The 70256-nt window shown below is 48.0% G+C and overlaps 3 protein-coding genes and 1 pseudogene across 6 annotated transcripts in view; 3 read left to right on the top strand and 1 right to left on the bottom strand.

Annotated features, from left to right (window-relative positions):
* The first annotated feature begins 10106 nt into the window (after positions 1 to 10106).
* On the top strand, positions 10107 to 35686 carry TOP2A (DNA topoisomerase II alpha). Of its 2 annotated transcripts, XM_027094338.1 has the most exons (35): positions 10107 to 10269; positions 11127 to 11282; positions 11499 to 11589; positions 12004 to 12067; positions 13241 to 13386; positions 13580 to 13677; positions 13934 to 14146; positions 14490 to 14663; positions 14853 to 14954; positions 15069 to 15206; positions 16561 to 16699; positions 17704 to 17861; positions 18162 to 18287; positions 18926 to 19036; positions 19181 to 19286; positions 19378 to 19487; positions 19740 to 19832; positions 20241 to 20355; positions 20446 to 20567; positions 21776 to 21924; positions 23694 to 23925; positions 24114 to 24248; positions 24373 to 24573; positions 24751 to 24946; positions 26862 to 26953; positions 27057 to 27221; positions 27346 to 27429; positions 28313 to 28495; positions 28816 to 28906; positions 32071 to 32223; positions 32443 to 32566; positions 32683 to 32726; positions 33146 to 33286; positions 33725 to 33924; positions 34579 to 35686. In XM_027094338.1, the coding sequence occupies exons 1-35, from the start codon at positions 10249 to 10251 to the stop codon at positions 34705 to 34707; spliced, it is 4602 nt and encodes a 1533-aa protein (XP_026950139.1). In that variant the 5' UTR covers positions 10107 to 10248; the 3' UTR covers positions 34708 to 35686. The 2 variants fall into 2 exon arrangements, with proteins under 2 accessions (XP_026950139.1, XP_026950140.1); XM_027094339.1 differs by lacking the exons at positions 21776 to 21924; positions 23694 to 23925.
* A 3007-nt stretch (positions 35687 to 38693) lies between these two features.
* On the top strand, positions 38694 to 40376 carry LOC113613617 (60S ribosomal protein L27a pseudogene; annotated as a pseudogene).
* A 6462-nt stretch (positions 40377 to 46838) lies between these two features.
* Positions 46839 to 48005, top strand: GJD3 (gap junction protein delta 3). Its single transcript, XM_027094521.1, has one exon. The coding sequence runs from the start codon at positions 46940 to 46942 to the stop codon at positions 47804 to 47806; it is 867 nt and encodes a 288-aa protein (XP_026950322.1). The 5' UTR covers positions 46839 to 46939; the 3' UTR covers positions 47807 to 48005.
* A 5161-nt stretch (positions 48006 to 53166) lies between these two features.
* Positions 53167 to 70256, bottom strand: part of RARA (retinoic acid receptor alpha) — a 35292-nt gene continuing 18202 nt past the window's right edge. Inside the window, exons 1-8 of one of the 3 annotated variants that reach the window (XM_027094824.1) lie at positions 67358 to 68482; positions 61863 to 62011; positions 60400 to 60541; positions 58225 to 58385; positions 57814 to 57990; positions 56330 to 56534; positions 55364 to 55522; positions 53167 to 54718 (exon numbers count right to left, since the gene is read on the bottom strand). In XM_027094824.1, coding sequence (XP_026950625.1) covers positions 54501 to 54718; positions 55364 to 55522; positions 56330 to 56534; positions 57814 to 57990; positions 58225 to 58385; positions 60400 to 60541; positions 61863 to 62011; positions 67358 to 67526 — 1380 coding nt within the window. In that variant the 5' untranslated portion in view covers positions 67527 to 68482 and the 3' untranslated portion in view covers positions 53167 to 54500. Of the gene's footprint in view, positions 54719 to 55363; positions 55523 to 56329; positions 56535 to 57813; positions 57991 to 58224; positions 58386 to 60399; positions 60542 to 61862; positions 62012 to 67357; positions 68483 to 70256 lie in introns of those variants that run through there. The other 2 variants (XM_027094823.1, XM_027094822.1) reach the window with 2 other exon arrangements.

The following is a 70256-nucleotide window of genomic DNA, read 5'->3' as shown; positions in this document are numbered from 1 at the left end:
ATCTATGGTTTTAGAAATCAGGTTACTTTTGGGGAGAAGGGTGGGAATAATCACTGGAAGGGGTCTTATGGGGTACAGGTAATGTTCATTATTTAGTTACATAGTGTATTCACTATGTGAATGTTCACTGAGCTAAACGTTTCTTATTTCTGCACTTTTGTGTATGTTACACTTTCATGTTTCTAAGAAAAAACTTTTTTGTTTATTTTTTTAAAGAGCCCTAGCTCTCAAGTCATCCTGCCTGGACTGGACTTCTGGCAGTAGATTTAGAATAAGTTAGCACATCTCTCTATGCCTGGGTGCCTTCATCTTCCATATTAATCACCCATCATGTTATATAGGGCGGCTATAGTGATTAAATGAACGTATCTGCGTAAAATGCTTACAGTGATGCCTGCTCCTTATTAAGTGTCCAATGAGTGTTAGTTATTGGCCATGACCAGCCAGGTTAGTGAGGTGAAGCGCCTGAAACCAAAGCGCCGGCACTGAATTCTGGATTTGCCATTTCCTAGCCCTGTGACTTCAGCCACATGACATCCTCCCTCTTATCCTGTTGTAAAAGAGGAATTAACACCAGCCCAGCGTGATAGAGAGCTGTGCGAGAACCTACAGAGACTATCTATGTAGAGCAGTCGGCGCAGTGCCCGGCACACAAACATATTAGCCATGATGACGATTGATCACCATGGTAACCCTATAAACCCATTTTACAGATGGGACTTCAGGTAGTCAAAAGACTGGATTAAGGTCTCATGGAACTAAACGTGAGGTAAATCCTTTTGGGGGATGATAGAGCTCCACCTGGCACCCCCGCCACATCCCCTCTTTCACATAACCCCCATCCTCTTCTCTCCTAAAGCCTGTATTCCTCCCGCTCTCACCCCTCAGCCCTCACTGTTCCCAGAGGCTTGATATTTGGAGCCAGTAATCCTCAATATCTGTGCAGTCTGTTCCTCACCACCACCCAGTCATGATGATCTAAAGAGCAGCAGAAGCTGGTCCCAAAGCCAGGGGAAAACCAGACAGCCCGTAATGGAGACGAGCTTTGCCCTCAGGTTGGGGTGCACAAGCTATAGGTCAGAGAGCTCTTGCAGTCAGAGCTAGGGGTTCACATCCCAGCTGTGCCCTGATTAACCGTGCACTGTGGGCTTGTCTCTTCACCAAGATGGTCCTCAGTTTTCTCATCTGTAAAATGGGGATGCCAGTCCCTACGTCACTCTGTAGGGCTATCAGGAGTATCAGATGAGGCTCTCCACATAAGTGAAAGGACATATATCCCAGAACACAGGTTACAAATTAGTAGCTCAATGTTTTGTCAAATCACACTGACATTCAGCCTCTACTCAGGCTCCCTGCACCAGCAAACAAACAAGCAAGTATGCATTAGGAGAGGGAGGGAAGGGTCTGGAGCCCAAAGAGATGAGACGGCCAGAGGGACAGATGGATGCGGGTAGAGGTACACAGCACCACACCCCAGCCTACTCCTGCCTTTCAGGGTCCCACCCTAATGCCCCCTGCAATTCTGACACCTAGTCTGATGTGTGGGTTTTCCAACACCATCAAGACATTCTACAACACTAGCTTGGTGTCCTACAATTTAACTCAATTCTCACTGTCTACCTGGAGATGGCATCAGATCCCACAGGTTAAGGGCTCAGTCCAACAATACCACCCCCCCTCACCTTCAGATGCCAATCACAAGCTCAGGTTGTCACCTGGGCTTCTGACTGACCAGTTATATATAAGAAGTTCCAATGACGCCCCGCCTTGGGTTCAATTAATTTGCTGGGGCACCTCACAGAACTCAGAGAAACATCTTACTTACTAGATTACTGGTTTATTATAAAAGGATATAACTCAGGAACAGCCAGATGGAAGAGAGACATAGGGCAAGGTATGGGGAAAGGTGGGTGGAGCTTCTCCTACCCAGCCACTCTCTTAGCACTCCGAGTGTTCTCTGACGCAGGAGCTCTCCAAATCCCATCCTTTTGGTTTTATGGAGGCTTCATTACATGGGCATCACTGGTTAAATCATTGGTCATTGGTGACTGAACTCAATCTCGGGCACCTCTCTGCTCCAAGGTCAGGGTTGGGACCAAAATTTCTAAACCTCTGATAACTTTCTACTCCCATCAGGGCTCCTGGCTTAGCCCCATTGCCTTCCCCTACAAAAGTCCCTCACCCCAAATACGTACACTCCCCTTCTGTGGTTCACCTCCACCCCTCCTGCCTCTCCTTCCACATATAGGATGGAATCAGGCCTCCTGGTCCCCCTGGCTGCCAGTGGTTTCCAGAACCCCCAGGACATCAGGGATACCCTGGCCATGAAGACTCCCAGGACCACCCTGGATACCTAGGGACTGGGACTGGTGGGCTCCCAGGAACCGCAGGGCAGCCCTGGCTGTCCAAGGCTGCCAAGCCCACATGGGGTCCCATGGAGGTCAGGGACCGGTGGGGACCCTCTGGGCAAGAGTTTCCTCCAGGCCAGACAAGTCAGCCAGGTCCACTCACCTTGGCGCCCAGTCTCCTCTATCCCGAGCCCGCCTGCCACTCCAACACCCTTTTTAATTTCTTTCTGGGGACTGCTCACTTATCGCTGAGCTTGAGTCTTAGCCATCATTTTTCTAGTTGTCCTATTGCCATGAGTAGAATGTGAGTTACTGGACATCGGCAACTGGGCCTTTCTCTCCTCCTCTTCCCCCTGTTTCTTTACTTTCTCCCTCCCTCCTTTTCTTAGCACCTCACCTCCATCCTTCCCTACAACCTTTCCCATAACAAATGCTGCTCACATGTAAGACACTGTGTCCGACGCATCCCTGTGTGGTCTTAGACTGGCACATAATAGATGTTCAGGAATATCTACTGTTGGTTCACTGACCCTCTACCCTACCTCCCCTCTCTCCCCCCTATCTCTCTCCCTTTGGGGGTCTTTCCCCAGGACTGAAGAGCTCATCTCATCCTGTGTTCTACCATCCTTCCCAGTACAGGGCCAAAAAGCAGAGGAAGGCTCCATGGATTCCCTAGGTTTGTCCCATAGGCTTGGAGGGGCCTCCTGGAGCCCCAGGTCCATCTGGAAATGTCATCTATGCTCAGCTGGATCTCCCTGAGAGGACAGGACAGAGGACCCCTCCTTCATGGCTGCTGTCCCCTCTTTCTCTCTTACTTCCTCTTCCTCCCTGAAGCAATGTTCTCAAATCTGCCTTTCAGATCTCACCATCCACTGTTAGAGATTAATTGGCTTTGAGGAGGCAGTGTATGTAGTAGAACATCAATAGTCTGGGAATTGTGTGATCTTAGACATCTCACTTCTCATATGTCAGTGAAGCCTGTGAAAGTATTTTTTTCTCCTCAGAATAAATGATTCCAGATGCTCCCTTCATCCTCTCTTCTCTCATTTGTTTGCTCAAAATTTGTCCTTTGCAATACCCTGCTGTTCCCCTCATTCCTTCATCTGCTCCACCTCTTTCCGAGTGGCATCAGTGGACACCCTCCTCCCTACTGCCAGTACCCCCATCACTACCCCCCAACACACACCTTCTGTATTCAGGTAGCCCCAAGAAATAGAGGTAGGAGGGTGTCTACAGAGACCCCGTGGGACTGCCCTGGCTCTGCTTCCAGAGGACAGACCTAACCTGAGTCCCACCTCTCTGCTGAGCGCACGTGAGGCATGTGGATAGAGGAGCACCACATCTAAGCACACCCCCACCTCACCCCATCCTTAGAGGTGCCCAGGTTCGATCCCTGGTCAGGGAACTAAGATCCTGCAAGCTGAGTGGCAAGGCCAAGAAAAAAAGTGATCTGGGAAGAACAGAACAGCTGAGAGAACCGGAGGAGGAGGAGGGCTTGTGAATGAGATTGCTGGGCCTGCTGACTCTTTATCCACTTTCCAGTTAGGAGTAGGATTCATTCGCCCTAGTGGAGAATTCCTCGCCTTTTCACCTCATGGGGATGCAGACTTACTCAGGAAAAGTCTCTCCTGGGACACTTGCAGCTGACCTCTTCTGCCTCTTCTGGGTTTTCTTTCCTGCAACTCCCTCACTGGGGAGAGAGTCCAGGCCCAGATGCTCCAGGACAGTCCCAGTGTCCCCAACGGCAGCCCAGCCAACATCAGTAATAGATACTGAGCTTTCCACTGAATCCCCGGAGGATGGAGCAAACGGTTGGTACAGTGGGCCCTAGCTTCCAGTTGGGGGCGCAAGCAGAGGCATTTCCCTTCACTTTACTGTTTGACTTTGCCAGGCCAGCCCTCCAGAGTCCTGCGCTCCTGAAACAGGGGTTTTGCTGCTGGTATGCTGCCCCCAGGTGGACAATGAGAGTACTGATAGGACCGTTAGCGAAGAGCCTCCTGGGGAATAATGGGCGTCGTACAAGGTGCCGAGGATTCCAAAGACGCAGGCAGTCCCTGCCTTCAGAAGTGCTTGTGGTCTGAACACGGAGCCCTGCAGGTAAACACACCACGGTCAGTGCTGCGTAATAGAGAGAAATGCCCTGGATGCCAAGGAAACAGAGGAGCCAGAGTGGTTAGGAAGAGCTTCAAGGGAGGAGACTTCGGATCTAAGTCTTGAAAGGTAAGTAGAAATTCACAATCTTGAGGAAATCACCTAACCCCTCCAAGCCTGTTTTCTCAGTGTAAAAGGTTTTTGTAAAGATCGGGGGGGAAATTATGTAAAGTGCTTATTAAAGTATCTAGTACCTAACCGGCACTCAGAAATTTACATATATCCGATTTATTCTAAGGAACTGGCTCCGATTATGGGGGTTGACAAGTCTGCAATCTGTAGGGCAGACCGGCAGCCTGGAGACTCTTGCAGGATTTCTATGTTACAGTCTTGAGGCAGAATTCTTTCTGGGAAACCTCAGTTTTCTGCTCTTAAGTCCTTCAACTGATCAGATGAGGCCCACTGGAATTATAAAGGGTTACTCCTTTTACTTAAGGTCAACTGATTGTAGATGATGCTAATTACATCTACAAAATACCTTCACAGCAATATCTAGACTGGAGTTTGACCAAACACCGGATACCCTAGGGTAGCCAAGCTGACAGAAAATTCACCATCACAGACATCATTCCAAGCAGAGGCTACTCCAAACAGGGGCTATATTACATTTCCCCACTTGATTAGGCTTTTTTTTTTTTTTTTTTTTTTTTTTCTTTTGCGGTATGCAGGCCTCTCACTGCTGTGGCCTCTCCCGTTGTGGAGCACAGGCTCCGGATGCCAAGGCTCAGCGGCCATGGCTCACGGGCCCAGCCGCTCTGCAGCATGTGGGATCCTCCCGGACCGGGGCACGAACCCGTGTCCCCTGCATCGGCAGGCGGACTGTCAACCACTGCACCACCAGAGAAGCCCTGATTAGGCTTTTTGAAAAATCACTCTGTTAAACGAGTAAAACATACGTGTTTAAATAATACTAGGCTTGAATCTGATAAATAATTTATAGCACAATTCATAGAAATGTAAACTCCAGTGGGCTTGAGCTCTGGTGCAGCTCCAGGCTGGGCACTGGCGGGGGAGGGGAAGACAAAGATGCAGACATACCCTGATTTAAACCAACTCAATGCACAAAAAGTTATATTTGCAATCACACAGTGTTAAAACAAGAAGGGCTCCCCCCCCTTAAAAATCATTTGCCCAGGGTTTTTTTTGTTCATTTTTGTGCGTTTGTTTTTTTAATGTAAGCAGTGGATCATCATTTTCAAATGAAATCTTGCACAGAATCTTACACAGGACATAGAAGATGAAAATGGAGCTTCTCTGGGTTGAAGAACCTGGGCCTCACCTCCTCTAACCAACCTCCCCATTCTCACCATCACCTCTCTAAGACTGAGGAAGGCATAGGCTTCAGTTTACAGGTGGGGAAACTGAGACCTAGAGAGAGGAGATGTGCCCAAGGTCATGCAACTAGTGACGACACAGCTGAGCTAGGACTTCCCACCACTACACACTGTCCCTCAATTTGGTCCAAAGATTGAGTTTTTCTGCAGTCTTCACTACTGGGTTCAATCAACTGCAAGTTTCCCCCGTATATTGAAAACCTCTCTATCTACGAAGCTCACGTTCTCACATAAACTTGTATAGTCAGGTATGCCATGTCTTCACTGAGGTGGGGAAAAGGGACAGCAGTGAGAAGGGTGTAGGGCATGGAGGAAAACAAACACTTAGAAAGCCACATGGCAAAAGGTAATGAAACAGAATTACCCAGATCCATGATTACTGAGGGAAATCTTTTAAATTTTGCTTATTTAAGCTAACTTGTCACATTATAAAAATAATATGTCTAGAATTTTAAATTTTTCACATAGGATAGAAGGGAAAACATGAAAAGTTTTCCTTTGCCTCCATATGTTTACAATTCCTTCCAGATGTTTTTCAATGCATACATAAACATTTACCCAAATGGGATTATGCCCTACACAATATTCTTTACCTCACTTTTTTAAACTTAACAATATATCTTAGTGATATTTCCATATCAGTACACCTAGATCAACTTCATTCTAGAGGAAAGAAACACTGCCCTTCCAAGGGGAGTTCCCAGTGGGAGGATGGAGACCCCTCCCCCACTGAGTGGAGAGACAGGAAACGCACAACACCCAGAAGAAATACTGATGAAAGGAACTCATCCGCATATGCAAATGTACTCCAAAGGTCTCGAGGGAGCCTCAATAAAAGAAGATGGCCTGAGAAGATTCTCTGGAGACTCCTTGGAAGAGGGAAATTTTGAATTGGTTTTGGAAGAATGGATTTGTTAAAATGGACCAGGATTTGGGAGGAAGGTCTTGCAAAGGAGTAGAGGTAATAACTGCTAACATGTTTTGAGCACTTACTAATTTGCCAAGCAATGCACTAAGGGCTTTGCATGTGTTACCCACCCTGTGAGGAGGTACTCTCATTATCCCCATTTTAGATGAAGAAGTGGAGGTACAGTGAGCCTGAGTGACTCGCCCAAGGTCATACACCCAGCAAATCAGGAATCTGACTCAGCTACTCAACTTCGCCCCTACAGGTGGGTGTAAAGATGGGGGCAAGGTCCAGAGTATCTAGTTTGGGCCCCTGCGGAATTGGGGGAAGGAGGGGGAGGGGGAGGATGAGGGTGATGGCAGCCCCCTCTCTCCTTGGAACTGACCCCCAATCCCTTCTTTCCTCCCAGGACTAGAGGCTAACAGGCACCTAGAACTCTCTCTTTGTGGACGATGCCTCCCAAGCCACCTGTCCCAGACTCCCTTCTTCCCCCTCTCCCACCTCAAGTCCTGCAGGACCCTCTGTGATAGGCTCTGGAAAGGAGGAGGGGCTGAAAGAGAAATAACTTGTGTCCCGAAGAGAAGCCTACCCCCACTGCCCCTCCCCACCACAAGACCATCCTGGGCTGGAGGACTGGAAGGTTGTCTTAGGTACTTCCATATCTCATTTAGCCCTCTGTACCTTCGATAAAGGATAATGACATGGGGAAATTGAGGCTCAGGGAGGTTTCTGACTCAGACATGTATGACTCCAAATTCCTTTTGACTCCCCAGTTCTGCTTCAGGGCCTTTGGAAAAAAGACCCACACAGTCAGGATCAGGCTAAACTGCAGGGATATTTAAAGCTGGGTACCAGAAAATAGGGCTGGAGCTGCTTATTAAATTCCCATCGCCTCATCCCCTGATGGGTCTTGCAGGGAATTGCAGGCTGGGATGAGCTACAAGATGGAGGCCAAGAGGCAGAGGCTGGATTGCCATCCTTGGGGGAGGATGCCCACCTACCCTTACCACCTGGGGCCTCTGTGTTCCAAGAGGTAGAAGGCATGGCTGGTCTCTGTCAGGGTCACCCTCTGTCTTGGGGAAGCTGCAGAGAATGACAGGCTGGCCCCGGAGCCTAGGACCTGCTCAGCCTTCCAGATGGGCAGAAGCTACTGGATGTGGATGGGCTTCCCTACAACTGCTCTGAGACCCTGGTGGTCCTGTGCATTGAGGCTGCCTTTCTTTTTTTTTTTTTTTTTACGGTACGCGGGCCTCTCACTGCTGTGGCCTCTCCTGTTGCGGAGCACAGGCTCCGGACGCGCAGGCTCAGCGGCCATGGCTCACGGGCCCAGCCACTCTGCGGCATGTGGGATCTTCCTGGACCGGGGCACGAACCCGAGTCCCCTGCATCGGCAGGTGGACTCTCAACCACTGCGCCACCAGGGAAGCCTGAGGCTGCCTTTCTGTATCAGTACAGAGCAGGTGTTGAGCAGGGTGGAGCTGAAAACACTCAGAAACTACTGGAGGCCAGGAGACCAAGAGGACAGGGACCAATGCCAAAGCTCCATTCCTTTGGCTTTTCCAATTACCCTAGTCCATGGGCCACTTCCATCCTTGACTTCCTGTCACAACACACCCCCTCCTCACTGGCCCTCCCTGGGGCTTTGCCAGCAGAGTGGGCATTGGATACTCTGCGGTGATTTAACAATTGGTTGACCTGATTTCTTTTCGAAGGAAAAAAAGAGGGATTAAATCCACAAATTGTCATGCCAACCTAAGGAAAATCCCTGCTTCCTGATTCTGATTCTGTTAGTTTACTATTCTAAACACCTTATGTTTATGTTCTGTAATCCTCACACCACTCTGCGGTAACAGTTATTTTTCTTTTTTTTGAGAGGAGGAAAAGAAAACACTGAGAAGCCTGCCTCCATCAAAACCACACGACTGGCAAATTGCTGAGTCGGGATTGAAACTAGGGGAATAATGATTGGAAGGAGGTGGTCCTGATGGGATTCGTAGTCACTCTAATTGTGCAGTTATTTTTTCTAGCATCTTGTAAGGGTAACGACTTTTTTTTTTTTTTTTTTTTGGGGTCATTTTAACCTTGTGGATGGAGGAGGACAGAAGAAACCCATTCACACATTTAGACGTCAGAGTAAACACTTCGGTCTTTGGCATTTCCTCGTCAAATCTGGACTGCAGGGCTCAGGGAATTTAGATCAGAGGAGAGCAAAGTAACAAGTACGAGGGCATCCTGCTGGCCGTCTGAGGGAAAAGTTATGGTCTTAGAATAGCCCCTAAACCATCCTCAACTCCTGAGGTGGTGACTATAAATTATTCCCTTTGATTGACCAGTCGCAGCCCCACGCCGCTCTTCCCCGGGGCCTGGAATGCTGCTCTCTCTTCTGTGTGGTCTCTCTATGCCCTTCTATTATACGAAAACCCACCAACTATACAGCTTTTGTTTCTTTAAAAATAAATTTGGGGGACTTCCCTAGTGGCGCAGTAGTTAAGAATCTGCCTGCCAATGCAGGGGGCATGGGTTCGAGCCCTGGTCCGGGACGATCCCACATGCCGCGGAGCAACTAAGCCCATGTGCCACAACTACTGAGCCTGCGCTCTAGAGACTGCAAGCCACAACTACTGAGCCCGGGTGCCACAACTACTGAAGCCCGCGCGCCTAGAGCCCGTGCTCTGCAGCAAGAGAAGCCACCGAGCCTGCGCACTGCAACGAAGAGTAGCCCCCGCTCGCTGCAACTAGAGAAAGCCCATGCGTAGCAATGAAGACCCAACGCAGCCAAATAAATAAATAAATAAATTTATTAAATAAATAAATAAAGTTGGGGGGGTGGGGGGACGGAGTTTGAGGCAGACGCCAGAGCCTGTTCGCTGAACTGAACCAAATCACGGGGTGTCTGTCCAGAAAGCCGGCGCTGTTTCCTCAGGAAACGGAGCTAGGACTCCCGTTCTTCTCGCTAAAAAAAAAAAAAAAACACCTCAGGATGGAGGACGGTTTTTAGATTTCAGTGGTCTGAAAGACGTTAGCAGCTCCTGAGGTATACATACCCTCTACTTTTCTCTTTTTACCCCAGCTCGGACCTCAGAAAAACCCCTCCCACTTCCACAGCGGATCTCCTCAGAGTTACACACGGAGAACAAGCCAGCCCCCGTCATTGGCTAGATTCCCTGTCCGTCTCTCGGCTACGATTCCGAGTGGTGCCTTTTGAATGTGGTCTAGTCCCGCTTCCCTTGCCTAATTGGTTCATTCGAACGGGCCCCCGGCCAGCTCAGTCATTCATTGGTGAATATAAAAGGAGAGCTCTGATTGGCTTTTCGGATCGGTGCCAGTGAGAGCGCCTCAGGGATTGGCTTACCTGGTTTGGGCGGGCTAGCGGAACGCTCAAACCGGAGTGGAAGCGCTCTCTTAACCGACGAACGTCTGTGGAGAAGAGGTTTGCTCCGTGATTGTCTCAATTTGCTCCGGCTTAGTCGCTTGCAGGGTTCTCGAGCCGTCCTTCACGACCGTCACCATGGAGATGTCACCACTGCAGGTACGGCTCGCGGAAGGGTCGCGTCGCGGGACCTCAACGCGGCCCGGCATCCCTTCGGCTGCCTGTGAGAGAGGGAGGCGTCTGGGCTGTGGTCCGGCAGAGGCTGACTGGGCGTCGGTGTTCCGCGTCGATCCGGGTCCCCTGGGCTCGGCGTGATCGCGAAGAGGCTGAAACCCCTTTCTCGTGCTAATAGCGAAGTATTATCGGCTAACCTGGCTTCTAGGGTGTGCAGTTGTGTTTTTACTGTGTCTAGGAATTCACTTAGTCCTGGAGTAGATCGGTGGGATCATGGTCCGCGTGGGGCACAGACAGATGCTCTCCTCTTCTACCTGGGGCTGAAAATGGGATTGAACGCCCCTGACCTTGGAAGGTGCAGAGCAAGGCACAGGGTTCCCACTGTGCAGCCGGCAGCCCCGAGGTGCTCAAAATACATCCCTCCAGTGTTCAAAACGTTAACGTGCCCAAAGGATGGGACCCATAGCCTCGCAAACTGCTGCTGCTGCTGAATTAGAATCTATTATTTGCCTGGGACCTAGTAGGCACTCAGTAAATATGTGTGGAGTATGTGAAAGAAGGGGGTGTATGCTATTGATGGCGTCTAACACGTAAAAATATTTCCATGTCAGATACACTTGGCAAAATAATATGTCAATTTAAACGGACGCCTGGGAACCTGGCTGCAGTAACTTAAACTGCCATGTTTGTACAAAACGATGTCAACTCCACTGATAACTACTAAAAGGTTGTGATTTCTTATAGTGTGTGTAAGCAGATCACTATGATAGGTGTTTTGTTTATGGTTTCTGATAAACCCGTGACTCAAAATACCTTCTCTTCAATTTGTAAAAACTTGTCAGCCTGTAGATGACAATATGCAAGTCAACAAAACAAAGAAAAATGAAGATGCTAAGAAAAGACTGTCTATTGAAAGAATCTATCAAAAGAAAACACAACTGGAACATATTCTGCTCCGCCCAGACACCTACATTGGCTCTGTGGAATCAGTGACCCAGGTAAAACCAAGCTAATTAAATGCAGTTACTAAGTAGTTAAAATGTATACTTTTCCAGGTTAATTTTCTGTACTTCATTTACTTGGAGTGTCACTGGAACTGACCTAATCTATCATGTATGTTATCCTACTAATCCAGAAGACTTTACAGTAGTCATGATGGTAAAATAGAATAAATATATGGTCAAAGTAACCATATTTCTTTGCCTTATTTCCAGCAAATGTGGGTTTACGATGAAGATATTGGCATTAACTGTAGGGAAGTCACTTTTGTTCCTGGTTTGTACAAAATCTTTGATGAGATTCTAGGTGAGTGTATTCTTTTTTTTTTTTAAACATCTTTATTAGAATATAATTGCTTAACAATGTTGTGTTAGTTTCTGCTGTATAACAAAGTGAATCAGCTATATGCAGGTGAGTATATTCTTTAATACAAAGGTCCACTGGTCAGATCCTTTCTAAGAAGTATCATTCCTAGCAAACCCTCTGTAGCCAGAAATCCTATCCTTTCAAACAACAGTTGGCAAAGGTGAGGCAGTCTACTGGAATCTAGGAAGTTGACTTCTTTCCTAGAAACAGGCCTATGAATAAAAATTGCTAAATGAACCTCATTAATGATATTCCTGTGCTGCTTGAGATTTTTTTCTTTTTATGTCTTAGAGTTAAAGGATGTTTTTTAAAATACTTTAATTTTTTACCAATGTGTATTTTATCTTCTTTCAGTCAATGCTGCAGACAACAAACAAAGGGACCCCAAAATGTCTTGTATTAGAGTCACAATTGACCCGTAAGTCTCTTGCTTAGTCTTTTGTTTTTTATAGCTCATTGTTACTGTTAGTTGCATTTACTTTGATTTATAGTAAAGTTGGCTTTTTTTTAAATGGGAGTTTGCAAAAGTGCAGAAAGGTAGAAGGCTAAAATGAACAATCTATGATACCTACAATCTAGATCCAACAGTTATCAACACTTTGCCATATTTGCCCCATCTATATTTTTTCTGAATCATTTCAAAATAAATTACAGTCTTTATGACACTTCATCCCTAAATATTTTAGTAAGCATCTCCACTAACTGCTCTAAGTATTCTGGAGTCTATAGCTGTTAACTTTTTCTCATGATGCTATTCAAATAGTAAACCAGCAGGTGGTGATAGAGAATAATTTGATCTAACATTTCTGCTTATAAATGTCCCCCTTTGTGGGTAGTCAGGGTGTTGCTTCCCCTTGTTATTAGCCTGATGAGTTATAACATAAACTATACTTTAGACTCTTTTTGGGAAACGTGTTAGTGATGTACTCAAATGCTCCTAAGGACTTGATATCATAGTCTTTTAAAAAATGTTAAGCTAGATTTAGTTAGTCTTTTTTGTAGATAATACTCAGTACTATTTGTAATAAGAACCATAGTTTGTTTCCGGTTATAACTAAAATATATTATCTTCTTAGAATTAAAATAACTAAGAGATAAGTAAGTCCAAATAAATTTTTAGCATTTTATTGGCGAGCAGGGAAGTTTACAGTTAATAATGTCCTTTCATATTTGTTTTGCAATGTACTTTGTTGGGTGGGAAAGCTAAGGGTGCTGGGACAGTACAGATGATCCCCTTAAAAGTGATATAATAATATTGTTTCCAAATTTTGTCCTTTTCTTTCCATTGGGCATAAATCATTTCCCTTTGTTTATCCTAACATTTTAAAATTTCCTATTTTTTCAATATTATCAGTGTCTGCTCAGGTGTTGGAAAAGGATTGATTTACTGTTTTTCTGTTGGCTCCTATTTCAGGAGTGTTAGGAACTAAGCATGCCGACGTTCAAAAGGTATATATGAAAAAGCGTCATAAAGAAATTGAGACTTGTGAACTCATGTATTTTAGAGATAATAATATTTAAATATTAAAAAATATTAAGCACTAATTTAACATCTGTTTTATAAAAATTTTTTTCACTCTTCTTTTCTTAGGGAGAATAATTTAATTAGTATATGGAATAATGGAAAAGGTATTCCTGTTGTTGAACACAAAGTTGAGAAGATGTATGTCCCAGCTCTCATCTTTGGACAGCTCCTAACTTCTAGTAACTATGATGATGAAGAAAAGAAAGTAACGGGTAGAGTATTGAGGAAAATAAAAAACATATTTGTTGCTGAAAAAAAATACATCTTTTAAATGACTGTCTGTGGCATAAAGGTTAAAAGCATGGAAATAAATCTCTGTAATTGAATAACATTGCCAGTGATTAAGAAATAAAGCTGTTAATGAGATAAGAACAATTAAATAGTATTTTACCTTTATTTGCCCAGGTGGTCGAAATGGCTATGGAGCCAAATTGTGTAACATATTCAGTACCAAATTTACTGTGGAAACAGCCAGTAGAGAATACAAGAAAATGTTCAAACAGGCAAGTAACTAGGTATCTTGTGCCTTGATTATAAATTGTACTATAGCAATTTATATTGGTATTAATGGTTTGACATAATTTATAAGCTATTACATCATGGGAAATTATTCATAAACATATATTGGGGGGGTTGGGGGGGTTTTTGGTTTTTGTTTGTTTGGGAGGGTTTTTTAGGACTTGTAAATTTGCGTTATTTAGTTCTAGTTTGTGAGATTACTTGAATTTTTTCTCTCTCCTCTATTCTTTATTTCCATAGACATGGAGGGATAACATGGGGAGAGCTGGTGAGATGGAACTCAAGCCCTTTAGTGGAGAAGATTATACATGTATTACCTTCCACCCTGATTTGTCTAAGTTTAAAATGCAAAGCCTAGACAAAGATATTGTTGCACTGATGGTTAGAAGAGCATATGATATTGCTGGATCCACTAAAGATGTCAAGGTCTTTCTCAATGGAAATAAGCTTCCAGTAAGTACTTTCCTGGGTGTGGGCAATGAGGGAATTGAGATCATTGTCAAAGGCAATGCTGATTTTTTTTTTTCCATCCCATATATTTTTCTTAACCACTTCTCAAATATGTTCCTGTAAAGAAAACATTATGCTACATTTTTTTAAATCAGTTAGCTCATTTTAAGTTCACTAAAGTCTTTCTCAAAGAATCTCCTAAATAAATCCTTTTGTGTCTTTTAATGACCATCCTCTTATGCCCATCAGTGAACACCATTTCATTAGTTTTGAAAAATCTTTACAATCTACTTTTTAATTTACTTTAAATAAATTTTTCATACTATTATTTTTAATTCCTGTTTAGATAAAAGGATTCCGTAGCTATGTAGATATGTATCTGAAGGATAAGGTAGATGAAACTGGCAATGCACTGAAAATTATCCATGAACAAGTAAACCCCAGGTGGGAAGTGTGTTTAACAATGAGTGAAAAAGGCTTTCAGCAAATCAGCTTTGTCAACAGCATTGCTACTTCCAAGGTAATTTTATTTTTGAATTATTAATCATGATTTACCTTTACATATAAGTATTATTGTTTAAATTTATAAAATGAACTTGAATATTTGGCTACCTTGGCATAAAGGAAGCTAAATTAGATTTTTTTTTAATGTTTTATTATTATAATTTTGAGGGTAATGAATTTACAGTTTGGTATTTTTCCTCATTAGGGTGGCAGACATGTTGATTATGTAGCTGATCAGATTGTGACTAAACTTGTTGATGTTGTGAAGAAAAAGAACAAGGGTGGTGTTGCAGTAAAAGCACATCAGGTATGATACTTTAACGCAGTGTTCTTTTTCTAAAGTCAAGAAAGAGGAGAAAGGCTATAAATAAAGCAAGGCATGAGTAAGTTTTTAGTGATTTATTATCAACTTTTACTGCAGGTAAAAAATCACATGTGGATTTTTGTGAACGCCTTAATTGAAAACCCAACCTTCGACTCCCAGACAAAAGAGAACATGACTTTACAAGTCAAGAGCTTTGGATCAACGTGCCCGTTGAGTGAAAAATTCATCAAAGCTGTGAGTACTTAGAGGAAAATAAAAAATAGAAGCACCTTCCTTTATTTTCCATTGCCCTTCTCAGCCCTGCAGAAATAAAGCTTCCTCCCACATGTCTTCTCACTCTGAAAAGGAAATAAAAAAACAACTCTTACCTCTTACCAGGTCTTACCAAGCCCTTAATCACCATCTATACACCATCTATATTTACCCATTACATGTCACCAGTTTAGATCACTACTGAATTTAACCCATCTAACTGCTTACCGAGCATTGAATGCCTAAAGTTACTCTCAGTGGACACATCCAAAACTGAATTAGTTCTCTCCGTACTAACTGATCGCCATACAAGGAACTCCCCCACCCCCAGAAAACAAAACTATTTCCTGTTTTAGTCAAAGGCCCCAACTAACCACTAGGTTGCATAAATCTAAATCCAAATTCCTTAATTTGGCCTGCAAGACCCTGCCATTTCCAACCTCATCTCAGTACCACTTTTCCTACATTATCTAAGCGTCACTTCTACTGGCTTTAAATTACTCAAAAGCAGAGTACTCTTCCCCCTCCTTAGAGCTTTTTCACATTTCAGGCAGAGGATTACTCTGCCTGAAATGCTTTACACTTGGCTATTTTAAGTCTTTTTTTTTTAAATATTTATTTATTTATTTATTTATGCATGCTGTGCCGGGTCTTAGTTGTGGCACGTGGGATCTTCATTGCAGCATGCGGAATCTTTAGTTGCAGCATGCGGACTTCTTAGGTGCGGCATGCAGACTCTAGATGCAGCATGTATGCAGGATCTAGTTCCCTGACCAGGGATCGAACCCAAGGCCCCTGCATTGGGAGCACAGAGTCTTACCCAGTGGACCAAAGGGAAGTCCCCAACTACTTTAGGTCTTAAATGTCATTTCCTCAGGAAAGCTTTTACTTTCTACTTCTTTCCCTAAGTTTGTTCCCATATAACACTGGACATGCATTACTATATATAACATGCTTTTCACTTATCTGTAACACCTGTCACACTTGTAATTTCTCATTTTATTTCTGTCTTCCTTGTAGTAAACTAAACTCCTTGAGGACAAGGACCATGTCTAATTTGTTTTAACCAATAGATCTCCACATGCAGCTCAGTGCCTGGCACAATATAAGTATGTAGTCAATAAATATTTATTGAATGAATGAACCCAAAGGAACCAGTAGTGGTAACTCCCTCAGTAGTGGTAACCTGAGGCAGGAAGATGTGCCACCCTCTATCCAGACATTACTTTTCTACCTCTTTTCATCTTTGAATTCTTTTTATTTTTGTGTGAGCTCATTTGTACTCCAGATTTCTGACAGAACTCTTCTTCCCTAACATGAATCCTCTCATTTTCAGGCAATTGGCTGTGGTATTGTAGAAAGCATACTAAACTGGGTGAAATTTAAGGCCCAAGTCCAGTTAAACAAGAAGTGTTCAGCTGTAAAACATAACAGAATCAAAGGAATTCCCAAGCTTGATGATGCCAATGATGCAGGTACACATTTAATCATGTTTCCAAACTTTAAATCTTGAAGTTCAGTTATTTGTTTTATTCATTAACAGCATACTGTGGGTATTTTTCCCTTGACACTTAATACTCAATGGAATATTTGTACTTTGTTAAAAATCAACCAGTTCCCTGTTATTGAACACTTGGGTCATTTCAGTTTTTAGCTGTTAAAAGTAGTGTTGAGATGATTATTTGGGGGTATAAAACAAGAATGTTTATACAGTAATCTATTACCTAATGTAGAGGAGAAAAAAGTCTTCTCAACCTTCTTAGGTTCCTGGCTATCTCTGAAAATTAAACTGACAAAGACAGATTAACAGGAAAAAAGCATGTGAATTTATTTAATATGATTTTTTGTGACACCAGAAAATTGTAAGGAAATGCAGACTCAAAGAAATGGTTAAACCTAAGTGGTTTTATGCTAGTTTTGATGAAGAGTGGAAAGATATGATAGGATAATGATTATGAGCTAAGTATAGTAAACTTGGGGAAACTTAGCAAGGCCTTTTCATTCAGATTCTTCTTGGTGACCCGCAATCTTGGATTAGAATATTCCTTTCCACCAGGTATAAAGAGGGCATCTCCTCATGAGGGTCTTACGACATGCTTCAGGGGCGAAGTTTAACGGGGAGGTCAGGAGATCTTTCTGCTTCTACCATTTTCTCAAAATTCCGTCAGCTTAAGGTATTCAGTATGCCAAGGTGCCATATTTTGGGGTAGCATGTCTTAAACCTCATCACCAACAAATATATTAAATGTAATATGATTAAATGAATGTTTAGCAACAGTATAATTGTCATGAGAAATTAGTCTAAGAAACTTAAGACTTTATTACAAACTTAAGCTAAACTATGGATCTAATTACTTACCTCCATTTGACTCCTCAGCCAACTTGTTATGAATTGTAAATTATTTGTGTTTTATCACATGTCTGAGTTAGTATATTTGAGGTTGAACTAAATGTGCTAATATTAATTTGTTTATTTTAGGAGGCCGAAACTCCACTGAGTGTACACTTATCCTGACAGAGGGAGACTCAGCTAAAACTTTGGCTGTTTCAGGCCTTGGTGTGGTTGGGAGAGACAAGTACGGGGTTTTCCCTCTTAGAGGAAAAATGCTTAATGTTCGAGAAGCTTCTCATAAACAGGTAGAATATATAAAAACTATCTTCAGAATCTAAATCTAATTTTATAATGCAGGACTTCATGCTTGTATTTCATTCCTTTATTGGGCATTTTGAAATACACCTTGGATTTTTTTTGTTATTTTAGGAAATCGGGTACACTATAGCATATCTTAACAGATCTTTCTGACTTACTGACATATAGGCTAGTAACTCAAAATACTGGAGTTCAAGAAAACCCAAGCAACATATACTGTTGTAATTCTTTGTTCTTTTAAAGTTTATAAACAAAATAGTACATTTTTGGCTATACATCCATTTCAGATAATGGAAAATGCTGAAATTAACAATATAATCAAGATTGTGGGTCTTCAGTACAAGAAAAACTATGAAGATGAAGATTCATTGAAGACTCTGCGTTATGGGAAGATAATGATTATGACAGATCAGGTCAGATTTGTTATCAAATATTTTAAATTTTTAAATTTTATTTATTTATTTTTAGCTGTGTTGGGTCTTCATTGCTGTGTGCTGGCTTTCTCTAGTTGCAGCAAGCAGGGGCTACTCTTCGTTGCAGTGCACAGGCTTCTCATTGCGTTGGCTTCTCTTGTTGCGGAGCACGGGCTCTAGGCATGCGGGCTTCAGTAGTTGTGGCACACGGGCTCAGTAGTTGTGGCGCACGGGCTTAGTTGCTCCGCAGCATGTGGGATCTTCCAGGACCAGGGTTCGAACCCGTGTCCCCTGCATTGGCAGGCGGATTCTTAACCACTGTATCACGAGGGAAGCCCGATAGCAAATATTTTAGATTGTTAACCTAAATTAAACACATCTTATTGTTGCATTGCTTTTCTGCCATGAAAGGAAATTACTTAACTGGAGCTTTGTTCATTATTTTTAATCCACATCTAATAAGATATATTATGTTTGTATTTTATGTATATTACATATATAAGTTAAGTGAGTCTGAATTTGAATAGCCTTTTTTTTAATCCCCATAGAAAAATTTTGAGAAATTACCAGTAAGTCGATCATAATCTTTTTAGTTTCTAAACAATTCTTTTGTGTTTTGGCTTTCCAAATATTTCTAGGACCAAGACGGTTCCCATATCAAAGGCTTGCTGATTAATTTTATCCATCATAACTGGCCCTCTCTTCTGCACCATCGTTTTCTGGAGGAATTTATCACTCCCATTGTAAAGGTATACTAATTTCTAAGATACCATAATGGATATTTTAAGGCCCTACTCCTCAAACCTGGATACACATATAACCCCAGTGATGTATGATGGTATGCAGGGGACCCAGAAGTTTGGAAAGCCACAGCAATGTGTTTTTTACCTCAGGTGTCTAAAAACAAGCAAGAAGTGGCATTCTATAGCCTTCCTGAGTTTGAAGAATGGAAGAATTCTACGCCAAATCATAAAAAATGGAAAGTCAAGTATTACAAAGGTTTGAAATGAAACTCACCTAGAACTTCTCATTTCGTTATATGCCATTGCACAATATTATATGGAGTAACTTGGTGTCCTTGGTTTTGTAGGTTTGGGCACCAGCACATCAAAAGAAGCTAAAGAGTACTTTGCAGATATGAAAAGACATCGTATCCAATTCAGATATTCAGGTCCTGAAGATGATGCTGCAATCAGCCTGGTGAGTTTGAGTGTATTTCATACATACCTTCTAGTTTTAGAAATCAATGCTTCAACTAGTCAATTGAAACATTTAAATTTTCATATAATAAAATGTTTTATAAAATAGATTGTTTTTAGTAAGCATATCCCAAAGAAAGGAGCCAGATATTTTAGAAACTGAGTTTTTGTTGTTTATTTGTTAACTTTTTATAGAAGAAATATTTTGGAACCATTCGTGCCAGTGACATCTTTTTCATCTTCTAATTTGTAGGCCTTTAGCAAAAAACAGATAGATGATCGAAAGGAATGGTTAACTCATTTCATGGAAGATAGAAGGCAACGAAAGTTACTTGGCCTTCCTGAGGTAAAAAAATGTTAAATATATCTCACAAAATGTACTATTTATTACCTTTAGAATTGACTTTATAGCAAATTAAAGTTACTGAATAATAAGTACCTCAGTTAAAAAGTTAATGGATAACTATTTATAAATATCCTTATTCTTATTTAGACTGCTGCATAAATGTATTGGACCTGAAAGAAACTACAGAGTCAATGCACTTTTTTCCTGATTGTGCAGCACTTAAATTCATTTTGTCTTTAAAACATATAAAATACTTCATAATTCTTTGCTTTTGAGGGAGTTAACAATTATCATAGAAGTGATAATGCTAACATGTGTCTTTGTTTTATTTTTGTATTAAGCATTGTTAAGACCAGTGATATTTTTTATTTTAAACTAGATCATGTAATACTCTCTTTGGTTCCTCAGGATTACTTATATGGGCAAACTACCACATATCTGACATATAATGACTTCATAAATAAGGAACTTATCCTGTTCTCAAATTCTGATAATGAGAGGTCTATCCCATCTATGGTGGATGGTGAGTTCTGTTTTTATCATAAGATGGGAATCAATGCCCTGAAATGGTTAATTTGAGGATATTAATATTTGCACTTCTTTCATTTTAAAGGTTTGAAGCCAGGTCAGAGAAAGGTTTTGTTTACATGTTTCAAACGGAATGACAAGCGAGAGGTGAAGGTTGCCCAGTTAGCTGGGTCAGTAGCTGAGATGTCCTCTTATCATCATGGTGAGGTAAACACATAATCTATAATGTTTCCAGAAAGCATTATAGCAGAAATACCTGCAAAGTCATTCTCCAAACAGTTGATGAAAGTATAAGCTATACATCCATAGTAGAGAACAATGTGGTGAAATATATCAAACTATAAAATTGCGTATTTTTTGACCTAACAAATCTGTTTATAAAAATAATGTTCCTATAAGGATACTGTAATAGATCAAAAGATATGCAAGGATCTGTGTTCAAAGAGATTTAGTGATGTTTGCTATAACTTTGTTATGCCAAAATTTAGACATGGAAAGTGTCCATCAATTGGAAAATTATTATAAATTATGACACATCTATGAATGGAATCAGTGATATAACTTAAGTAAATCTATATGTACTAACATCGAAGAATGTCCATGTTCTATTGTCAGGTGAGGGAAAAGAAAAAAGAGGCAGAATAATACTTAAAGGAAGGATATACTCCAAATTGTTAACTTTGGTTATCACTGGGAATTGGAAAGGGCAACTTTCCAATTTTTCATATATGTCTAAATTGTTTGACTTTATATCAATACAAACATACACCTGTTCATTTTTTATTTCGAAATTGCTTTTTTTGCATTTATTATGTAAAACAGTTTTAAAGAATTAGATTGCCTATAAGTTTCTAGAACTTTAAAGGTAATGATTGTCTTGCTTGTTGCTTCAGTCAAAATATAGCAGGTACTCAATAAGTGTTCACATAATAAACATTTGTTGAATGCTTAGCATGTACCAAGTATACAAAGATAAATCATACATGTTCTCTACCTTTAAGGTATAATCACAGTTTAACCAGAGGATTATATCTCACACACACACACACACACACACACACACAAACACACACACCCCCTATAGAATAGTGATACATGCTAGAATAGAAATGAGCAAAGTGTTTCACACAAAGGAGGAAATATTTCATTCTGCTGAGGGTGAATAGAGGAGCTATACCTTCAAGGTTGAGTAGGACTTGATAGAAATTACTGGAAGGCAAGATCCCTGAACTTGGAGCCAGAATTCTTAGGTTTAGGGTACTACTCCTGCCATGTATTTATCTGGGAAAAGCCAATAAATATCTACACTTCATAAAACCTTACAGGATTATAGTGAAACACACTCATGATAACAAACATGTTATTATCGAGAGACTACAGATTAGATTAATGAATCTTTTTCCCCCCACCCACAGATGTCACTAATGATGACCATTATCAATTTGGCTCAGAACTTTGTGGGTAGCAATAATCTGAACCTCTTGCAGCCCATTGGTCAGTTTGGTACCAGGCTGCATGGTGGCAAGGATTCTGCTAGTCCTCGATACATCTTCACAATGCTCAGGTGGGTATGCTTCCGATTTTTTTGTGAATTGCCATTCCAATTTTGAAGTATTGTGAGATTTAGTTGACCAAAAATAGAAAAATCCAGTTAATCGGAAAATAGATTTTTGATGCAGATGCTTGGATTATTAATCGCTTAAAACTAGCTCTTTAAAGTTTAACTATGCTACTCTTTGCAATGAGTAGAAAGTCAAAATTCTATTTCAGTTTGATAGCTTAGCCTTTGTATCCCTTAGAAGTATTGTTTCCTTGCCAAACCATAAATGTTTTTACTCCCATTTCTTTTATTTTATTCTTTTTCTCCATATAGAGCTGTGGTTCTCAACCAGGGTAGATTTTACCCTTCAGGGGACATGTGGCAATGTCTGGAGACATTTTTGATTGTCATGACTAGGGAGCCATGCCACTGGCATCTAGTGAGCAGAGACCAGGGATATTGCTAAACACTCTGTAATGCACAGGGCGGCACCCCCACGGCAAAGAACAAAGATGGCAGTAGTGCCAAGGTTGGGAAACCCTGTAGAGTTTGAGCCGGAGTAAAGAAGAACTTGATTCTTCTTAAATACCACAAGTTGAAATTTTACTTCCTTTACAAGTCTATGGAAAGTACATTATGAGTAGTCAGTTTTCACCTGTCATCTTATTCAACTTTTCAACAGCATAGGGTACGGTAATCACTCCATCCTTGAAAGTCTTCTTTCATTATTTGTCCTCCAAGACACCAGACTGTTGGTTCTCCTCCCTATTAGTCTTCACTGGGTCATTCTCATCTTCCCAACCTCCAAATACTGGCCTGCCCTAGGGCTCCTTCATCAGACCTCTTTCCACTAACTATACTGCCTTCCCATCCATGGATGGTACCTCGTACATCCAGTCTCATAGCTCCAGCCCTACCCTCTAAATTTCATGTCCCCTCTCAACATTTACCACCTGGATGTCTAATAAGTATCTCAAACGTTAAATTCAAAACCATATCCTTAGTCCCTTTCTCAGTAAATGGAAAGCCATCCTTCTAATTCTCAGGCTCAAAATTTGGAGTTACCTTTGACTCCTTTTCTCCACACTTGCATCCCTGTGGGCTCCACATTGGAAAAATACTAAGCCACCCCATTCATTATATTCATACAGACTATTATAGTCTACCATTCTTCTTTCTTTTGGTAGCCAGTTGATTTTTTTAAAATAGGTTACTCTGGTTCAGAACCTTCCAACTTCTTCCTTCAGAGAAAAACTAAAGCCCTATTTTAGCAAACCAGACCCTATATGATATGTGCTCCCACTCCCCATGTCTTTTGATTCCATCTCCTACTATCTCTGCTTCAAACACACCTGGCCTCTTTGCCTATAGTCAAACATGCCTTCAGGGCCTCTGACTTACTGGTCCCTCTGCTTGCAGTACTCTTTCTCTCAGTTTCTTCTCTGCTCAAATGTTATCCTATCAGAAAGTGCTTACCATTCCTTAGCATCCCCTCAATCAATCTTAGCTATTTTTCTATTTAGCATTTTTCTATTTAGCATTTACCATACCGCCTGACAAAATGCCTGTACTAGAATATCTCCCTGCACTGAGCTCCTTAAAGACTGAGGCTTTATATCTGCAGTGCCTGGCATGTAGAAAGTACTCAATAAATAATATTGGTAAATGAATATTAGTCAGCAAGTAAAGCCAAAGTAATTTTCATGTATATATCTGAGATAACTTACGTTCTTTCCGTGAAAGTTGTGTCAAAGCCAATATTTTTCTAAAATAACATTCTTTGTTTTCTTTAGCCCTTTGGCTCGGTTGTTATTTCCACCAAAAGATGATCACACGTTAAGGTTTTTATATGATGACAACCAACGTGTTGAGCCTGAATGGTACATTCCTATTATACCCATGGTGCTGATAAATGGCGCTGAAGGAATTGGTACTGGGTGGTCCTGCAAAATCCCCAACTTTGATGTTCGTGAAGTTGTGAATAACATCAGACGTTTGATGGATGGAGAAGAACCTTTGCCAATGGTAACTATTCTGTGGTACTAGGAACCTTATTAGTTTTCTTCTGGTTTCAATTCAGCAGTTGATATGGTTAAAGAAGACACAAATAGAAAATTTATTTCATGCTTAATGTTAGATTTATTGTTTAATGCTGTTGGGATTTGTTTTAGTATCACATTTAGAAAATATTCTTTTTTAAAATACTAATTTAGCTTCCAAGTTACAAGAACTTCAAGGGTACTATTGAAGAGCTGGCTCCAAATCAATATGTGATTAGTGGTGAAATGTCTATTCTTAATTCTACAACCATTGAAATCTCAGAGCTTCCCATCAGAACATGGACCCAGGTAAGTAATTATGGGTTTCTTTTTTGATTTTTGTGATAGGGGAAACATTTTTTATACTGATGTTTGTTGAATATTCAGGAGCCTATGTTTGAGAAACTTACAAAAGGATTATTTCTTTCTTTAGACATATAAAGAACAGGTTCTAGAACCCATGTTGAATGGCACTGAGAAGACACCCCCTCTGATAACAGATTATAGGGAATACCACACAGACACCACTGTGAAGTTTGTTGTGAAGATGACTGAAGAAAAACTGGCAGAGGCAGAGAGAGTTGGACTACACAAAGTCTTCAAACTCCAAACTAGTCTCACATGCAACTCTATGGTATGTCTTGTTTCATGAGAAATATGTATGTTTCCATTTATATTAAGATTAATATCAATTTTAAAAGGATATCTTAGGCTACTTTTACAGTTTCAAAGGATAAAGTCATTTCTCTAAAACGATTAAAGTTTAGCCAATTTATCTGTTGTTGACTCCAATCTTGTTTTTCTTTTCTAGGTGCTTTTTGACCACGTAGGCTGTTTAAAGAAATACGACACAGTGTTGGATATTCTAAGAGACTTCTTTGAACTCAGGCTTAAATATTATGGATTAAGAAAAGAATGGCTTCTGGGAATGCTTGGCGCTGAATCTGCTAAACTGAATAATCAGGCTCGCTTTATCTTAGAGAAAATAGATGGCAAAATAATCATTGGTATGTTTTTGGAACAATAACTTCCTGTACTAAAATTACTATCGTACCTCACTTCCTTTAAACATTTTTGGTAAGAGGGATGATGGAGAGGGCGGGCAAAATCCGTTTATTTCCACTGGTTACACGCATAGGTATTTCTTTCAAATACCTAAATTAGCATTTATAGTTTAAAAGAGATAGCTTTTCCTAGATTGAGCGTCGTGAGAAATCAAGATTTAGTTAACATTTAGACAGGAAGAGAACAGAGAGCTAGAAGAGGTCCCTGTGTAAACTGATTGATAAAGAGCAGAGATAAGTCTGATAGAAAAACAAAAAAAGGAAGGAGGATTTTAAATGGCTTATATTATAAGTAAATGGTATACTCAAGACTGAAAGTCATGTCTAAGGGAATTTTTTTAAGACATTCTAGAAGCAACTAAATCAGAGTTTAAGTAACCAGGAAGAAAACAGTTTTGACTAAAGCTGGAGGGTTGAAAGAAATGGCTCAGCTCTGGCCAGAGTAAACTAGAAAAGCCAGGTAACTATGGGTTGTAGTAGCAAGTCCCAAAACATGACAACACAAGTTACCAGTGATCACAGGATCATTTCCTGATGGTACATGAAAATGTTTAACTTAGTAGTTACATGTTCATTTTCATGGATATTTTAAAATATAATAACGATGGCATATCAGTCCCCTAATTTCACAGATGATATTGCTTAAGACAAAGCTAAAATAAGTAATATTGGATATGACTCAAGGAAAAATAAAAAGTAAAAAGTATTTAGTTGACTGGAATTTAGGAAATACTAGAGACTGTCCAGTCTTCTTGAGGAGTAAATATAGAGGGCCTAAAAGTGTGACCTATATCAAGTTAATTGATGAAAGGTGGTACTCAAAACCTCACTCTATTATAACTAGTAACTCTCAGTGTCCCTCAAAGTCTAACAAATTGACTGCAGTAAACTTTGGGAGAGGGGTGCTATAGAAAAAAGGGAACAAATGCATTATAGGGGACTATAATCAAGAGAAATCAATGTCTGAATGAGTGGCACTAAAAACTTGCCCACTCGGGTGTTGAAATTAAAAGACCAGGGAGGAGACTCCCCTGGTGGCGCAGTGGTTAAGAATCCTCCTGCCGGGCTTCCCTGGTGGCGCAGTGGTTGAGAGTCCACCTGCCGATGCAGGGGACACGGGTTCGTGCCCCGGTCCTGGTAGATCCCACATGCCACCGAGCGGCTGGGCCTGTGAGCCATGGCCGCTGAGCCTGCGCGTCCAGAGCCTGTGCTCCGCAACGGGAGAGGCTCCTGCCAATGCAGGGGACGTGGTTTCAAGCCCTGGTCCGGGAAGATCCCACATGCCACGGAGCAACTAAGCCCGTGCGCCACAACTACTGAGCCTGCGCTCTAGAGCTCGCAAGCCACAACTACTGAGCCTGCGTGCCACAACTACTGAAGCCCGCGTGCCTAGAGCCCGTGCTCCGCAACAAGAGAAGCCACCGCAATGAGAAGCCTGCGCACCGCAACAAAGAGTAGCCCTGGCTCGCCGCAACTAGAGAAAGCCCATGAGCAGCAGTGAAGACCCAACACAGCCAAAAATAAATAATAAATAAATAAATTTTAAAAATAAATAAATAAATAGAAGACCAGGGGTATAATTGAGGTCAATATTTATCAGAAATAAAGGTTTTGATTGTCTTGTTATTCAAGTTATGATTAAGTCACTACCTCATATATGATTTGACTGCCCCCTTGTGGTAATTTACATTTGTCAGTGGTTTAGGAGCAGACTTGACTATCCACCAGGATGTACAAATTTATGCAAGAAGACAGTTTAATCTCCAGTTTTAATCTTTTCACTTAATATGGTAAAACCTTATCCCTTTCCTAAAATATTGCTCAAAACTACTATCTCTGTGCACATTTGTTTAAACAGAAAACAAGCCTAAGAAAGAATTAATTAAAGTTCTGATTCAAAGAGGTTATGATTCGGATCCTGTGAAGGCTTGGAAAGAAGCCCAGCAAAAGGTAACTTCTTGGTTAGCATTTTCTGTCTTATTAAAGACTATGTATAGTCTAATGTCTATGTTTCACATTTCCTATTAAAGCTACATTTTAATTTCTCCTTTAGGTTGCAGATGAAGAAGAAAATGAAGAGAGTGACAATGAAAAGGAAACTGAAAAGAGTGACTCTGTAACAGATTCTGGACCAACCTTCAACTACCTTCTTGATATGCCTCTTTGGTATCTAACCAAGGAAAAGAAAGATGAACTGTGCAGACTAAGAAATGAAAAAGTGAGTTGTTGATGGATAGTACATGTTGCTTGGTTGTATTCCAATGGTGAAAGTAAATTGTGTGCTTTGGGAAAATGCTGTTTATGCACATAAATTAACTTAATTTTCTGACTATCTTATGAAGGAGCAAGAGCTAGAAACATTAAAGAGAAGGAGTCCATCAGATTTGTGGAAAGAAGACTTGGCTGCTTTTGTTGAAGAGCTGGAGGTATGTAGTTTATAATGCCTGTGTTAGAATTTTTATTAATGAAATAATGTATTCTAGCAATATACCTCTTTGTCAAGAAATTTCACAATTGGCAATAGAAAGAATATAGGAGGCATGGAGATACATTCCAAGATAACACATAAAATAACATTGTTAGAAACTAGTTAGAATAAAGTAAATGGTGCCAAGAAACATACTACCTAAAAGTTTTTGGACAAAGAGGGGAAAGGGCAGGAGTTGATTTTTCACCTATTGGGACTGAGAAGATAAAGAGAATTCAAACACGGAAGAAAACCAGCCCAGTCCCTCAAGTAAACCTGAAAGGACAAAAATAGTTTCCTTCAGGGCTAGCTAATCAGTAGTTTCAGGAGATCCTCTGTTACCAAAATTGCTAATGTGGTTTGTTCTCCAGTATTATCTTAACATAAGAAAAAGTATTTCATAAATTAAGATAAAAGGCCTAACATGTAGATTTATATTATTGTACTTCAGTTTGGATGTCCAGCTTGTAATCAGTTGATTGGATAAATGTACATTACTGGAATCACATCCTTTCTTATTTCTTAATTGAGTTTACAAAGTATGCCTTAATATTGGTGGTATACTTGATAGAACAGCTTATCACAAATTTATGTTAAGATGTAACAAATTGAAATCAGTTTAACCGTTGCCTTTTATTCTGTCCCTATAAAGTGGCATCGATGCTGTAATGTCTTTGTTAGCTTATAAACTTGCTTTCTTTTTTTTTTTTCTTACATCTTTATTGGAGTATAATTGGTTTGCAATGGTGTGTTAGTTTCTGCTTTATAACAAAGTGAATCAGTTATGCATATGTTCCCATATCTCTTCCCTAAACTTGCTTTTTTATATCAACCTTTTGTAGGCTGTTGAAGCAAAGGAGAAACAAGATGAACAAATAGGACTTCCTGGGAAAGGTGGGAAAGCAAAGGGGAAAAAAACACAAAGGGCAGAAGTTTTGCCTTCTCCATGTGGAAAAAGAGTCATCCCCCAAGTGACCATAGAGATGAAAGCAGAGGCAGAAAAGAAAATTAAAAAAAAAATTAAGGTAATACTCTTTAAAGCATTATACATAAAACACTTTAAGTATTTTTCCACTTAAAATTGAACTAATCATAAAACTTCTAATCCCGTACTCAGGAATTTATCAACTAATCATAACTTTCCTTTCTTATGAGCCTGATTTTTTTAATGTTTAAGTATCTTGAAAAAGTCATACCCATACCCTTTTTTATTCAGAGCTCTTAGCCAAAATACAAAGAAAAAAAAAATCACTCTTTGACAGATATATATTTGTATATTTGACCTTATATTATTCCAAATAATAAACGGGCAGAACTTAACCATTTTTGTCTTGCTGTCTTTTAGAATGAAAATACTGAAGGAAGCTCTCGAGAGGATGGGATGGAAATAGAAGGCCTAAAACAGAGATTAGAAAAGAAACAGAAAATAGAACCAGGTATTAAAACATTTTAAGGAAAATCATATAGAGTTGAGACTAAATTATGTTTGTTACCTAGTACGTTCCATATAGATGTTCAAAAGTTCTTATTGAGGTACATGAAGAAGGGCTATATCTGAAGTATACTTGAACTTCCCTAACATTGTCCTTGGGATTTGATTTATTTTAGAAGAGATCATTTTGTAATGAAATACTTTGTTGGGATCTAAAGAAAGTGTTCAGTTTATTAGATTTCACTTTCTAGCCAGTTATGAGGTTTTAATATATGTAATATATTCATATGTAAAGCTTCGTGAGGACAGTCACCATATCTTAGTCATGTTGTTTTATCCCTAGAGTTCAACACCATGCCTGGGATATACTTAACACTCACTCAGTAAATTAAATAGAAGTAAAAATTCTGTTAACCATTTGATTATGCCTTTACTGAATATCTACTTTTTTCTAACTTCTTCATTGAGATATTCACATACCAAATTCACTCATTTAAAGTGTACCATTCAGTGGTTTTAGTATACTCAGTTTTAGAACAGTTTCTTGTCCTGGAAAGAAACACTGTACGCAATTACTGGTCACCCCCCATTTTCTCCCAACTCCCCCTCCCTCTAGGCAACCACCAATTTACTTTCTGTGTCTAGATTGCCTATTCTGGACATTTCCTATGAATGGAATCATATAATATGTTCTTCTGTGGCTGGCTTCTTCACTTAGCATGTTTTCAAGGATCATTCATGTAGTAACATGTATCAATACTTCATTCTATTTTGTTGCCAAATAGTTTTTCATTGTATGAATATACCACATTATATTTATTTGTTCGCCAGCTGCTAGATATTTGAATTGTTTCCACTTTGGGGCTTTTATATTTCTTTGGCGAAATGTCTATTCAGATCCTTTGCCCATTTTTTAATTGGGTTATTTATCTTTTTATTGTTGAGTTAGTTGTAAGAGTTCTTTATATTCCAGATGCCAGACCTTTATCAGATATATGATTCTCAAATATTTTCTGCCAGCCTGTGGATTATCTTTTCATTTTCTTGATGGTGTCCTTTGAAGCACAAGTTTTTAATTTTGATGAAGTCTAATTTATCTTCTTTTTTTCTTTTGTTGCTCATGTTTTTGGTGTCATATCTAATCTTTTGCCAAATCCAAGGTCATTAAGATTTACCCCTAGGGTATTCCCTGGCAGTCTAGTGGTTAGGACTCCATGCTTTCATTGCTATGGGCCCGGGTTCAATCCCTAGTTGGGGAACTAAGATCCCACAAGCTGTGCGGCATGGCGAAAAAGAAGAAAAGAAAAGATTTACCCCTTATCTTCTTCTAAGAGTTTTTAGTTTTAGCTCTTACATTTAGGTAATTTTGAATTAAGTTGTATATGGCATAAGGAAGGGGTCAACTTCATTCTTTTGCATGTGGATATCCAGTTGACCCAGCACCATATATTGAAAAACCTTCTTCCCTGTTGAATTGTCTTCACCATTGCCAAAAATCTATTGACCATAAATATTAAGGTTTATTTATGGATTCTTAACTATTCCATTGATTGATGTATATGTCTATCCTTGAGTATCTACTTTTTTTTTTTTTTGAGTATCTACTTTTGATAGATAACGTTCAGTTCTGTGGGGAATACAAAGATGAATAAAATAATTGGAAACATCTTAGTATTAAAAAGAAGTAATAAAAGTATGTTGTGTGTGCTGTGTTGTGGAAAATTATATATTGGCCTTATAATACAGCACATATTTAACTTTAAACCTACCTAGCAATCAATTAGCATATAAAAGCAGTGAATCAGATAAGTATTTTGAACATTCACGTTTCCCATCACTATCTCAAGTCTTGTGAGGACACAAGAAGTGGGGAAGCATGGCGCTTACCCTCAAGAGGTTTATCAGGAAAGAAAGGTAAAGCAGTACATACTAGCCATTGTAGGGATTTAGAGAAAGGTGAGATCAGTGTGGGTACATGTAGATTGCAGAGGCTTTGTGAAAGAGGTAAAACTTGGTTTAGAGTCTTAAAGATTGGGTAAGATTTAGGTATTCTAGACTGGGAGAAGGCAAATGGACATATAATATGCATGGGACGATGAGAAGGCCCCTTAACAGAGTGGAAAATAGTAGAAAATAGTTAAACCAGATTATGGAGAGTTAGAAAAGCAGGTTGTTGGAGGAGGGTGGATAAGATTAGATTCAACTAGGAGATATGAAATAGGTAGGTGTATGAAGGAAGAATATGAAGAAAGGACTAAGTCAGATCAATAAGGAGTCTGTCCTTATCTTTGGGCCTAGATGAGGGAAATAAATAGCAAAGGATTGGTATGAGAGACATTTGAGGAAAAGAATTAACAAGACTTAGTGACTTTAAACCTCCTTAACTCAGCCATTAAATGCTCCTCGAGGTTCGGGCCCAGCCATCCTGTTCCCTTTGAGCTGTTTCCCTCGCCTTGACTTCAGCAGTAACCTTCTGTTGATCTTGCATCTGTTCTTGTGCCTTTCCCATCTCCACACTACAGTCTGAGAGAACTCTAAAATGCAAATCTGGTCATATTGATTCCCTGTTTAAAACAAAATCCTTAACAAGACCAGCCACTCTCTTGGGACTTCCCCGGTGGTCCAGTAGTTAGACTCCGCCTTCCAATGCAGGCGGCGGCGCAGGTTTGATCCCTGGTCGGTCAGGGAACTAAGGTCCCACATGCCGCGGGGTGCAGCCAAAGACTTTTAAAAAAAGACCAGCCACTCTCCCTCTGACTTCTGCTTTCCAGCCATAATGGATTTCTTTCAGTTTCCTAAGTGCACTATGTTTTCTCACAGGGCTTTGTACATGTTATTTCCTAAACTGGAATGTTTTGTCATCCAACTCCCTTCAACTAGTTAACTTAAGCATCTCTTTCTTGGAAAACCCTCTTATTTATATACATATGCATACATACTACATGCCCTATGTAAACATATATACCATGTGGGATTATTATTATATATGGGATTAGATAACCAAACTATAAGCTCCACAGAAAGGGGGACTATGTCCTTTTCTGTTCACCATTCTATTCCCAGTACTAGCACAGAGTTCAATAAATATTTGAAGGATGGATGGATGATAGATGGAGAAAAGTGAGTCAAAGAATATGTAAACATGGTTAATTCCTATCTCCCTTCCAGGTACCAAGACAAAGAAACAAACTACATTGCCATTTAAACCAGTCAAGAAAGCCAAAAAGAGAAACCCCTGGTCTGATTCGGAATCAGATATAGACAGTAACGAAAGTAATTTTGATGTCCCTCCCCGAGAAAAAGAGCCACGGAGAGCAGCAAGTAAGGAAGAGTGAAGATTTGAATGGGCAATCTATTTCAAGGCACATAATCCCAGAAATTGTTATATCTTAGAGCAGTAATTACATTTTTGAGAAACTAAAACATCTTTTAGAAGATTAAACTGAAGCTTATATCTTCAGGAAATGTTATATTAATCTGTGGATTAAATATTTCTCCTGTTATCCTCTTTGATTCTTTGTATATGTATGTTTTTAACAGCAAAAACCAAATTCACAATGGATTTGGATTCAGATGAAGATTTCTCAGATTTTGATGAAAACACTCAAGATGAAGATCGTGTCCCATCAGATGCTAGTCCACCTAGGACCACAACTTCCCCAAAGTAAGTATCCTCTCTAATAGGGATTTTATCATGATTGTTTTTAATAGCTGATGATATATTCTTTGTTGACACATTTAGAATTGGTCATCAGGATTTTTTTATTATTATTATTCTAGACATACTAACAAAGAACTGAAGCCACAGAAAAGTGCCACATCAGGTATGTTAAGTAAAAATAGTGAGATGTCTGCTTTATTGGAGCACTCAGGTCCACCCGGCTTCTAACCCGGCCTACATTATCCAAGTCCTGTCTTTGAAAATAAATGTGGGTTCTTGTTAGCATTACATTGATATTGTTCATTAGGTTTAGTTTTGCACATAAATAGGTTCTACATTTAAACTAAATGTACTAAAAGTAATCATTTGCTTGCCAGGTACTATGCTAGGTGCTAGAGATACAAAAACTTATTGTTTGCTCATGAAGAACTCAGTAATTAGAACAGAGTTATAAAAGCGTGTTTGAAATATTCCAGGAAAGTCACAGACTTTGTGTTTAAATAGAAATTCAGAGCAGGGACAAAAGCAGTAAACAGATTTTCATGTATTGCTTATATGTATTATTTTCCTTTCCATTTGAAGTAACGGACCTTAACGCTGATGATGCCAAGGATAATGTACCACCTCCTCCAAGCTCTCCTGCTGCTGATTTCCCAGCTGTAACTAAAACCACAAACCCTGTTCCTAAAAAGAACGTGACAGTGAAGAAGACAGCAGCAAAAAGTGAGCCTCAGTCTTTGAGATGGGTTAATATTGGGATTAGCTACTGGCTGCCACAAGTCAGCTTCAATTTTTATTCCCCAAATTTACTATATTGAAATTAAGCCTTTACCAACTGAAAACAAATCTTTAGATCTTCATAATCAAAATTGCTAGTCAAAAGGTTTAAAAATAGCATGTTTCTCAAAATGCCAGGTGTTAGTTAGCTCATTTCTATGACAGGGATGGGAGTTAGAAACAGTTGCAAATGTTTAACATGAAGCATATACCTACAAAAAAATCATATGCTTAAGAATACTTTGATTCTCTAATGCATTTCATCTCTGTTAGGTTGTCTTTTCCTATGTTAAATATAAGCAGTCAACAGGTTGCTGAAGAAGGTTCACTGTGGGAACAATTCAGCTAAGAGTGTCCCTGACAAATTCCTGTGTTCACTTGCAGGTCAGTCTTCCACCTCTACTACAGGGGCCAAAAAAAGGGCTGCACCAAAAGGAACCAAAAAGGATCCAGACTTGGATTCTGATGTCTCTAAAAAGCCTAATCCCCCCAAAACCAAGAGTCACCGCAAAAGGAAGCCGTCCACTTCTGATGATTCCGACTCTAATTTTGAGAAAATGATTTCTAAAGCAGTCACAAGCAAGGTATTTATCCTAGTCAGTCCTTTTGCTGTAGGTATTTTGAAGCACATAACCAAGCTTTGCTCCTAATAATTTGGCACATTTTTAAGGAAATAAATTTAAATCCCATAGTCCGTTAGCCTTTTACTCTATGTAGTTTAGTTGTAAAAAAGTTAAATATGCCACTAATTAGTCAATGAGAGAGTTGCCTTCAGTCTATTTCTTTCCTTCTTTCTATTTTTTTTTTAAATTTATTTATTTATTTTTGGCCCCGTTGGGTCTTCATTGCTGCACGTGGGCTTTCTCTAGTTGCCGCGAGCAGGGTCTACTCTTCATCGTAGTACGCGGGCTTCTCACTGTGGTTCTCTTTTGGAGCACGGGCTCTAGGCACGCAGGCTTCAGTAGTCGTGGCACGCGGGCTCTAGAGCGTAGGCTCAGTAGTTGCGGTGCACGGGCTTTGTTGCTCTGAGGCATGTGGGATCTTCCCGGACCAGGGCTCGAACCTGTGTCCCCTGCATTGGCAGGCGGATTCCCTGTGCCACCAGGGAAGTCCCAATTTCTTACTACTCATTAGAAGGTGGAAAACTCCTTGAGTTGTAGTCTGTTGATATATTTTTTGCATCGAAATTCTGCTGTCAGGTTGACATTGTACAAACTACTTGGGCTTTTCTCTTTTAGAAACCCAAGGAGGACAGCGATGACTTCCACCTGGACTTAGACTCAGCTGTGGCTTCTCGGGCAAAATCGGGACGGACAAAGAAACCTATAAAGTACCTCGAAGAATCAGATGAAGATGATCTGTTTTAAAATGTGAGGTGATTATTTTAAGTAATTGTCTTATTGAGCTCAAGACTGGTTTTAAATTTATGTGAATCTCTCAGTTTCTTCCCCTCTGAATTTAGTTTGGGGAAGGTAGTTTTAATTCAGAACCATCAAAGTGAAGTAGAGCCCAAGTGTCCCTTATCTTTATATAATACTGTCTAAGTAGTGACCATCTCGTGGGATTGTTTTTTCTCTGCTTTGTATATGTATTGAGTCTGTTTACTTTTGTCTTTTAAATCTGATTTTAGGTTCTTCTGGGCTCTAGAGGCAGTTGTGTGGTCACTTCAGCATAATGTAGTTTGACCACTCATTAAGCTAAAATTGGAGCACTTTGACATAAAAGTTTCTACTCTGCCTACTTTCTGAAAATATGAGATACAGCATGATGAGTTTCTCTGTTTTATCTTAGTTTCATAGATAATTTTCCATCAGATAGAACTTTATGTAGTTCCAGTACCAAATACTTCTCGCTCAGCCTTTTATGTGCTGAATTTTTAAGCAGTGAAAAATTGTTCATATTCTTCATATCTTTTTGAATGAGCTGAAGAAAAACACCATGGCTGTGTCTCTATAACCTCAACACAGTCAATTAGATGAAGAAAATTAGACCCTAAGTTGAGATTATCTCAACTCTTGACTTGTCCCCTCTGGCTGCCTGTGAGTCTGAATCTCTCAAGGAACAAATTTCTAGGAGGCACTAGATTGCAGAAGAGTCGGGGACAGCATTCTCTCAAAGATCTTATATATTATATTGATGCCATACTCAGCAGCGAGCTGTTACATCCAGTTTGAGGAAATCTCCATAATTTTCAACTTGTAAACTTTTTAAGACCTTCCTGCATTCGTTATATGTGTGTGAGTTGAGTGGTGTTATCAATGTTTTTCGTAACTATTTACTATGTTTTCTCTATTTAGCTTAATTCCAACAATTTTGTGCTTTAATAAAATGTTGTAGATATTGCAACCCGTGATTGTTGCCCATTTTCCCCCTGCACTACACTCTTTTCCTTAGTCTAAAATATATCCTTCTTCACTCTTCACTGTAAAATGGTTTTGAGAACTATTCTGATCATTTTCTGATGTGCCTGCTCCTGGCCATAGTGATAGTTCTGAGGGAGAGGCACCATGACCTAACTGGGGCCAACCAGGTTTATTCCTGAGATTTTTAAACGTGGGAGCTAAATTCACCTCTTCCACACTCAAAAGGCATTGGCCCTACATCAATAAATAACTTTAAATATAAACTTATTTTTTTAAATGATTCCCTACTTTAACAATATTTTGATAAACTAGTCAACTGCTTGATGATATCAATAAGTTATATTGGGGCAACTGGCTAATCATTTAGGGGAAAAAAATTTAGAAAAATCTAACCCCTTCCTCCCATCTTACCAGAAAGTTAAGTTCAAATAGACTTTTTTTTTTTTTTTTGGTGACACCATGTGGCACTTGGGATCTTATTTCCCCAACCAGGGATAGAACCCATGCCCCCTGCATTGGGAGCATTGGAGTCTTAATCACTCTGCCAGGGAAGTCCCTCAAATAGACTAAATATCAAAAACAAAACTAAAGAAGTACTAGAAGAAAAGTAGTCTTGCGTTACAGAGGGATAGCCTAAACATATCCCCAAGGGTGGTGTTGATAAAGATATGGAAAATGAGCCCTTTCACTAGAACCTGGACGAAAAGGTCAAACTCTTTGTCCCAGCAATTCTCACTTTAAGAAGTTTAGTTCAGGAGAATTGGACATGTGCAAAAAGCTATGTAAATACACACAAATGCAAGTTCAAGTAACAAAAGATATCAGTATCCTGGTTACAACATAATTTTACAAAATGCTACCATTGGGGGAAAGTAGGCAAAGTGTACAAGGGATCTCTGTATTATTTCTCACAACTACATGTAAATCTGTAATTATTGCAAAAAAAAGCCACATACAAATATGCCTATTAAGGTTTCTGTAATAGGGCTTCCGTGGTGGCGCAGTGGTTAAGAGTCCCCCTGCCGATGCAGGGGACGCGGGTTCGTGCCCCGGTCCGGGAAGATCCCACATGCCACAGAGCGGCTGGGCCCGTGAGCCATGGCTGCTGAGCCTGCGCGTCCGGAGCCTGTGCTCTGCAACGGGAGAGGCAATAACAATAAGAGGCTCGCGTACCGCAAAAAAAAAAAAAAAAGTTTCTGTAATAATAAAATTGAAAGTAAACTAAATGTCCAACAAGAGACATCTGGCAAAACAATTAAACAAATTATGGTACAATGAGGAATACCAGGTGCTCATTAAGAATGATCGTGCATATTATTTATTGACATAAAAAGGTATTTAGGACATTGCTGAGTGAAGAAAGCAGGTTACAAGTCAAAGGTGAAATCCCTGTCTGGTATGTATGCATTTGTTTACAAAATAAATCGTGGGACAAAAGCATATAAACCTTCTTTGGAAAGGAAAAAATCAGGAATGTTTCCCTCTCGAAACTAGAAGTTCTCTCCTGATCAGTAATGCACTTGCTAACTGAAACAAGTGAATTCAGTCCTTGACTCTTCATTCCTTAAGCCACTGACATTCTAGGAGTTAAAAATTTTAGTGCTAATAAACTTCGTGGTTATACACATTTAAACCCTTTATAGAATGTAGTTATTCCTTACACATATGCAACATTGCTTAGATAAATACATATTACATCAACTATAAATTACAAAAGAATGGCTATTGAGAAAATAAGGGATTCAAAAATTAGTTGATAAGTGATACAATAAGTTTTCTAAGCCTTTTTGTTTAGGATACATTGCATCCCTCTCTTCCTCCTGCAGTGGAATTTTTTTAAATGATTTCTGGCCATTTTTCCTGAAACCCAAACACATAGCAAATCTGCGTTTGTTTTTTGGCTGTGCCTCGTGGCTTACGGGATCTTAGTTCTCTGACCAGGGATTGAACCCAGGCCCTCGGCAGCAAGAACGCAGAGTCCTAACCACTGGACCACCAGGGAATTCCCACATAGAAAATTTTTTAATTAACTTTTTTTCCTACCGTAATGGATGTTTGTTCTTGCCTGCCTCAGTAATAACACTTTTGGAAAATTATTGTCTGAAAAATGAAACGTTTGTGTCCAAAAGAGTTCATTGAAGCATTGTTTACACTGGTGAGAAACCGGGAACAGCACAGATGTCCCACAACAGAAGAACTAATTAAACTGGCACATCCTTACTTACCATGTATTATAGAATCAGTTAAAAGTCATGTTTTCCCAAAATATTTGGTAGCACAGGAAAGTTCTCATTCTGTTAGGAAGAGGGGGGAAAAGATACCAAACTCTTAATATAATTTGTCAAAACTCAATTATAAAATGGTGCATTTTACTGTGTGTAAATTAGATCACAATAAAGTAGGGAGGAAAAGCTATCTTTCAGACAGTATGAGGCTCAAATATAAACCAGTGCTTCTCAAACCTGTGTTTCAAATCCCTTAGGGATCTTGTTAAACCGCAGATTCTGATTCAGTAGGTCTGGGGTGGGGCCTGAAATTGTATTACTAACAGGTTCCCAAGTGATGTCAATAGTACTGGTTGGAGACCCTGCTTGGAACAGCAGAGGTGTAAACTCTGGACCAGTGCTTCTCTGCGTGTGGCCTCTGGACTGACTGTGGCAGCAAGACTGGAGAGGTGGTTAGAAATTCTCATTATCGGGTCCACCCCAGAACTACTGACTTAAAAGCACTTGTATTAACAAGCACCCCAGCTAATCCTGGTGCACACTAAAGTTCGAAAATGCAATATGCATTGAAAGGCCTTATTGCAAGTTGCAGCAAAATGTCAGTTGCTTTTCTCTGGTTAATGAGATTTGGGTGATTTTTGTTTTCTTCTTTGTATCTTCCCATAGCTTACAAAAATAGTGATGTTACATGTTTTCTTTCAAAATGAAAATAACTTTTAATTTTTTTTCTGGTTATAAAAGTAATATATGGGTTCCAGTTCTAACATGACGCTGAACTGGTACCACTCCAGGAGTTGCCCTCAGGTGTTTTTCACTCATGGGCTGCCTCCTTGCAAATCTGAGCAGGCTGTACTGAAAAACCCTGTGATGGTTAATTGTATGTGTCAACTTGACCGGGTTAAGGCATGCCCAGATAGCTGGTAAACTATTACTTCTGAGTGTGTCTGTGAGGGTGTCTCTGGCAAAGATTAGCATGTAACTCAGTAGACTGAGTTAAGATGATTCCCACCAATGCGGGTGGGATCATCCAATCCACTGAGAACAAAAAGGTAGAGGGAGGGTGAATTCACTCTAAGCTGAGGCGTCTATCTTCTGCCCTTGGATGTCAGTGCTCCTGGGTCTCAGGCCTTCAGACTCAAACTGAATTACACCCCCAGCTTTCCTAATTCTCCAGTTTGCTGATGGCAGATCATGGGACTTCCCAGCCTCCATAACTGAGCTAATTCCTATAACAAATCATATATATATATATACCTCCTGTTGGTTCTGTTTTTCTCCGAAGTCCATTTTGGTACCTAAAGAACCCAGGATGACCTAGGATAGTGGATGCGGCAGCCTTGGTTCTGAATGATGCAGAGAAGATCACATGGACCTGTAAAGAAATCCAGATCAAAACTACGAGGGACTTCCCTGGTGGCACAGTGGTTAAGAATCCACCTGTCAATGCAGGGGACACAGGTTCAGTTCCTGGTCCGGGAAGATCCCACATGCTGCAGAGCAACTAAGCCCGCGCACCACAACTACTGAGCCCGCGTGCCACAACTACTGAAGCCCACTCTTTTAGTGCCCGTGCTCCGTAACAAGAGAAGCCACCACAATAAGAAGCCTGCGCACCGCAACGAAGAGTAGACCCGCTCGCCACAACTAGAGAAAGCCCACACACAGCAACGAAGACCCAACGCAGCCAAAAATAAATAAATAAAATTTATTTTTAAGAAAACAAAAGGGCTTCCCTGGTGGCGTAGTGGTGAGAGTCCGCCTGCCGATGCAGGGGACACGGGTTCGTGCCCCGGTCTGGGAAGATCCCACATGCTGCGGAGCGGCTGGGCCCATGAGCCATGGCCGCTGAGCCTGTGTGTCCAGAGCCTGTGCTCCGCAACAGGAGAGGCCACAACAGTGAGAGGCCCATGTACCGCAAAAAAAAAAAACTACAATGAGGTATCACACCGGTCATAATGGCCATCATCAAAAAGTCTACAGCCATCCAGACTGAGGGAGACCTGGAAACTTAGGGCCACATGAGATACAGCCACAGCTGCAACAGCAAACACCGGAAGCACCCGGGAGGCCGCGGTAATGCTGGTGGCATGCATCACCACAGGATCAACTTCCACAAATATCACCCAGGATACTTTGGGAAAGTTGGTATGAGGCATTACCACTTAAAGAGGGACCAGAGCTTCTGCCCAAGCATCAACCTTGATAAATTGTGGACCTTGGTCGGTGAGCAGACACGGGTAAATGTTGTCAAGAACAAGATGAGCTGCTCCTATCATTGATGTGGTGCCTTCAGGCTACTATCAATACAATGTTCTGAGGAAGGAAAGCTCCCAAAGCAGCCTGCATCGTAAAGGCCAAATTCTTCAGCAGAAGAGCTGAGAAGATTAAGGGTGTGGGTGGGGCACGTGTCCTAGTAGCTTGAAGCCACCTGGTAGAAGATTCATTAAATGTTAACAACTGCTTAAAAAAAAAAAAAAAAAGTCTACAAATAATAAATGCTGGAGAGAGCGTGGAGAAAAGGGAACCCTCCTACACTGTTGGTGGGAATGTAAATTGGTGCAGCCACTATGGAGAACATTATGGAGGTTCCTTAAAAAACTAAAACTAGAACTACCGTATGATCCAGCAGTCCCACTCCTGGGCATATACCCTGAGAAAACCATAATTCAAAAATATACATGCACCCCAATGTTCATAGCAGCGCTATTTACAATAGCCAGGTCATGGAAGCAACCTAAATGTCCATCAACCTAAATGTCCATCAACAGAAGAATGGATAAAGAAGATGTGGCACATATATACAATGGAATATTACTCAGCAATAAAAAAGAAGAAAATAATGCCATTTGCAGCAACATGGATGGACCTAGAGATTGTCATACTGAGTAAAGTCAGACACAGAAAGACAAATATCATATGATATCACTTATATGTGGAATCTCAAAAAAGGACACAAATGAACTTATTTACAAAACAGAAGTAGAGTCTCAGATATAGAAAACAAACTTATGGTTACCAAGCGATAAGGAGGAGGTGGGGGAGGGATAAACTGGGAGATTGGGACTGACATATACACACTACTATATAAAATAGATAACTAATAATAACCTGCTGTGCAGTACAGGGAACTCTACTCAATGCTCTGTAATGACCTACATAGGAAAAGAACCTTAAAAAATAAAAGTCTACAAATAATAAATGCTGGAGAGGGTGTGGCGAAAAGGAAATCCTCCTACACTGTTGGTGGGAATGTAAATTGGTGCAGCCACTGTGGAAAACAGTATGGGGTATCTTACAAAACTAAAAATGGAGCTACCATATGATCCAGCAATCCCACTCCTGGGCATATATCCAGAAAAGATCCAATCACCACAATGTTCATTGCAGGACTATTTACAATAGCCAAGACATGGAAACAACCTAAGTGTCCTTCGATAGATGAATGGATAAAGAAGATGTGGTATATATACACAATGGAATACTACTTAGCCATAAAAAAGAATGAAATAATGCCATTTGCAGCAACATGGATGGACTTGGAGATTATCATACTAAGTGAAGTAAGTCAGATGGAGAAAGACAAATATTATATGATATCACTTATACGTATAATCTAAAAAATAGTACAAATGAACTTATTTACAAAACAGAAACAGACTCACAGACATAGAAAACAAAGGGGAGGGTTACCAAAGGGGAGGGGGGAGGGATAAGTTAGGAGTATAGGATTAACAGATACACACTACCATATATAAACTAGATAAACAACAAGGATTTACTGTAAGCACAAGGAACTATATTCAATATCTTGTAATAACCCATAATGGAAGAGAATTTTTAGAAAGAAATATATATATATATATCTGAGTCACTTTGCTGTACACCGGAAACTTACACAATATTGTAAGTCAACTATACATCAATTAAAACTTTTTTTAAATAAAAGCAAAAAAAAAAAAAGATCACATGAAGATCGTCCTTTCTTTACTTAGGAATCATTCACTTGATCCTCTTTCATTAGAAAGACTGACTTTTCCAGTCTGGCCCTAAACATAGTAATAGAACACAGTCCTGTGCATCACGAGAAGAGATCAATCTCGAATATGCTGTGTCTGCTGGAACAGTTAAAACTAACAAAGAGCAGCTCCTCACTGGCCTATTACATGCCACGGAAGGCACTGAACTCCCTTGCGGTAAGTTGATTCTTGCAGTGTGTATTTCTTATTCCCGGCCCTGTTTATGAATGAACTAGTGATAGTAGACACACTCACACCTAGGGAACATTGGTGTCACTACACTGCCTTATACTTAAGAGTAACGTGTGCACACATGGTCACGCGGCAATAAATGACAACACTGTAGAACAGTTTTATGCAACAACATGCTTCCTACAAGTAGAATATGTGTTGCAACCATGTCAAGAGTATTTAATTTAAAAATAATAAATGAGGAGAATCGTTGAGTTTTGCCGACCCCTTCAGTTGTAAGGAATTAAAATGCTAAAAACTGGTGGCCACAAGTTCGCGTCGGGTACCACCAGAAAGCCTCCATGCAGCCTCCACCTGACCTACTGATAGGCACTCTCATTAGTGACAATTTACCTGTGGAGAATGAGGAGACAGTTTGCCAAGCCGCTGAGCTGTGGCTAGAGTTGAACACAGAATCACCTTCACGATATTTCTCAACCACATCAAAGTGGATGCTCTTGGAATGACTAAAGAGGAGATGGTGATTTCCATTAAAGCATCTTCTGAGGAGAATTGTAGTCTCCTGATAATGACATCTTGAGAGCAGGCAGTCAAGTTGCTCTGAAAAACAAAAAGGAATCAGTAAAAACAAGCCAACTCCAAGCTGCCTTCAGATCTGCAATTACTTTTACTGGTCCAATGCACAGCAAGATTTCCAAAGACCCTTGGCCATGTAAGTGATCAAAGCCCTGGAAGAGACCAGAGTGTCCAACGGACCAGCAGCGTCCTCATCTTCTTGGGGCAGAGGAGCTCTGCACCTCCCGCAATCCTCTCACCCCATTTCATTCATTCTGTTGCCCCACACATATTTACTGATCTTCTACTAAGTGCCAGGAACTGTTCTAGGTGTTGGGGTCAAGACAGTGTATAAAGCACCAAAAATCCCTGCCGTCATGGAGCTTACACGCTAACGGAGGAGATGGATGCTACACAGGATAAATAAGAAAAATATAAAGTATGTTATGAGGTGGTCAGTGCAAAGGAAATAAAGCTAAGAAAGGGGATAGAGGTCAGGGGTTAAATTCCAGTTAGGGCAGCAAGGAAAGGCCTCACTAAAAGGCAGTATTTATGTAAAGACTTTTTTAAATGTTAGAGGGACACAGGGGAGAGAAAATACAGCCGTGCGTTGATGATGTCACGAGTATTAATTTACCAGGTGCCAACATGCGTGTGCCTGCATGTGTGTGTTCATGTGTGATGGACATGCATGGGAAGTGGCTCCACAGCCTGACGGGTCAGGGTGAGGTGTCTGGGACAGAGACTGAACGTGGACCAGGGCAGGACAGGCTCTGAGCCCAGCCCCAGACCTCACATTTGGCCAAGAACAGGGCCACGTGCCGCCAGCTCTGGGCAACAACAGCGACACCTCCTCCCAGGCTGGACGGCGCTGTCTGGGAGGAAGGATGGGCCCCGGAGATTGTAGAGTCTCCTGTGTCTGGCCCTGTGATATCAGGGACTGGCGACAGCACAGGGTGACCGTGGGCTCCATGTCCCCCACCCCCCCCAGCCCAGCCCACCACCTCTGCCACTTTCCACTCTCCACGGGCAGATGGGTCTGGTCTGATGAGGATTTTTCCAGGCTGGGCTGGTGGCCTGACCCGGCAGTGGCCATGCATCCAGGGCAGGGCCCATTCCAGGGGAGATGAGGTATGTGCTGAGCCCCCGTGGCCGGGGGGCAGGGGGCAGGGAGCAGCTTTAGCCAGAAGCAGGTGGAGGCTGGGAATGGGGAGGTCAGCAGTGCCCTCAACGTCACATCCTGTTTTTGGAATGGGCCCCAGCATGTTCTTTCCTTTGGACTTGGTCCAGGCCAGTGTCTCCCCACCCAGGCCCAGTCCCAAGGGAACCCCAGCACTCCCAAGCATTAACCTAGGGTTTTTCCAGGCTGGGCCAGGCCCCTGAGCCAGTGTGGGTGAAGGATACCTTTCCCACCCCTTCTTGAAATCGTGCCAGGGATCCCCATCGGCCCCCATAGCTGAAGAGGACAGAGTCCTGGCACGGCCCCCACCAGCCCCACACAAAGCCCTGGGGACTGTTAGGCCCTGGGACACCACCTGGGAAGCCCAGCCAGGCTGGAAAGGGGACAGTTCCACGATGTGCTTAAGAACACGGTCTCTGAACCAGTGAGGCTGGGCGTGCGGCCCGGAGCCGCTCTTTCTTGCCGCGTGAGCGTACCAAGTGGCTTAGCACTCTGAGTCTCAGCTGCCCTGCTGCCGGCTCACCAGGAGGGCTAAGCGAGCTAACTCGCGCGATAAGTGGGGCGCAGGGCCTGGCCCGGAGCAGTTGCACAGGTGGACGAGTGGAATGGTGTGGGTTGGGCAGACTCCTGAAAAGGCAGAGAGAACAAACAAGTGCTCAACCTGGGAGTGTCCCCTCCCTGGCCGCTCAGGTCACCATTGGTCATCCTAACTCTCCTCCCCTATGGGACAGCTTCTCCTGCCACCTAGAGCAGTAGGTGACTCAGTTCAGAGCCTTATGGGGGAAAAGAAGCCTTGCTTTCTATTTATTTTTTGCATTATGAAATGACACACTCATTACAGTAAATCTGGAAATTACAGAAAAGCAGGAAGGAAGCAGAAGCTTTTATTTAAGTCCCAAAGCCAGATACTCCTGATACTTCAAGGTTTTTCCAAAAGGGAATTTCTTCCAGGCTCGGACTTTTTTGTTCTCTGTAACATGGCTGGGACCTTAGCATTAAGACGCAGAGCCGGAAGGGAACTTGGAGGTCAGCCGGCCCAGGCTCCCCAGCTGACAAGCCAGGAGACTCTGGCCCAGAAGAGCTGAGCGACTGGTCCAAGGTTAGCAGTGGCAGAGCTAGAAGGAGAGTTACCGGGTGTCTGCTGCCTCTTAAACTACCAGTGCCTCCGGGCTTCCCTGGTGGCGCAGTGGTTGAGAATCTGCCTGCCAATGCAGGGCACATGGGTTCGGGCCCTGGTCTGGGAGGATCCCACATGCCGCGGAGCAACTGGGCCCGTGAGCCACAACTACTGAGCCTGCGCATCTGGAGCCTGTGCTCCGCAACAACAGAGGCCGCAATAGTGACAGGCCCGCGCACTGCGATGAAGGGTGGCCCCCGCTCGCCACAACTAGAGAAAGCCCTCGCACAGAAACGAAGACCCAACACAGCCATAAATTAATTAATTAATTAATTTTTTAAAAATACCAGTGCCTCCAACACCGCAGCAAACCTCGCTCCAGCCCTGAAGACGGGACAGTCACTTGATAGTGGACCTAAACCTTCCAGTTTGGGGGAATTTATTGGTGATTGGCGATAGAGGGAGCTCTGGGGCTTCCCTGGTGGCACAGTGGTTAAGAATCCGCCTGCCAATGCAGGGGACACAGGCTCGAGCCCTGGTCCAGGAAGATCCCACATGCCACAGAACAACTAAACCCATGCGCCACAACTACTGAGCCTGTGCTCTAGAGCCCGTGAGCCACAACTACTGAAGCCTGCGAGCCACAACTACTGAAGCCCGCGCGCCTAGAGCCCGTGCTTGGCAACAAGAGAAGCCACCGCAATGAGAAGCCCGTGCACCGCAACGAAGAGTAGCCCCAGCTCACCGCAACTAGAGAAAGCCCGCACGCAGCAACGAAGATCCAACGCGGCCAAAAATAAATAAATTTATTTTAAAAAAAGAGAGAGAGAGGCAGCCCTGGTTAACCCCTTCCCTCATTTCCAGTTGGGGACACAGCCGTGGGGTGGGGGCGAGTGAGGGGATGGAAAGGGAGGTTGGCAGAGCCCAGCAAGGGGTGTGGCCCTGGGTCTGTTCTCAGGGGTGGAGCCAGCCAACAGGGTCACCCTGTCCCTTTAAGAGAAGGGGAGAGCTAGCCCCTCTCGGCCATCCTGTCTTGTCATCCATCCCGGGCAAAATCCGAAAGGGAAAATGAAAGAGGGACCAGGAGGAACAGGTCCCAGCCACCTCCCAAGGTCCTTTACTCGGCTTTAACATCCCCGCGTCAGCTACAGGGCGAGTGGTTACGTACGGGTAAGAGTCTGGGGGCATCAGGGGCCTGTGGGACCTGTGAGGGGTGGGGGGAGTTGGGGGGGTTCTCGGGAGATATGGGAGGCTGGAAACAGAGGGACACCAGGGAGGAGATGGGAGAAGCTGGGCCGGCATTCCTGCCACGCTGGGCTCAGATGGCGGGGGACACCTAGGACATTGGGTAGAGTTATGGAAGCGGCGTTACCTTTGAGTCCGCTCCCCAATTTTGAGAGCAGTTCACTGCAGTAAAAAGGGCAGGAAAATGGGCGGAGAAAGAAGGAGGTGGGTCCTTCTGGGTCTGCTGACTCCACTTCTCCCAGGGGTACCAAATTGGGTCTGACGGAGAGCTGGGTTTGAGGCACCACTCTTGCCCACAGAAAGCATCCTTGAGCACGAGGGCGCTGCTGGGTTCCCGCTTCTACAAATGCAGTCAGAGGCCGTGGGGGGTGGGGGGCGGGCTGATCTCCAAGGCCCTTTCCCACCAACCTGGACTCTGGAGGAGCAAAGGGTCCAACCCAGCAGGCCCGTGGGTGTCTGACTAGAGCACCAAAGTGGAGCTCCTCCCCAGCGCCCATAGTGGAGAACCACCTAACCCTTCCCGCCCCGCCCCCCTTGCTAAGCCCTTTGTTCCCACAAAGTCCCTGTTAAACCCAGGCCTGGCTGACCCCCTGGCTCACCTCGAAGTTAGAGGAGGTCCAACTGACTCCACCCCGACGGGCACGGAGGGCTGGGGATCCCGATCCTTCAGCCTCTGACTGCCCGCCCCGCGTCCATCCCCAGCGCCATGGGGGAGTGGGCGTTCCTCGGCTCGCTGCTGGACGCCGTGCAGCTGCAGTCGCCGCTCGTGGGCCGCCTGTGGCTGGTGGTCATGCTGATCTTCCGCATCCTGGTGCTGGCCACGGTGGGCGGCGCCGTGTTCGAGGACGAGCAGGAGGAGTTCGTGTGCAACACGCTGCAGCCGGGCTGTCGCCAGACCTGCTACGACCGCGCCTTCCCCGTCTCCCACTACCGCTTCTGGCTCTTCCACATCCTGCTGCTGTCGGCGCCCCCGGTGCTCTTCGTCATCTACTCTGTGCACCGGGCCAGCAAGGAGCCGGGCGGCGCGGCCGGCGGGGCAGGGTCGCTGGGGACCCCGGGGCGCCCGGGGGGCCGCCGCGCGCGCCGCTGCTACCTGCTGAGCGTGGCGCTGCGCCTGCTGGCCGAGCTGGCCTTCCTGGCGGGCCAGGCGTTGCTCTACGGCTTCCGCGTGGCCCCGCACTTCGTGTGCGCCGGTGCCCCGTGCCCACACACGGTGGACTGCTTCGTGAGCCGGCCCACCGAAAAGACCGTCTTCGTGATCTTCTACTTCGCCGTGGGGCTGCTCTCGGCGCTGCTCAGCGTGGCCGAGCTGGGACACCTGCTCTGGAAGGGCCGCCCGCGCGCCGGCCACTGTCGCCAGGAGGCCGAGCGCGACAACCGCTGCAACCGCGCGCACGAGGAGGCGCAGCAGCTGCTCCCACCGCCGCCGCCCGCCCTGCCCGCCAGGCACCCGGGCCCCGACCCCTACGCCCCGCCCTCCTATGCTCACCGGGCGCCGACCTGCGACAGCGAGGGCGGCAGCGGCCGCAGCAAGGCATCGCTGGCCACCGTCCGCCAGGACCTGGCCATCTAGAGCTGCCTGGGGCGGGGGTGAGGTCAGAGGCCAGACCCCACTACCCCGGAGCGAGAAGCAGCTCTGCAGCAACTGTTCGCAGGGTCCCCTGCCCAGCAGATGACACACAGGGGGCATGGCCCGCCGGGCAGCATCCGCAGCTCCCAGCCAAGCTGGGGACATCTAAGGAACTAAGGCCGGTCCTTGGTGCCGTCATCCAGGCAGAAAGGAAGGAGGCTGGGGGGGGGGGGTTTGGGTGCTGAGAGAAAGTGGACAAGAGGAGGGCAGAGCTAGTGCAAAGTGGAGGGTCCGGTGGAGCCCGGGTTGTTTTACTGGGGACAAAAACAACGGTGATACCAGCATCCCTGGGGGCCTCTCCTTGTTCAGACTGAGGCGTGGCCTCTGTGTGGGCCCTCTGTGTATGTACACACACATGTACACATACATACGGTGTGAGCTGTGGGTGCCCAAGCGCACGTCAAACCTGTGTGAGCTCTTGCGTGTGTGCGCATGCACGCATATATCCTGGGAGAGCTCTGGTTGTGCACGCGTGTGCACAAGCACATGTCCATCCTCTGCAGGCTCTCTGCGCGCGTGTGGGCCTACCCCGTGTGCGTTCTGCATATGCGCGTGCATCTGTGCGCCCTGTGTGAGCTGTGTGTGTGATCTCTGACGTGCACTGTGCGAGTGGCCAGGACCCAGTGCCAGCAGCAGCCACGGTGGCTCCCTCCCTACCTGCAGGGGCGTCACGGGATGGTCTGCCCTCCTGCTGGAGCCCACACAGGACGGGAGCGGGAGGGGAGGCCTCATTCTGGGCACCATCTACACTCTCAGCCTTGTGGCCTGGGCAAGGTGGCTAGGCCCTCCTTTCATGGAGATAGAGTGGGGGTGGGCAGTGGGGTCAGAGGGCAGGACTGTTTTCTGGCTTCCCCCTCTTCACCCTGCCGCTGTTACCCCAGTCCATAGACATCCTCAGAAGAAATCTCCCCGAGAACGTGTGCTCCTGGCCCTGCATTTTCCCGCAGCCATCACCCGCTTCCCCTCCTCCCTCCCCGCTGCGGCCCCACCCCCGGGGAAATACAAGGATCTGTCTACGTGTCTGCATCCTTTTCCCCTCCTATCTCTCCTCTGCCCCCATCTTCTTCCTCCTTCACTGCCCCAGTGGGGATGCTCTCCGTAAGCAGCCAGCAGCAAACTGAAAACTCCAGGGGCCACCATCCAACCACGCCTCCGGGGCTCCACCATCTAACCATGCCTCCGGGGCTCCACCAGACCCTGCCGAGCAGGCTGCCAGCGCCCCGGCCTTCCGTGTCCCCGGTCGCTTCCTCTCTGTCCTCCTTTTTCCTTCACGCCTCTTCCTCAGCTTTCCTGCCTGGCTCCACACAGCAGCTGGAGGAGTCTTTCTAAATAGCTCCCCTACTTACGTCCTTGGGGCTCCCCCATCCTCAGGGTAAGTCCAGCACCTGAACGAGGCTTTTGAAGCCCTGCACGTCTGGCCCTGCTTCATCAGGCCCCCTCCCCTTGGCTTCTCCAAGGTCACCATGCCCCAAACCATGCCGAGTTTCCTGTTCCTACCAAGCATGGTACCCAATCTTGCTTCTAAGTGTTTCAACATGCTGTTCCTTTGCCTGGAGCGGCCTCCCTCTCTGCACCGCCCCCTTCCACTAGCTAATTAATGCCTACCTGCCTTTTGGTCTCACCTGGGAAGAAACTAGATGGCTTCCTTTACAGACAGCCCAAGCCCCAAACCAGAGCTGGAGGCCCCAAGGCAGCACTACTGCTGGATGCATAGCTCTCTCCTCCTCACAGGCCCATAGTAGGTGCTCAGTAAACTTGGTCTGGATGAGGAACTGGTGGTGTTCCCCAGGCCCAAGCACTTATCCACGCTCACGGTGTGTGCTACCGTCCCTCCACCTACAGTGAGTTCTGCGTCTGCCGCCTGGACCCTTCCATGCAAACTCAGATGTGAATGTCCAGCTGTTTTCCATATATATTCATTCAACAAATACTTCTTGAGCACATAGTGTATACCAGGCAGTGTTCAAGATGAGCACTGTTTCATAGGAAGAGGAGGTGAGCCACCCATATAATTCCAAGTTTTCCATTAGCCACATTACAAAGTGAAAGGAAACAGGTGAAATTCATTTTAGTAATATATTTTCTTTAAGTACTTTTTCAACACGCAATATAAAAAAAGTATCGAGGAGATGTTTTATATTCTTCGTTTTGTACTAAGTCTTTGAAGTCTGGGGTGTGTTCTGCGCTTGGAGCACATCTCAATTTGGACCAGCCGCATATCTAAGACTCGGCCGCCACCCGTGGCGAGTGGCTGCTATTAGCAGATTCAGGTGTTGGGCTCCAGCGGTGAACAAAACTTGCCCCTGTGAAGCTCACATTCTGGTGGACAATAAATATAGACTGTACCAGTGTAAAGAGTAAGGGGAGAGAGTGACACCCCTGAGGAGTGACGGGGAGCAAGAACATACCAAGTTGCCAGCCATGAAGCTTCTCCAGGAAGAGCATTCCCGTTGGAGGGAATGGCGAGAACAAAGGTCCTGAGGCGGGAATAAGCTGGAGGTCTTGGAGGCCAACAAGGAGGCTGGTGTGGCCGGAGTGGAGTGAGGGGCATGGAGGGGGTCACCAGCAACTCACATGGTGCCCCAGCTTCCTTAGCTCTCCTCTCAGTTGCTGGGGTTCCCATCCACCCTGGCCACCTCCGTCTGTTGTTGCCAGAGCCCGTCCTCTGCCCGCCTTCCATATCCCATCAATCACCTGGTCCTCCTGTTTTACCACCTAAGCATTTCCTCCCCTTGGCCACTCTTCTCCACCCCTTCAGAGGCTGCCCAGGGTCAGCCGGTCACCGATGGCCTGGGGTACTCCCTTCCTAGCCTCTGCTCCCGCCCCCTGCAATTCTAATCTGAACACCTCACTCACTAGCTTCAAATCCTTCACTGCCATTGCCCTCAGGATCAAGTCCAGCTCCTGAATTGGCCTTGACCAGCCCGTCCCAGCCTCTACAGCTTCACCTGTTCTGCCTTTTCCACCGAAACCCAAAATGGTTAAACCACAGAGCTGGGGATAGTTTCTGACAACCAGGAGCTTTTTATTACCTCTGCATTCCACCTGGCTAACTCTTCCCCTTAGAGATTTAGCTGGGAGAGAGCACCTGTTCCGGGAAGCCGTCCAAGCCCTGCTTCAGGCCTGGTTAAATGCCTCTGCCCTGTGCTCCCATAGGCAAAGCCCACGTCAGCCCTCGATGACCAGACTCCAGCAGTGGTTCTCAACTGGGGGCGATTTTTCCCCCCAGGGGACATTGGGCAACGTCTGCAGATATATTTGGTTGTCACAGCTTGAGGGAAGGTGCGACTAGTGGATAGAAGCCAGGGTTGCTGCTAAACACCTACTGTGTGCAGGACGGCCCGTCTCAGCAAATAATTCATAGCCCAGAATGTCACTTGTGCCGTAGATAAGAAACTCTGCTCTACAGTGAACTATGAACCATCCAGCGCAACCTCGAGCCCCAGCAGCAAAGTTACTATCCCAAGGGGGGCGCTTCGTAAGTGTGGGCGTCACTGCTGTAGTCGTCACAGGGAGGGGCACCCTCTTGGCATTTAGCGGGTAGGGGCTAAGAATGCCAATGTCCCCCCACAATAAAGAATTGTCACACACTCCTTTAGAATGTCCCACTGACATTTACATAGTGAACAGCCTCTTTATAATTACCTGACCCTGTTTTACATATAAAACATTAAGGGTTTAGTTTGGGATTTTTTTTTTTTTGGCATGGTTTTATTATTCGTTCTTGGTTTTTATCCACCCATACTCTTTAATTTTCTTGGGCTCCTTGTACACAATAGCTTCCGACCTTCTTACTTCTTTTAAATCCAAATGTTCATTAAAAAGAGAGAAGCAAACATAAGACTGTGTCCTGGGCTTCCCTGGTGGCGCTAGTGGTTGAGAGTCCGCCTGCCGATGCAGGGGACACGGGTTCGTGCCCCGGTGCGGGAAGATCCCACATGCCGCAGAGCGACTGGGCCCGTGAGCCATGGCCGCTGAGCCTGCGCATCTGGAGCCTGTGCTCCGCAACGGGAGAGGCCACAACGGTGAGAGGCCCGTGTACCGCAAGAAAAAAAAAAAAAAAAAAAAAAGACTGTCCTATCCGCCCAATGATTGGGCCCAAGCATTGACACGTGGAAATTCACAGTACTTTCCCTGAATTTCTCCTTTACAATATCGTGTGCCAGCATGGTGACTTTTTAAAGCATGTGTTTGATATGTTATGTTAAATTATGTCAGGTTCATAAAGAAACCTGTTAGAAAGTGTTAGAAAGTATTTGCTAGAGGAAGAGAGCCTCTGTCCTCAGCACCCTCTCCAGCCTGGGCCAGACTGTGACATAAGTGAGGATCTGGCGCCACCTGATGGCTGAAGTATAAATGGCAGGTGGACCCCCGTGGAAGGAACTCTTCCCGCCCAGGAATCTCTTCTCGCCCAGGCGCCCTGCTAACCCTCCCCAAACGCAGCCTCCACTGCCACCTCCCCAGACATCCCCGCCCCCAAGATCTCAGTGCCTGATGCTTCTTCAAGGGCTTCAGGGATCCAGGAAAGAGCCCTGGCTGAGAGGTAGGAGCCCTTAGTACTGTTCCCCGATCTGCCACTAACTTGCTGTGTGACCATGGGCAAGGGCACTGCCCTCTCTGGGCCTTGATGTGTAGTGGCGGGGAAGGGGGGGGGGAAACTGGCTTCTGAGGACCCTCAAGGCCTGTCACACTCCATCCTCTCAACCAGGAGCATCCAAGTGCCCTGTCACCTGTCTGTCCTCTGTGCCTCCTGCCCACAGAAGTGAGCTTAGGGGTGGACAGGGGAGGGCAGGACAATTCTTCCTGGAGGCAGAGGGACAAGAAGGCGGGCCTCCCAAGTTTCCATCCCAATCCTGAGCTCTTCTTAGTTTGCAATGAGCCCCTGACCCAGGTCCCCATGCCAACTGCCACTCCTGCTGTGAAGGTCATCTGTGGTCACTCCAAAAATAGAACTCTGCCACTAAGTGACCCCCCAGACTGAACCTCTGGCTTCCCAAGAGCTAGGGACTCTGAGGGCCGAGGTGGCTTTCTCCCTCGGACCGGGGACTCCCTGAAGGCGCAGGCAGTCTCTCCCTTTCTCCCCTCCCCTCACTCCACACTGGGGTCCCTAACGGGCTGTGAAAGCCCCTAGGCCAAGGGCTTTCTAAGGGCCCATCTCCTTCCATAGGGTCTCCAAAGATCCCAGCACAGCAAGGCAGGCTCTGAAGGCGGCTTGCCACCCCCAGCGCCCACAGCTAACCCCCAGCCCCTGCCCAGACACCGAGAGAAGGCGGCGAGGCAGCGAGGCTCTGAGGCATGTGTAGAATAAATATAACTTTATTCTTTATCCAGTAGATCTCAGTGGAAAGTCCAACAGTAACAGGTGCACCAGCGGGCTCTGGGGGGATGAGACCCCAACCCCGGGGCAAGGAGGGCAGGGCAGAGCCAGCTCCCCAAACCCAGGGGTGCAGGGGTGACGGGAGGGGGCCCCCTGTAGGCCCGTCCTGCGGGGCAAGGAGGGGGCACGGGGGTGGGGTGGGGCAGGCCAGGGAAATGGAGGAACTCGGGCCACACGTGTCTGCCGGCCCGTCTGTCCACTGTGTGTGTGTGTGTGTGTGTGTGTATCTGGGGGCCCTGTGGGCGGTGCTGGTGGCTGTGAGGCTGGGGGGCAGGGGCAGCTCGGATCCCCTGGCCAGCCCCTTCACGGGGCTCGGGGGTGGGGGGGCTGGAGGGCTTCAATGATGTGGGCTCTGATGGGGAGGCAGCTGTGCCAAGGACACGAGGCTGAGAAACACACGCCTTTATGTTCTGAGGCCCCCTTGCTTTGCCCCTGCCCCATCTCTTGGGGGAGCCCCCTCCTTCCAGGGGTTGCCGGGAAACTGTCCACGCCCAGTGGTTAGGCAGAGGGAGAGGGGAGGGCAGGCCTCGGAAAGTTAGTACTTCACAGTTTTAAAGAGAAAACTGAAGAGGAAAAGGCTGGGGAGGAGGGCTTGGGGGCACAGGGACTTAGAGAGAGAGGGGGCCCCTTCTGAGCCACTCCCCTCCCCCAGGACCCACCCCCCTCCAGCTCTGAATCCAGCTCCCCCCAATACACCGCACAGATTCCTTCAGTATAAATGTGCTTAAAATGAAAATTCTTATTAAAAAAATCAAAACCAAAAAAAAAAAAATTAAAATAAAAACAAAACCAGCAAGAATTAATACCTGGGGGTTGGTACGGCAGGGTATGTACAGGGGGAATCCCCCACCCCGGCCCACCCCCTCTGTCACCAACCGAGGCAGGGGGGCTCCCCAACGGGGGGGGCAATGGCTTGTGAGTTCTGAGGATGGGGGAGCCAGGTCCTGGCATTTGCTGGTGATGAAGATGTGGAGAGGTGGGCAGAGGGGTGTCTTGATGAACACGAGGCCCCCGGGCCCCATCCTGAGCCCCGGGACCAGGGGTCCTCACTCAGTCCTTGCCCCCGATGTCAGCCCTGACATCTGCAGGAGCGGGCAGTCCATCGCAGGCCCGGGCCTCTGTCCGAAGAGTCGCCACCGCCTCCCTCCGGTCCCCCAGGGAAGGGAGGACAGGTGGGGGGCAGGGCTGGCAGGGGTCGCATGGTTGGTAGAAAGGCAGAGAAAAGCCAGGGCACGGGGCAAGGGCTGTGTCCACGGGCAGTCACGGGGAGTGCGTGGCCGGGCTGCTTCTGTTTGAGCTGGGGCTGAGGCTGGGGCTGCAGCTGCCGGGCGGGGGAGCCAGGCCGCCCCCATCCCGCCCTCCGCCCCCCGCTTGTCCGCTCAGAGTGTCCAGGCCCTCTGAGTTCTCCAACATTTCCTGGATGAGAGGTGGCATGGAGCCCGGGATCTCCATCTTCAGCGTGATGACCCGCTCAGCCCCTGCAGGAAAGGAGGGACAGAGGTCAGCATGCCCGCCCTGCTCCTCCAGCCCCACAAGCAATTGTGGCTCCAGGAGGGAGGGTGGAGGGGGTGGGAGGGTCAGTACTACCCATATCAGCTTCCACCGTGCACTGAACTCGGGGCTCAGCTCCTTGACATAAGGCAGCCCTCCTAAGCCCCCACGGCTGAGGGGCGTCAGGGCAAAGTGGTCCCAAACTCGGGCTCTGGGGTCAGACTGCCTGGGCTTGACACTGGGCCCTTCCTATGCGCTGTGTGCTGTGGACTCTCCTACTGACATGTCGAAACAACTCTGTAAACACCATCATTATCCCCACTCCTCAGATGGGAAACTGAGGCTCCGAGCTGCTGTCTGACCTGCTCAAGGACACACACCCACACAGTCTGGCTCCAGAGCCCTTAACCACCACGCAAAGATGACACTGCCACCTTGGGGCTCACAGGCAGGGGTCACCCACCTAGGCAAGGTGGGGTCCGGTGAGTGGGGCATCACATGGGCACAAAGACGTGGGATGTCAGCTCAGATGCAGGAGGCCTGACCCTGGACGTGGACGGTGGGTCCTGGGCCAGCTGTTGGGGCCCAGCCCCAGCAGGCACAGGGGGCATCTCCAGGTGTGGGAGCCTCACCCTTAGCACTGATGCTTCGCAGGTCTGTGATCTTCATCAGCATCTTGGGGAACATGTGTGGGCGGCTGGGCCTCCGTTTCCGCACATAGACCTTCAGTGCCTCAAGCAGCGGCTCCTGAAGCATGTCCACCCTGTCTGGCTGCTCCAGGTCCTGCCGGTCTGAGGAAGCATAAACGCCGGCTGAGTAGCTGCCCTAGCCCAGCGAGGATCACAGCTGCACTTCCAGCCTTGACCACCAGGGGGCATGCCTGCCCAGACCACGGGCTGAGCTTCTCTGCTGGGGGGCGGGGGGAGGGCGGGGGCGGTCCCCACACAGAAAGGCTCTCAGATGTGAGCAAAGAGGGGCTGGGGACAGGGGTTGCCCAAAGGTCCCCCTGAGAGCCAAGTTCATGGAGGTGGGATCCCTGAACACAGGCAGTGCCACCTTAAGTAGAGACAGGTCTCCCACTCCTGCCCATTATTCTAGACACCAGCCTGATAAGGTAGAACTCATAATAATAAAATAATAACAGCAGCCAACATTCACTGGGTCTTACTCTGGGCACACTGTGCCTTATCTATTACCTCCTAATCCTCCCATCAACTTTATGAAGGGAAGACCATTACTGCCCCCATTTTACAGAAATAGAGGCTCAGAGAAGTTCAGCAACCTGTTGAAGGTCACACGTTTGGCCAGGACTTGAACCTGGGTGGTCTGACCTTCAAGTCCTCACTACTAAGCCCCCTACAAGGAGCACTGCCTGGAAACGGAACCAGAATCCAGGTCTCCATCACGACTCCCTTGCCGTGTGGCCGCAGACCAGACCCTGCTCCTCTGCGACTCGGTTTCCCCCTCTAACAGGGGTCTGACAAGGGTCTGACAGGTCCCTTTCTGATCTGATGATCCCTGAGCTTCTCCCCAGGAGAGGCTCTGGGGGTCACACCACCACCCTGGGCCTGGCCCCCAGACCCAGGCGCCCTGCCCACCTCCACAGATGAGGCAGATGGCACTGAGCAGCCCGGTCTCAGCATCGTCCATCTCCAGGGGCAGCAGCTGGTTGGCGAAGGCGAAGACCAGGTCCGTGAGAGGCCCGAAGCCGGCATTGTGCATCTGGGTCCGGTTCAGGGTCAGCCCATCCGAGAAGGTCATTGTGTCCTGCTCGGGTGTGTACCGCGTGCAGATCCGCAGGATCTGGGTGCAGAGGGTTCTCGGGTTCAGGAACTCACATCCCCCAGCGCTTCTAGCACCAGCAACCCCCGAGGACCACCTGGCAGGCAGCCAGACCAGTGCTGTCCCATAGAACCTGCTGCAATGCTGGACACGTTCTACGTCTGCACCGTGCAGTACAGTAGCCACCGGCCACGATGTGGCTGCTGGGCACTTGAAATGTGGCAAGTGCAACTGAAAAACTGAACTGAATTTAATTTTAATTAATTTAAATTTAAATAGCCACACATGACCAGTGGCCTCTATATTAGACAGCTGATCTAGCTCATCCTGCCTCCACGCAGAGAATTAAGAGGGAAACTAGAATTTCCAAGAAGGCAAAGACCACAGTGGATTTATGCCTACAGTTCCCAGGACTGGGTACGCAACAAGAGCTCCGTAAATGTATACTGTCTTCAACTCTCTCAAACCCTGATCCTGCCTCTTGCATCCCACCTGCCACCCCACCCCTATCAGGAAGAGCAGCCTGGTCACGTCCCACCACAACATTCCACATCTCAACCACCTTAGAGGTGGTCCAGAAGGGACAGGTGGGCTGAGCCCATCAGGGAAGACAGGGAGGACAGTCCTCCCTCCAGCCCTGGATTTGACAATCCCATCCGCCCCCATCCTGCCTCCAGTCCAGCCCACCCTCTGGCCCCAGCAGATGCCCTGCAGTCCCCTGAATCCAGCTGGTCCCACACCAGCAGCAGTGTCACATGCCCCTTCTACAAACTCCTAGATGCTACCTCCGCTGGGGCGTCCTCCCTAGGGTCCAGCAGTGTGGCTCTCTGTCCTTCAGGGAGGGGACAGCCCTCCCCCATCTCCAGCCAGCGCTTATCACAGTTTTGCAAGCTCTGTTTACATATCTGTTGCCTCCACCAATAGAAGATTTTCGAGAGGGGACAGTGGTGTGTTCACCTCTGCTCCTGACACCCAGTTCAAGGCCTGGCCACACAGGGTCCCAGGAGAATCTTTATTAGACTGAACAGATGGGAAGACGGGTGGTTGGAAGGAAGGTCCGATGGAAAGATGGACTGAGGGTGGATGCATGCGTGTATAGCTATACGGGTGACCCAGTGCACATCCGGGGGCTGAGTGGCTAAGTGGACACATGGGGGAGAGGAAGGGTGGCTATTTGGGTGGGTGGGTATTTGGACAGGTCGATTCCAGATGGACGTTTAGGGAGGTGGTTATTTGAGTGGCAGGACATCCTCCAAGGACACGGGGGTAGTGCCCAGGTGGGCAGGGTGCAGACCCTCACCAGGATGTCCAGGCAGGCAGCCTTGAGAAGGGTGATCTGGTCCGCAATGGTGAGGGTGGTGAAGCCGGGCAGCTGCTTGGCGAACTCCACAGTCTTAATGATGCACTTGGTGGAGAGTTCACTGAACTTGTCCCAGAGGTCAATGTCCAGAGAGACACGCTGTTCTGAGCTGTTGTTCTGGGAGGACGGGGGAGAGTGAGGGCCTTCCCCTCGTGGCACCCTTCTCAGCCTGGCTCCACCAGCCCCCGCAGACCTGCCCTCTACTGCCTTCACTTCCTGAGAGCTCCTTGATGGGAGGCGGCGGGGAGGAAGGGGAGGCGGGGTGGGGGTGGAGGGGATGCGGCAGTGGCCCAGGCAGGGGTGCGGAGGGGCAGGCCTGGCAGAAGAAGGGGTGCCCCCGGGGGGCCGTACCGTAGTGTATTTGCCCAGCTGGCAGAGGGCGGGGAAGGTCTCCTGATGCGCTTTGCGCACCTTCTCGATGAGCTCCCCCACCTCCGGCGTCAGCGTGTAGCTCTCGGAGCACTCGGGCTTGGGCGCCTCCTTCTTCTTCTTGTTTCGGTCGTTCCTCACGGCTGTGGAGGGGCCAGGCCGCGCGGTTAGAGGGCAAGTGCGGCCGGCGGTTCGTCCCCAAGCCCGTCCATCCCCAGCCCGAGCTCCTCCCACCAGACCGAGAGCAGCCGGCTGCGCAGGAGGCCACCCGGCGGGGGCGCGCACATGAATGCGTACACACGCGAGCGCACAGGCAGGCGGGACGGCAACACACGATGCCCCCCCCCGCCCCCCGCCGTGCCCACCCGGGCCACACACCGAGGCCTGCCCCAGGGCCCCGTGACCACCGCACGCACGCCTGCTCTCCCACGCATCTACTCCAGCTCACACTCCGGGTGCGCACGCGCGGGGGTCCAGGGCTGAAGGCACGTGTGCCGAGTGTCCCACGTCTGGGCTCGGCCTCCCTGCCTCCCGCTCCCCCTGCCTCCAGGAAGGACCGGCTCCTGCCTCCACCATCCCCCAGCCCTCCGGGCAGCCGTCTCCCTGGGGTCCCGGGGATGGGCGGCCAGGCGAAGAGTAGGGCTCCCCAGCCTGAGAGTGGGGGGCCCGGGTGGGAGAATCTCTCGGCCCATTAGCCGGGGGAGCTGACAAATCACCGGGGGCGCTGAGCCGCACACACCACTCGGCTTTAAAGAAGCGATGGGGTCGTTACCAGCCGATTAGCCCAGACACACAATCACTCACAGGACCAGTGGCGGCGGCTGCTGACGCTGGAGGAAGAGAGGGTGGGGGTGGGGGGCCCAGGGAGGGGCAGCGGTGGGGGGGGGGGCAGGCATAATTTGGAGATCACTCATGTCGATTCTGCAAATTCAATAAAGTGCAAGGGAGAGAAGAGAGAGGGAGAGAGAGAGTGGGGGGATAATTTGGGAAGAGAAAATTGCAGCTGTGACAAGACGTTTATCATTCGGAAGCTTTAATTCTATTGAAATGGCAGCTGCTCAGCTCCGGGGCACAGAGCAGCCAGAGAGGAGAAGGAGGGAGGGAAAGGGGGAGTTGGTGGTGGAAGGGAGAGGGGGTCCCCACCCTGGCCCTTCTGTGATGAAAAGCTCTGGGAGCGGAAGGTGGCAGAAGCAGAGGGAGGAGGTGGTTCCGGGCCCTGCAGGGAAGGGTCCCAGGCCTGTGGGTCCCAAGTTGTCACCCGCTCTGCAGCGCACAGCAGCCACTTCCTGGGCTCCGGACAACGCAGCCCCTTCCTCCTGAGGCAGGAGGTGGCCGGGTGCTGCAGGATCCCTCTGCTCCTGTCTGGGGCTGCTCATGTCCCCCCCTCGTCCCCTCCCAGCTTCCTTCTTCCACTGCCCTGCCCACAAAGGGCTAGAGGGTCCTGCAGCCCCCTCCCCCACCCCATCCCCCATGGCTCAGGCACCATGGCAACGGCCACGCAGACAAGGAGGCGTCTGTCAGCGTCATTTATCTCTGACATCATCAATCACCGGTCACCACGGCAACACCCATGATTTCAACACAAGAGGGTCTCCCTGTCCAGCCCTCCCTCTCTCCCTCCATCGGGCCTCAGCTGAGCCCAAACTGGAAGCCCCCGTTCCTCTGGGATCGGGGAAGTCTCAATCCTCTCTTCCAACTCCCGGTCCCAGGTTCCACCAGACAAAGGCTCTAAGATCCCTATGCCTGCAGCACCTCCCCGGCCCCCCACACACACACACAAGAAATACCCAGCAGCACCCCTGTCCTGAGATGCACAATCCGGAGGGACTCGGGGAGACCTCTGAGCCCCACCCCAAAGCCAAGCAGGGCCGGCAAGCAAGGCAGCGGGCGCAGACACACGCATGCACGTGAGCGAGCACACGCAGCCCGCCTCACGCGAACAGGAAGGGCTGTCCGCACAGGGACACACAACTCTTGAGACAGACAGGTCCCTGAAGCTACAGGTGAACCGTCTTCAACCACAAGCCTGCACACCACGTCACGAGCACGGCCGTTCACATCCACACACACATCCCCAAGCCCCTGATCACCCAGCTTTAGGGGCCAGGCACTCGTGCCCTGCCCAACGCACGGCCCCGCCCTGCCCACGGCACTCACACTCCTTGGACATGCCCACTTCGAAGCACTTCTGCAGCCGGCAGTACTGGCAGCGGTTCCGGGTCACCTTGTTGATGATGCAGTTCTTGTCCCGATGACACGTGTACACCATGTTCTTCTGGATGCTGCGGCGGAAGAAGCCCTGGGTATGGAGGGCAGGGAGTCAGGTCAGCCACACCCACAGTAGGAAGAGCGCTGGCCCGTGGCCTCAGCCGTGGGAGCAGAGGGCCAGGTGGCTGCTGCCCCCAAGGGCTTCGGACATCAACTACCTGAGTAGACCAGGTAAGGCAGAGGGAAGGGTCCACCTACAAGGATACCCCGAGAAGAATCCCAGTACCTGCTGCCTCAACACTGCAGGTGGGCAGAGGGCTTCCCCCAACCCACACGCATAGACCCAGCTTCCTCTCTCCTGGGGAAAAGGACCTCGGGCTGCTGGTGAGTCAAGTAAAGAGGCAGATGGGGCTAGAGGAAAGAGAGGCAGAGCTCTGGAACCCACAGCCCTGGGCTCAGAGCACAAGAAGAGAAGGCAAGCAGTAGGGGCCACACAGACACACACACAGGCTGGCCAGACAGGTGGAGAGCGCGCTCAGGAGCAGGGCAGCAAAACACGCATTCGCTAACCAGGCAGATGCGCACAGACTGATCACAGGTAGACCAGGCTGGTCAGGGGCTGCCCACACGGGCTAACAGAGAGACCGACAGACAGGCTACGGCAGACCAAGAACAACCAGACAGGACAGGCAGACACAGAGTCCAAGGCCTGGTGCTTTGCGCTTATCTCTGCCCCACACTGAGGGGCAGCCCAGGGCCCCAAGCCTCAAAGCTGTGCAGCTTCGGAACCCCAATCTCTGGGGAAGAAACGGGTACAGAGGCTCAAGCCCTGGGGAGAGGAGGAGGAGAGGCCATGCCCACAGCTGCTGGGAAGGTGGCAGCCACATCTGCACCCTGGAGCCAAACATGGGCACGTGGAAATCCAGCCAGACTCTGGGAAGCCCACAGCCTGGGCACCTGAAGGAGAGGCCAAGGCAAGGCGCCTGCTCCTAACGGCCTCCTGCCAGGCTGCCATGGCGAGGTTCAGGCAGGGCCACAGAGGGCAGGCCTCCTGGGTCCCCAGCCAAGAGCCAGTCGGCAGCTAGCTCACCATGGCAACCCGGGCATCGGTAGCAGAGCGGGTGTACACCCTGCCAGCTGGAGGATGGAGATGATGGGGAAAAGAGCTGAGGCAGGAGGGGGACCTCTGGTTTGGGGGACCCCTGCTCATCTACGGGGAAGGAGGTTCTGCTGAAGGCTTCCCCTCCTCCAAGGCTGCTGCCACCTCCCGCACAGAAGTAAGAGCAGCAGCTTCAGGGACACCCACTACCACCACCACCACCACCACCACCGGCACAGTCCCAGCCCTCGGCAGTGGGAACATCCCATTTATCTAATCAGGGATGTCCTTCCCAATGACCCCCTCAACTCACCTTGCAGCCCTCACAAGCGCTGACCCCATAGTGGTAGCCTGAGGATTTGTCTTGACAGACAAAGCAAGGCTTGTAGATGCGGGGGAGAGGGGGTGGCGAGGGGGGGCTGGGCACTATCTCTTCGGAACTGCTGCTCTGGGTCTCAATGGCTAGAGAGACAAGAGGAGAAGGGCGGTTAGAGACCCAGGTAACCATCCTTAATACAGTGCCCACCCTGCCTCCTGATCTCTCCCAGGAGCCTCTCCCAGCCACCCCACTGCTGCCAGGAGTCAAACTCTGGGGCAGGGACACGGTCTCAGGAAACCTGGGACTTCCCAGCCCGACTGGGGAAATGGGGCTGCCGATGAAGCTCCAGCACCCCCTCAGTCCTGCCTGCTTCCGCAAGACCCCACCTTCAAAACCAGAAGGAGCAGATAATAAACCATCAGATTTGTACACGGATGTGGCAGTACTTGGCGCTTGGGCGTGGGTGTCAGCCTGGCTCCACAGCCCTGGACTCTGGGCAGCCCCGCCCCATCTCCCCTATGTTAGGAAGGAGTTAAGGCCTGATGAGGAGGGAGGGAAGAGGACACAAGCTGGGGACAGAGGAAACTGGGGTCAACAGGATATTCAAAGCCGGCCACTCCCCCCCCCCCCCTCCCTCCGCCCCCCCCCCCCCCCCCCCCGCCCACCGCCACAGCCCCTCCTCCACCCAAACAATCCCCTGGCCAGGGACCCAAGGCAGGGTGTGCACAGTCACAAATGCTGGGGCACAGCAGGTGGGGACTCCCTGAGATAAGCAGGGGGACCCCCTGGAGACAGGGAGAAGAGTCCCTGTGGGCCCCGGAAGCCCATTGCTCTGGGTGCTCCCTGTCTGGGGGGAAAAGCATGACAAAGGGGGTCTGTTCCCATCAATGCTCTGTCTGTCTGGCCTCCATACGATACTATGTCCTGTGTCCCGGTTACTATTCCCCTCCCCTCCTGTTATTCAGCTCTAAGAGGGCAGCCAGGCGGGTGACCTAGCCAGCAAGGGCAGCTCCCCCTACAAATCCTCCCCAGTGCCTGGCCCCATGCCCATCACCCCAGGCAGAACAGGGGGGGCTGTCTGTGCCCGAAGCCAGGACAGCTGGGGGTGTACTGTCCTGGATGAGAACTGTGACCCAGTCAACCCCAGATTCCCAAGGGGCCACCCAGCACCCTCCTGAAGCTTTGCTAAGTCCACGTGCCCAGGGCCAAGGAGGGGCAAGGATGCCTCCCTGAGGAGATAGATCCCTGCTTCCTCCCACACCCCAGAATCCCATCTAGTCTCACCCCAAACTCCAGCACACGAGGTTCTGGAATTCAAAGGGGCCCACAGTTCCTGCCCGAGCACCTCGTGGCTCATGTGGCCCCGAAGCCCTGGCACGGAGAAAAGCAGCACGTGGATGGGGGCGGGGAGCGGTGGGGGGCTGGCTAGCTGCATGCTACCACCCTCCCCCTTTACCTGCAAACACAACTAGGGACTGCCAGGCGGTTGCTGACAGGGAGCCAGGCCAACAACCTTGGCAGGCCTTCCCTGGCTCTTAGCTGGGCCTGGGCACCACTTCCCTGGTCAGCCCGGCCGACCAGCACTGCTGTGGCCCCACGTCCCTGCCCCTGCCCAGAGGGCGGCCTGCAGCAAAGGATCAGTGACTGCCGACACCAGCCCCGCACCCAGCCGGACTCATCGCTGACCTCCCCCACCCTCTGCTCCTCACCCCAAATCGAACCGTCCTGGCCTGGTTTTCCCCACCTCACTCTCCCAGAGGCCAGACAAGCAAATCAGACAGGCGAGAGGCCTGAGAACAGCTGCTGGGGGGGGGGGGGCGGGGGTGGGGGGCCGGGGGGAGGGCAGGGGGGGGGGGGGGGGGCGAGGAACGAGCCCGTTGTTGGGCGAAAGTTTTCTAAAAAGAAAAAGGAGCCAAAAAAGAAAAGCCGGGAGGGGGGGGGGGGGGGGGGGGGGTATCAAGGACAAGGGGGTGTGGGGAGGATCATGGCCTAGAATCCCAGTCAGAGTTCTGACCAGAGAGGAAGGAGGCTCTGCCCTCCCTCCCCTCCCTCTCTCCCTCCCCATCCAGTCTTTGCCCTGGACCCACCTCCCCCAAGGCCCGACCTCTAAAATGGACCAGAGGAGAGGGGGAGAAAGGACAGAGAGAGCTTTGGGGTATGGAGTGGGGTTGAGGGGAGGGGGCCGTGGGGAGACACAGGGGGTACCCAGATGAGGGACAGGCAGCTTAAGACCAGGGACTGACTGGGGAGGCAAAGGTCTGTAGAAATTTGGAGCTGAGGCAAAGTCCAGAGGCTGTTTATGAAACTGGAAGAATGTGCTTTTTAAATTGCACTTTTTGGCAGGACGGGGGAGATGACCGAAGGTGAGGGTACACAGTTTGGGCTCATTGAGGCCTCCCTGCGGCCCACCCCACAGCAGCTGGCTGCCTCTGAGGCTATCACACTGGTCTGCACGCCCCACGCCCAGCACATCCCCACCTGTCACCCAGGTAACAGCTCTGAGGTTTCCCACTGTGCCCTTTGCACCCAGAGCCCCGGCTCAGTCCCCACCTCCCGGGCCACCAGCCAGCAGCCAAGGGTAGCAGGGGCACTCTAGGACGCTCCCAGCCTCTGCAAGAGTCAGGACGCAGCCTTAACTCTGCACACCCAGCGGGGGAAGGACTGCCACGGCCTGGCCCCTTCCCGCTCACCTCCCTCCCCAGAGGCCCCAGCCCACAAATCTCTCCTCTTCCTGCAGAAGGACGAGGCGGGAGAAGCACCACACCTTCTCAGCTCAAAAGTTCCAGCGCCCAGCGAACGGATGGCACCGGCCCAGGGAGCCAGGCGTCCCCTCCCGCCCGCGCTGCCAGGCTGCCCCTCCCCCGCCCCCGCTCGGCTCCTGGTGGGCAGAACGCTCCGGAGTCCCCGCGCCCCAGAGCCGCTCGCAGGCCCGCACAAGGGGCCGGTTTCCTGGAGGAGATCTGCAGGAAATCAGCCGGGCCCCCGGCCAGCGGCTCCCCTCCCAATCCTGCTGGCGCCCGCTCCTCCGCAGCTCCGCTGGCAGCCCGCGGGGAGGGGCGGGGAGGGGGCGCACGGCGCTGGGCCTCGCCCTTCCTCCACCCCAGAGGAGGGTGGGGGTGACTCTGGGTGTAGCGCGGCGGCGGCGGCGGCGGCGGCGGCGGCTGCGGCGGCGGAAGAAGGCCCCTACCCAGCGGCCGCCGATAAGCATCTCCCCCCTCCCCCCACTACGGGCATCCACGTGCTTCACATTCTTGGACGTCTGGGAGCGGGCGGAGGCGTGAGCCGCGAGATTGGTGGGGGACAGATGGAGAGCCACATCCTTTGCACCCCTTGTCCTCTGGCGCCCCAAAACGGGGATTCTGGGGGAGGGAGGCAAGGTCCCCGGGGCCCTGCAGGATCGCGAAGGTCTTCTCCCCAAGCCCACGTGCAGTCTCTTCCCACCTTTGGTGGAGGTGGCAGCAGAGAGTGGAGAACTCGGTGTGAGCGGGCAGGAGGGCTCCTGTCACCAGAGGACCTACACACACCCAGGGGTTCGGTCATGAGCCCGTGTACTGTAGACACACTCAAGTCACCACCCCCAGCTTCCAGGCCCTCCCAGCCTGTACCGCACCACAACCCTCCCAGCCACTTTCCCGGCCCACTAAGCTTTGGGGGCAGAACCCACTGCCACAGACCCGACACTCCCGCCACGGGAACAGGGGAGCCGGGGCCTCTGGCTCCACGCTGCCCCACACACGGTGCGGGGGAACAGGCCTCCACTTCCCCCATTGCCCGAGGGCCTCCAGGCTTCCCCCTACCTCGCCTGGCCAGTTTGGGGCCAGAAAGAGCTGAGCTGCCCCCAAGGGCTGGAGCCCAAGGCCTCGGATCCCATCTCCTCCCCAGTCCTCTGGCAAAAGTGGCCAAGGCTGTGGAGGGAGTGCCCATGGCAGCCACGCCCCAAGTATCCCACTTAGCAGGGAACACCTTCCTCCAGTTCTGGAAGGATGGGAAGAAGGGTCCCAGTGTGTGTCACACCTCTCGCCTGTCCGTTTTTTTTTTTTTTCCTAAAGTGCACCCACGCGCACCCCGCCCTCCCTCCCACGGTCTGCAGCCTGCAGCCTCCCAGGCAATCTGCCCCAGAGGCAAAGGTCAGGGGGCGGGACAATAAAGGCTGGGGGTGAGGTGGCTCTGAAAGGGGCAGGGATGGGCGTCTCTGCACCTCAGGTCTCTCTTCCCAGAGCAAAGGCATTGCGGGTTGCCCTTCAACCTACTGCAATCTGCCAGGCCCCCAGAGACCCACTCTACCCCTCCTCCCTGGCAGGCAAGGGAGAGGCAGCCAGGCCGGGAGGGTGGGAGAAGCCCCCCAGGGAAGAGTTGAGCCCAGAGCAGGGGAGAGGACAGAACCGGAGCCAAGTAACAATAACGCCTAAGCACCGCTCTCCCCCACCAGGTACACTACCTCACAGCTGGGTATAAACATGCCCAGGTGTGCACCCCAGGCACTCACAGCTCCCGCCAGTGTACAGGGCCTCTCCCTTCCAGGGAAGCCTGAACCCAGCCAGAGGACGGCGAGGAGAGGAGGTGCCAGGACTCCAGGGTTCTCATCAGCAGCGGCCCTCTTAAGAAGGGACAGCCCAGTGCCTGCCTCATCCCCAGGTGAAAACACGGTAACAAAAGGACACGGCTGAGCTGGGAGGGGATGCAGCCCTCATTTCCAGAGTAGCCCCAGACCCACAAAAAAATCAAACTCATCCTCCAGAGAACAAACCGTATTAGGATCATGGGGAGGGGGATTCTTCCCACCAGAGTAGCTTCTCCCCTCCTTTCCTGGCATAGAAGCCTGTGCCAGCCAAGTGTCTAGGGCCAGGACAACCCTCAGATGGACAGGTGCCCTTCCCCAAGGTGTAAGGGTCGGTTAGGCTGGCCGACGGGTATCTGACGGAGTTGCCCCTTCCTGCCACACCCCACTGCCAACACCAAAGAAATGGAGCGCTCCCCTGACATTCAAGAGCTGGGGGCAGCAGCTGTCGCCCGGGACAGGCTCTCCCCAAAGCTTTGGCAGGGGTGGGATCTGGGGAGGAGGCCCCTCCTCCTAGAAGCAGACAAGCCCACAGATAGGACCTTTACCCCACCCTTCAGGGTGGGAGAAAGGACCACTCAGCTGTGAAGCTATCGGATTGCAAGCAAGAAGAATATAAACTGGGGGCAAGGGGCTTCACTTCCCCTGCAAAAAGTGGAAGGAGAGATGAACAAACGTTTCCTGAAAGGAGGAACCCCCAAAGTTCCTCAGTCCAAATACAACAGAAATAGCGCCCAGGGTTACTCGGGGGAGTCCAATTGTCCAACAAGGGCACCCTACTTTCAGCAAGAGAAACAAGGGGAAGTGGAGGGTAGGGTAGAGACAAGACCCTCACTACGCCCCCAGGCCTGCATCTCCTGGTGGAGCGGAAGCCCTACAGCCCACCCTCACCCCCCAGCTCCCACAATAGGAGGGATAGGCCGGTACCTACAGTGGTTTGAGCCATTCCAAAGCGGAGTCCGGAGCGGGGTGGAGTAGGGACCGGGGGCAGGGAGCCCCTTCTCCGGGAGCAAACAGGCCCGGTTCTGGTTATAAAAATCCACCACCAGGAAGGGATTGGGGGTGGGGGTGAGTCCCCCCACGTCCACACTCTCGTACATCTTCCCCGCGAAGACAAGAGGTCCGGGCGGATAAGTCCTGCGCGCCGCCTCCCTCACTCAGCCGGCGGCGCCATCCGAGAGCTGCTGGGAGCGAGGGGCACGTCCCCCCCGCCCCGACTGGAGACCCGGGCCGGGGGCCGCCCTCTGCCCTTAGTCCCGCGTCCAAGTCGGCCGGCCGCTCTGCGAGTCCCAGGTGAAAAGCAGGGAAGTTGTGTGTACTGGGGGCGGGGGGACTGGGGGGGGGGTCCTTCGGCTGACCCCGGGAACGCCCGGCCGAGGCCCGGGAACTCGGCGTCTTCACCTCGAGGGGGCTCCCGTCGCGAGTCTCATAGTGTCCGAGGCAGCGTCCCGCGGCTCCCCGAGTGCGCCTGCCGGGGGCGCGATCGGCGCGGGGCGGGGAGTCACCGAGCACTTCCTCCTCCCAGCCGGGGCTCCCGGGCTTCTCCGGGGCGAGGATTCCGGGTGGGGTTGGGACCGCGCGGCTCCGCCTCCGCCTCCACCAGGCAAGGGGCGGCCGCCCTGCGCTCGGTCTCCGGCGGTGCGCGCCGCGGGCCCCCAGCCCCGGCCTACGCGCCCCCTCCCCTGCAGTCCCACCCCCTTTCCTCCGCCCCGTCCCGTCCAGGCACCGCCCCTGCCTTAACCCTTTCCCGGCGGGTCCGGCAGCAGCGGGCGCCAAACCGGGAACTGAGAGGGAGAGGCGGGCCATGGAAGGCAAGTGGCGGGGAGCCCGGACAGGAGGAGGAGAGAAGAGGGGACGGAAGGGGTAAAAGGCTCGAGAGGAGGAGTGCACGGAGTACTGACGGAGGCTGGGGACCGGGAGAGGAGGGGGCTGCTCCAGGACGGAAGAGGGGCGGGCGTCTCCCCCGTCCCAGTTCCGGCTCCCAGCTTCCCCCGTGCTTTGGTCAGTCCCCGGCCCCGCGATGCCAAGGCGAGGGAGGTGGTGGGCGGGAGGAGGGGGATGGTCCCGCTGTCCTCCCCCAACACACACCCCCACCCAGCCCGGGCCTCATTTGCCTAATGCAATGCGGGTGAACTCTCTCTGAACTCGCCTGGCGGCGCCTCACCTCCGGGTGACCCACCCACCGCTGCCCGTGACATCACCCGCTCGCCAGCCTGCCCGCGGGGCTCACCCGCCAGCCCCCTGCCCGGTCGGGCCGCTCCCCCGGAGACGCGGAGAGTGGCGGCAGGAGGCGAAGGTCTGGGGTGCGTGTGGCCAAGTGTTAGCGCCGTGCCGGGTGTCCCGGGTATGACATTGTGCAGCTCGGGCACCGCGTGGGAATGAGACACCCGGCTTGTGTCATTGTCTGTGACATCATGTGTGACTCCGGCCGCCCGCCCGCCGGAACCCGATGCGGCAGCTCGGGCGCTTTGACACAAACGCGTGCAGAGGGGGCTCTCCCCGCAATGCCCGGCGTGCTTCAGTCGAGCAAAGCCCCGCCCAGGGTGTCTCCCACAGGCGGAACCAGCATGGGCCCCCCACCGCACCGTCTAGCCCTGGAGAGAGAAAAGGAGGGGCTGGCTCCTTCAGCTGACCACTTCCTCCCGGAAGCCCTCGGGATGCCGGTTTCACTGGAAGAAAGACCTGGGTTGGGTAGGTGCAGGAAGGCGCGGCGGGGGGGCGGGGGGGGGGGCGGGGGGAATGCCCCAGGAGAAGAGAGTATCTTATTGCTCCCTCTGACCCTGCAGCAGAGCTCCCTCATTTGATAGGAATTTACGTGCTTCCCGAGGATAGAACCGTCTAAAAGCCAGGTTCCTAACATATGTGGTCATTTAATCCTCACAGCAACTCGTAAGAGATAAGTGGTATTATTCCTATTTTACAAATAAAGAAACTAAGGTCTTAGCAAGGTTAGGTGGGTTGTCCAAGATCACACTGCTATTAAAGGGTAGAGTGAGTATTTGAACTTTCTGCCATCAAAGCCCATATTCCCACCATGCCAGGCCGATTCAAGGAAAACTATTTTCTGAGCACCTCCCAGGTGGATACCCTGGGGAGCCTGCCTTTGCAGACCTTATGGTGCAACAGCCATTTAGCAAATAATCACAAATATATATATTTATGTTTATTACTGCATATTATAAATAATTGCAAACTGAGATAATTGGTATTATGACACAAGTAAGCACATAAAGTATGCTTTGAAGAATTAATGTAGGCACCTAATTTAGGTTGGAAGGTCAAAGCAGAGACCTAAAGAAAGTAGAAGTTTAGAAGTTAGGTAAAGAGTAGGAAAGAGTGGAATCCCAGTAAAAGAGCCTGTGCAAGGGTCCTGGGGTTACAGACGTTGGTGAACTAACAGAGGACATAACATAAAATTCAAAAGAAAAAGGAGCAGAGGCCCAGGCTGGAGAGGTGGGCTGAGGCCAGACCAGGTGAGCTTGCTGGATTTTGTCTCAAATGCAGGGAGAAACCACTAAAAGGTTCCAAGCAAAGGAGAGGCAAGATCTGATTTACAGTGTTATAAATCAGATTTAACCGTGTGAAGCTGTATGAAGAATGGATGGTAGGAGGGCAAGAGAGACCAGTTAGAACAGTCCAGGCAGCACACAATAGCAGCACAGCCCACAAAACTGGCAGTGGTGATAGAGGAAAGTCATCAATGTGGCGGCGGGGGGGGGTCGGATAGGGGGTAGTGTGGGAAAGGAGGTAGCAAAGAGGACTCTGGGGTGTGGCTTGTGCTACAGCAAAGTTTCCAGGAGTGCGAAGTACAAAAGTCTGTTGGGCAGGTG

The sequence above is a fragment of the Aethalodelphis obliquidens genome, unplaced genomic scaffold, assembly GCF_003676395.1.
Source record: "Aethalodelphis obliquidens isolate GAN/ISIS:26980383/991018 unplaced genomic scaffold, ASM367639v1 scaffold89, whole genome shotgun sequence".
Lineage (NCBI taxonomy): Eukaryota > Metazoa > Chordata > Mammalia > Artiodactyla > Delphinidae > Aethalodelphis > Aethalodelphis obliquidens.
Note: the sequence above shows the minus strand (reverse complement) of the source record. Positions and strands in the feature narration are given on the sequence as shown.

Excerpts from the sequence above, each read along its gene's own strand:
- GJD3 (XM_027094521.1), top strand. The coding sequence starts at position 46,940 with ATGGGGGAGTGGGCGTTCCTCGGCTCGCTGCTGGACGCCGTGCAGCTG.
- TOP2A (XM_027094338.1), top strand. The coding sequence starts at position 10,249 with ATGGAGATGTCACCACTGCAG. Across the intron at positions 20,356-20,445 it reads TATCCCATCTATGGTGGATG|GTTTGAAGCCAGGTCAGAGA; the intron begins GTGAGTTCTGTT and ends TTCATTTTAAAG. Across the intron at positions 32,567-32,682 it reads AGGACCACAACTTCCCCAAA|ACATACTAACAAAGAACTGA; the intron begins GTAAGTATCCTC and ends TTATTATTCTAG.